Source organism: Sceloporus occidentalis, unplaced genomic scaffold (genome assembly GCF_023333645.1).
Source record: "Sceloporus occidentalis isolate IW3139 unplaced genomic scaffold, rSceOcc1.0.p SCAF_179, whole genome shotgun sequence".
Classification (NCBI taxonomy): domain Eukaryota; kingdom Metazoa; phylum Chordata; class Lepidosauria; order Squamata; family Phrynosomatidae; genus Sceloporus; species Sceloporus occidentalis.
The window spans coordinates 1151343-1223431 of record NW_028317159.1 but is presented as its reverse complement, the minus strand read 5'-3'; the positions used below and the strand labels follow the sequence as shown (position 1 = coordinate 1223431).

The following is a 72089-nucleotide window of genomic DNA, read 5'->3' as shown; positions in this document are numbered from 1 at the left end:
ACTGTGCAAAGTCTCTAGGGGGAAACTCATCAAGTGGGAAGTCATCATCATATTTCTCCTCCTGTATCTGTGGCATTGCTCTTGTTGGTCCGAGACATTTTTGAATTAGTGTTTTGCAACAAACAACAATTACATAGATACATACAAAAGCCACAAGCAACAAAAACATACCAGACATCACCTTTGCTCCAAGTGAACCAAATAGTCCACCCAGACCAAAAGGATCCCAAGTAGTCTCCCTAGATCTAAGTCTTTCCTGATGTGGTGGTTTGCTCACCTTTTCCATATCATGTTCTATGGATACACTATTGTCTACAATGTAAATCTTCCCCCTGTAAAAGGTATTCCTATGCAGGGCTCTGCTGAGTATGCGGAATATATCCACAAACACAACAAGGCTCCGAGACATTAGAAGCATTATACACCATTCTCAACATTTCTACAAAGGTATTATCTTTTTCCCAAGGAGAAGCATGCAGATCACGTTTAATTCGTGAATGTATCTTATTCTCTGCTATATTTTTAGTAGGTTCTGATCTGAACACCTGAAAAGGACTGAAAGGAAAAAAGAAAAAAATAGCAAATACATTTAGTATAAAACAAGTAACGATAATATACTCAAACATTTTTTTTTCCAACATCTCCTGATGACCTCATTCTTCGTATCTTCACGAGGGGCTCTTGCCAATCTCGTTTTATGTTGGTTAACCAGCTGGGATTATTGTGCCCGATGGAATGGTTAATTTAGGAGCGTGGATTGAGTTTTGGCACCAATTTAAGATGAGTGCAATGAATCCACAGTGTCATTTCAGCTACCTTTACAGCTGTTTTAGTGATCAGTAGTACTTGGTATGGACCTTTCCATCTGGGCTGAAGAGTCTTTTTCTGTTGGAAATGCTTTACCAGCGCGTAATCATCTGGTTGGATGTGATGAATTGGTTTTTCGGCCTCTGTGTTCATGCGCGCAGCAACCTGGGATTTAAATTGCTCAAGAGATTTTATTAGTTTTTTACAATACACTTCTATTGTGTCATCAGTTAGAGCATGATCATGTCTTAGTAACTCTACAGTATTAGCAGCTATCATGGGTCGACCCATATGAGGAGAACATTTAATAGCTGAGTGTCAGGCATTTCTTATTGACATTAAGGCTATAGGTAATGCATCTGGCCATTTTAAACCTGTCTCGGCACATATCTTGCTAATGTTATTCTTTAAGGTGCCGTTAGCGCGTTCTACTTTTCCTGCACTTTGTGGATGGTAGGGATGATGTAAATAATCCACAATTCCTAGCCTATGTGCTATCTCCTGCACTATCTCAGCAGTAAAATGAGTTCCTTGATCAGAGTATATATGCTGAGGAATTCCATACCTAGGAATGAACTCTTGTAGCAACTTTTTAGCAACTGTTAGAGCATCCGCATGTTGGCAAGGATAGGCTTCTATCCAGCGGGAATATGTACACACCACCACTAGTACATATTGATAATGTCGAGATTTAGGCATTTCAATAAAATTAATTTGCTAATTTTGGAAGTGTCCTCGAGGACAGGGAGTCTTTCCACCTGGGCTGAACAGTGAGATGGGAGAGCATTAGCTTCCACTTCTCCTTCTGATGTAACTACAGCATACCCAGTACAACGCCTGCCGTCAATATCCATAAATGAGGAACCATCTACAAAGTATTCGATATCAGGGTCAGTCAAAGGTCGCTCATTGTAACGTTCACCCTTCGCTGTATGGACTTGGTTAAACTTTGTATTACTCATTTTACGTTTTCAGCCACTAGTGGCCACCCTTGCCACTCACAACCACTCAGACTGGTTGTCAGGTCCAGCTGCAGTTGATTTCATGATCAAGACAGCCTTTATAAACCTGCCCAGCCCTGCAGTCTGGGCCTTGACATTGACGTTTGAGGACTACCTGATCTGTTCCTGATCTGTTCCTGATCTGTTCCTGATCTGTTCCTGATCTGGTTCCTGATCTGCTCCTGCTTTGTCTCTTGCCGTGTTCCTGAGTTGCGGCCAGCACCCCACTAAGTGGACTCCCAAGTCGAGTGCCCTGTAAGTGGGCAACCTGCCGTGTGCCCTGCAAGTGGGCAACCTGCCGTGTGCCCTGCAAGTGGGCAACCTGCCGTGTGCCCTGCAAGTGGGCAACCTGCCGTGTTCCTGAGTTGCGGCAGCGCCCCACTAAGTGGACTCCCAAACCGAGTACCCTACAAGTGGGCAACCTGCCGTGTGCCCTGCAATTGGGCAACCTGCCGTGTGCCCTGCAAGAGGGCTTCTAGCCGTGTGCCCTGCAAGAGGGCTTCTAGCCGTGTGCCCTGCAAGAGGGCTTCTAGCCGTGTGCCCTGCAAGAGGGCTTCTAGCTGTGCCGTGTGCCCTGCAAGAGGGCTTCTAGCCGTGCCGTGTGTGCCCCAACGAGAGGGCTTCCTGCCGTGTGTGCCCCAACGAGAGGGCTTCCTGCCGTGTGTGCCCCAACGAGAGGGCTTCCTGCCGTGTGTGCCCCAACGAGAGGGCTTCCTGCCGTGTGTGCCCCAACGAGAGGGCTTCCTGCCGTGTGTGCCCCAACGAGAGGGCTTCCTGCCAAGTGACTTTCTTTGTATATATATATATTGTACCATCATATGCAATACAACTCTTAATCCGCATCTTCTGTCTTTGAGTTATTTCCTGCACCTGTCTGTACCAACCCCAAGCCATCATGCTTCGTGGGGTACAGACAGAGCCCCTCGTATCCCCTGCACCTGGGCTCCTTATCTACCTGTGTCCTCGGTTCGTGACAGAATGTCAAGGCCAATACAAGGAGTCCGCGGGGATACCTGAAGTACTGGAATTGGTGGTGGACACAGAGACCAAGACCCAGACACAAAGAAAGATGATGAGACCACAGGTCTGTGAGCATCCGGAGGCTGCTCCTTGCGGTGGGGGTATGTAACGTTCACCCTTCGCTGTATGGACTTGGTTAAACTTTGTATTACTCATTTTACCAGCCACTAGTGGCCCCCCTTGCCACGCAGAACCACTCAGACTGGTTATCGGGTCCAGCTGCAGTTGATTTCATGATCAAGACAGCCTTTATAAACCTGCCCAGCCCTGCAGTCTGGGGCTTGACATTGACGTTTGAGGACGAGTGCCGTGCAAGTGGGCAACCTGCCGTGTGCCCTGCAAGTGGGCAACCTGCCGTGTTCCTGAGTTGCGGCCAGCACCCCACTAAGTGGACTCCCAAGTCGAGTGTACTGCAAGTGGGCAACCTGCCGTGTTCCTGAGTTGCGGCCAGCGCCCCACTAAGTGGACTCCCAAACCGTGTGCCCTGCAAGAGGGCTTCTAGCCGTGTGCCCTGCAAGAGGGCTTCTAGCCGTGCCGTCTGCCCTGCAAGAGGGCTTCTAGTCGTGTGCCCTGCAAGAGGGCTTCTAGCCGTGCCGTGTGCCCTGCAAGAGGGCTTCTAGTCGTGTGCCCTGCAATAGGGCTTCCTGCCGTGTGTGCCCCAACGAGAGGGCTTCCTGCCAAGTGACTTTCTTTGTGTGTGTGTGTGTGTGTATATATATATATATATTGTACCATCATATGCAATACAACTCTTAATCAGCATCTTCTGTGTTTGAGTTATTTCCTGCGCCTGTCTGTACAACCCCAAGCCATCATGCATCGTGGGGTACAGACAGAGCCCCTCGTATCCCCTGCACCTGGGTTCCTTATCTACCTGTGTCCTCGGTTCGTTACACTCATACAATCAGTCGCAAGTAGTTTGTAATTGTTCTATCAAAATCACACAATCATGAGGAGTTCCCTCCTCTGGTTCTGGCAAAAGAGTGGCAGGATTTGACACTGTGCACCGGAGGACGGCGGCATTGGGTGTACCCTGCAAAACAATCTCGTATTTAGGCAACCTACTATTAGTAAACTGTGTCGATCGACAGGTTAACAATGCACTCACTGCATGAGGAACCATCACTTTCAGTTCCTGTCCCTGAACTATGGTCATTGCTGATTCTACTAAGGCAGCCGCCGCCACAGCCCGCAAACAAGGGGTTAATCCAGCTGCCACAGAATCAAGTGGAGTGCTGTGGTAGGCAAGGGGTCTCTGTCTCTCTCCTTGGCTCTGGTTTAGTACTCCAGAGGCATTACCCTGTATTTCATGACAAAACAAAGTAAATGGCATATCATAGTTAGGGAGCCCAAGAGCAGGGGCACGTCACAAAGCCTCTTTTAACTGAAAGGGTAAATCAATTCAGCAGCATCAGTATTAGGTTCAATAGAACCAGCATCGGCAAATTGTTACCAGTTCGTCTAGCAGATCGACAATTTCTAGCCAAATGCCCTGGCTTGTTACAATTAAAACAAATAACCTTCTTTCAAATTTCCTTTCTAGAGGAAGATTGTCCGTTATCTCCCACTACATCAGACAGAGTTCTGTGAATAGAACTGTCTCTGACTTTCCATCAACATTCTCTGTTCTTTCTCTTGACGTTCCTTATTCACTTCCTTTTGCTTTTCAAAATGTTTAGCAGCTGCTATTATTTCAGAAAGCGGCTTCTCTTCCCACCCTAATACATTATTAGTGACACCCTTATGGAAGTCTGGTAACAACCCTTTTACAAAACAAGATACAATCAACTCCAGAGGAGTCTTGCATTCTCCTCTGGATCTGTCACACCACTGTGTCCTGTTACAACTTTCGCTACTCTGTCAGCGAATTCACTTACTAATTCATTGTTTCCTTGCATTGTAGAGTTAATCTTTCCCCAGTCAGGTCGCTGTAGCCATGCAGTCTCACAAGCTTGTATTATACAATTGCATGATTTTACTATTACCATGACGTAAAGTCATGATTTTATTAAAGACACTGAGGCGAGTATTGCTTAACTCTTTCTTTACTGGAACAAACAGCAGCAAGAACATTTTCAACAGAGAAAAGTAAAACACAATATGTGGCCCCAACAGCCAATCACCATACAGTATACACTATAACATAAGTCTGCTTCCGGAAATCATCCTCTTTCTTTGATAGGCGAACTTGATCAGCACCACCACACGAAACGTCCGCTGAGAGACAAAACCAAAATGCTGGAAAACTCGTAAAAACCAGGATGGGAACGAAGAAGTCGGACGATAAGGTCAGACTGCAAGGAGACAAGAAAACAAGAATCTACAGGTTAACTCCAGTGCATGAAAAACAGAGAAGAAGGAGAAAACCAAAGACTTAGAAATGACATAAAAATACCCGTAGAAATAAGGAAGCGCATGATAAATAAACGACAAACCACAGTGATCAAACAGCCTACGTATTACAAGAGACAAAGAATAAATAAACAAACAATATCCACCCCATACAAACCACAGGCCAGAGGGTGGGAGTGAGTCCCACGCAGTGGAAGAAGGGGGGGGAAGCAATACTCGCCTCCGTCTCTTTAATAAAATCATGACTTTACGTCATGGTAATAGTAAAATCATGCAATTTTATGAGAAGACACGGAGGCTCCTATTGCAAGTTCAAAGCTGAGCAACAATAGGAGAGAACATATGCGATGAAGGTCGAAAGTAGAACTCCTTAAAAGTAGATGGTCTGGACCAGTCCACTGCCTTCATTAAATCCTCTAAACGGCCACCAAGACTGATGACTTTCGTGGCAACCGCACTCCTAGAGGAATGAGCTCCAAACACCGAGGTGTCCACACCAGCAAGACCCAGAACCCTCTTCAACCAACGTGCCAAGGTTGTAGAGGAAACTGGACCGAAAGGAGCCTTGAAGGATATAAAAAGGTTGGGATGAGATGCAGATCGCAATTGTGCCGTGCGCAGTTCATACTCTTTAAGACAAGCCACAGGACACAAGGAAGGAGTAGAGGGAAAAGCCGGGTAAGAAACAGACTTGATAGAAGTCTTGGTACGTCTGGATATATTAAAAGTAACTCCCGAAGGGTCAAAAGAACGACTGTCAACATCCAAGGCGCGAACGTCTGCTACCCTCTTGCAGGAAACTAGACACAGCAGGGTAAGTAGTTTTGCCGACAAGTCCTTCAGAGAAAGGGACTCATTAGGCGGCCAAGAAGCTAAAAAGGAGAGAACGCAAGAAACATCCCAAGTGGACAAATACTTAGGACGGGGAGGTCTGCTAAGCCTGGCACGGATCCAAATCCCGAGCCAAGCACCAACCAGACCAAATTCCCCAAGCTGATCCATAAGCCTTCCTGGTTCCCGGGGCCCACAACGCTGCCAAAAGGCGCAAAGTCGTGTCCGAAATTCCGTGGATTGCCCAAGGTCCACGGAAAGCAGCCACGCCACCAGGCGTAGCGACCCGTCCAGAATCAGAGGATGGGAATGGCCCTCCGGACTCAGCAGAAGGAGAGGAGAGTGGGGCAACAATCTGGGCAGATCAATCGACAGCTCCAACAACGGAGGAAACCGTGGCTGAGACCTCCAAAGCGGGGTGATGAGCACCAGTTGAACACCCTGGCGACGAACCTGGAGCAAGGTGCGCGGAATCATGGAAAACGGAGGAAAAGCATATGGGGTGCCGCCGGCCCAATCCTGTGCGAACGCATCCACCGCCAGCGTGTCTGGATCCAGCCTCCAGCTGAAATACCGCGGAAGTTGCGCGTTGAGTCTGGAGGCGAACAGGTCCGTAGAAAAAGGACCCCAGATCGACACGATAGAGTGGAACACCACTGGATCCAACCTCCAATCGCTGGAATCCCGAAGATATCGAGAATACCAGTCGGCCACGGAGTTGTGCAACCCGGGAAGATACTCCGCCTGGACCACAATGTTCCTGGTGAGACAGAAGTCCGAGAACTGATGAGCCAAATCCGCCAGGGTCTTGGAGTGGGTACCGCCGAAATGATTGACGTACCGCACCGCCGAAACATTGTCCATCCGGAGTCTGATGCAAACGTTGGCATGATCCTTGGAAAAACTGCGGACAGCCAACAGCAAATAGTGGAGCGCATATACATGGGGGAACAAAAAAGAAAATACTAATAGTGTAATACGTAAAATAAACAATATATTAATGGGGTGTAAGATCCACTCACAAATATATGAAGCTCATCGAACGGACTCTAAATACGCTTGGTGTACAATAAGTCTTGAAAGCTGTAAAACCAAGGAGAACCAAGATGGTGCAATATCTTTAAGCCGCAAAACGAATAAATAAAAGTTGCACTTACAAAGATGAATGACAGAAAAAAAGGGAGTTGCACACAAGCCCTTATATAAAATAAATTATTTATTTTACAAGTATTCAATTCATAAAAATTGGTGCACTCTATATAGAGTAATAAATATAACTATACTTGAATGATTCAGCACTTTATAATCTATATGATGGTTTACATGCACTTAAGACACTTTATATATACATAGCCATTTTGCCTCCTTATGCTCTGATTATTTTCCTATTATAACCTCTGTTGTCTATATAATGAAATGTTTTTTATTAATTGAATACTTGTAAAATAAATAATTTATTTTATATAAGGGCTTGTGTGCAACTCCCTTTTTTTCTGTCAGGTGTACAAATTTATAGGAGTTTCCCTGTTTTGAGGATGAGATCCTTTATACATGCCACAATATCTATAACATTATGTTATTTGTGAAAAGTGTGGTTGGATTCTTTTGTGTTATACTTACAAAGATGAAGTAGCACAACTCAAAGAGTGATGTGCAAAAGATAAATCAATTGGATACTCCGGTAGACAGCTATAAACTTCCAACTTTATTGGTCTCGACGCGTTTCGCCGATAGCACGTCGGCTTCTTCAGGAGACAATAAACAAATAATAAGATCAAACTCAATAAAACCAAATAGAATCAAATAAAATGTTATTGAAGTCCGTAGTCCATATTATATGGGTGCCCATAAAAAAAACTGCGGACAGCAAAGGACCCGGCCAGTAACTCCAGAGAGTTGATGTGAAGACTGGCTTCTTCTGGGGACCATCTGCCCCCCGTAGTGAGCCCTTCGCAATGAGCACCCCAGCCATGCAGGCTGGCATCCGAATCGATGGTGAAATCCGGACGAGGACCCACGATGGCCTTGCCATTCCACGCTTCCAGATTCCGGATCCACCACAGCAACTCGACCCTCCAATCCGTGTCTAGAGAAATGAGATCCGCATAGGACGTCCCTTCGCGAAGATGAGCGATTTTCAAGCGTTGGAGCGCCCGATAGTGGAGCGGAGCTGGAAAAACCGCTTGGATCGAAAGACGTGAGCAAACCCACAATCCTGGCCAGGAAACGAATTGAGATGGACGGGCGCTGTAGGGCACGAGTCAGTTCCTTGCGAATAGAGCGAATCTTGGAAGTCGGAAGACTGAGCATCTCTTGATCCGCATCCACCATGAAGCCTAGAAACTCCATTCTGTGGGAAGGTGTCATACAGGATTTCTCCTCGTTGATGAGGAAGCCCAAATCCGAAAGGAACGAGATCGACAAGTGCAGGTGAGACAGCAGAGTGTGACGATCCTGCGCCATGATGAGAATATCGTCCAAGTAAATGATAAGTCTCACCCCTTGCGTGCGAAGCCATGATACCACAGGACGAAGCAACTTGGTGAAGCACCATGGAGCCGATGAGAGCCCAAACGGAAGACACGTAAAGCGCCATTTCTGCGTTTTACAATAGAACTGCAGGAGATCCCGAGACTGTTCCGCCATGGGAACCGTGAGGTAGGCATCCTGCAGATCCAACTTCACCATCCAATCGTTCCTTAACAGCAGGTCGCGGAGTAGATGAATCCCCTCCATCTTGAAATGTCTGTAACGTACCAAAAGGTTTAGAGATCTTAAATTGATTACCGGGCGGAAACCGCCGCCCTTCTTTTGGACCAGAAACATGTTGCTGACATAACCTGGGGTGTCGTCTGAGGCCGCTTCTATAGCGCCTTTCGTCCACAGCGTGGTCAATTCGGTGTCTATGAGCATTTGGTCCTGTTGAGAAAACATAATGGGAGAGGGGAGGATCCGCTGATACGGGTAAGATACCAATTCGATCGAGTAGCCCCGGACACAATCTAGGACCCACGAGTCCGCTGTAAGATTTTTCCAAGATTGGAAAAAATGACGGAGACGTCCGCCCACCTGAAGCGGGAAAGAAGGAATGGTTAGTAGTGTACTCACCATAGGGACGTCGATGACCTCTTCCGGAACCCCTGGACCGCCATGGCCTGGCTTGTGAAGGGAAGAACGGTGAAGGTTGCTTAAACTCCCGCCTTGGAGGGAGTTGCGTGAAGGAGCCTCTGGAAGTTCTAGAAGAACTGAAGGCATTACGGCCGGCCCGACGGCCCCTGAATCAGCCGGCCCTGGTGGAAACCCGAGGTTCAAACACTCGTTTCATGGACGATTGGGCTTTGTCCAACGCAGTGAAAGCCCCAACGAATTGCCCTAATTCTTTAATGAAGGAATCCCCAAACAGGAGACCCTGAGCATCTTTACCCGCCTCCGACAAGGCGAGATTGGCCAATTTAGGCTCCACCCTTAGAAGGATGGCCTTACGTCTCTCAATGCAGAATGAAGTGTTAACATTCCCTGCGATACAGATTGCCCTTTGGATCCACCCCAAGAGGGTGTCTGGGTCAACAGATTACCCTTTCTCTTTGGCATGGGATGCCAATTCAAATAATTTCGTTAATGGGCATAACACATCCAGGTGTTTATCTTGGCAGGACTTAAGGGCAGACTCTAAACCCTTCCTAGGGTTCCAGCCAGATTTGGCTAAATACTGGACCATTTTTGGATCCACTGAAGGGGTTTCACACACTTTATTAGGGACAATAGGGCGTGGGCATTCCGCTCGTAATTTATTTCTTGCGGATTTAGATAGAGGGCGTCTGACCCACTTTTCAAGATATTGGGCAATGTGAGCAGATGGTACCCATTCGGATGAACGTGGGTGGTGGAGACTTTCTGGGTCAAAAAGGCAGTCTCCCTGAGGATCAAGAATCCCAGGTGAGGATGAAGAGTGAGAGACCCCAGGGTCCTCTTGCTTGGGGGAACCTGGTTCCAAGGAATCAAAAGGTTCCTCATCCAAATCCTCATCAAAATCAGAGGAATCCTCAACTGGCACGACCGCTTCTATAGCGCCTTTCGTCCACAGCGTGGTCAATTCGGTGTCTATGAGCATTTGGTCCTGTTGAGAAAACATAATGGGAGAGGGGAGGATCCGCTGATACGGGTAAGATACCAATTCGATCGAGTAGCCCCGGACACAATCTAGGACCCACGAGTCCGCTGTAAGATTTTTCCAAGATTGGAAAAAATGACGGAGACGTCCGCCCACATGAAGCGGGAAAGAAGGAATGGTTAGTAGTGTACTCACCATAGGGACGTCGATGACCTCTTCCGGAACCCCTGGACCGCCATGGCCTGGCTTGTGAAGGGAAGAACGGTGAAGGTTGCTTAAACTCCCGCCTTGGAGGGAGTTGCGTGAAGGAGCCTCTGGAAGTTCTAGAAGAACTGAAGGCATTACGGCCGGCCCGACGGCCCCTGAATCAGCCGGCCCTGGTGGAAACCCGAGGTTCAAACACTCGTTTCATGGACGATTGGGCTTTGTCCAACGCAGCGAAAGCCCCAACGAATTGCCCTAATTCTTTAATGAAGGAATCCCCAAACAGGAGACCCTGAGCATCTTTACCCGCCTCCGACAAGGCGAGATTGGCCAATTTAGGCTCCACCCTTAGAAGGATGGCCTTACGTCTCTCAATGCAGAATGAAGTGTTAACATTCCCTGCGATACAGATTGCCCTTTGGATCCACCCCAAGAGGGTGTCTGGGTCAACAGATTACCCTTTCTCTTTGGCATGGGATGCCAATTCAAATAATTTCGTTAATGGGCATAACACATCCAGGTGTTTATCTTGGCAGGACTTAAGGGCAGACTCTAAACCCTTCCTAGGGTTCCAGCCAGATTTGGCTAAATACTGGACCATTTTTGGATCCACTGAAGGGGTTTCACACACTTTATTAGGGACAATAGGGCGTGGGCATTCCGCTCGTAATTTATTTCTTGCGGATTTAGATAGAGGGCGTCTGACCCACTTTTCAAGATATTGGGCAATGTGAGCAGATGGTACCCATTCGGATGAACGTGGGTGGTGGAGACTTTCTGGGTCAAAAAGGCAGTCTCCCTGAGGATCAAGAATCCCAGGTGAGGATGAAGAGTGAGAGACCCCAGGGTCCTCTTGCTTGGGGGAACCTGGTTCCAAGGAATCAAAAGGTTCCTCATCCAAATCCTCATCAAAATCAGAGGAATCCTCAACTGGCACGACCTCCTCAGCGGAGTCAGGCTCCGAATCCGAGTCCTCGGGGAGTGTCTTAGCACACTTCCACCGCTGCGCCCGTTCTGCCTGGCGCGGATAGGCTCTTTTGCGTGCTGATGCCACGCTATCTAGGGCGGTATGGGCATCGCCATGTTCAATAATTCTGGAGGTCGGAGGGTCAAGGTGCCTTTGTTTGGCCACCGCCTTTTTATGTGCCGTCACTTTAAGAGGTGCCGAAGCACCTTGGAGAGAACAAGTATTGATTGCTTGGGCAATTGACTGTGACAAAGTAGATGTCATGGATCCCATAGCAGCCAGGATAGCATCAGACACAGACTTCTGAAAGTCTAAATGAGGCCCAGAAGTAGACGGGAGATTACTACTCCCACTAGGCACAGGCAAAACTGGTTCTGACTCTAAATCCCTCAGGGAGAGAACATTGTCAGCCTGAGAAGGCACCTCTTTGACAGGCTTAGGCATGATAATGAGCTTAGAGACACACAATGATCCGGCAGTAATAACAATTAAACAATTTGCAGAACAGCCTATTCGATTGCCAATGCCACAAAGAGAAAAAACCGGGAGGTGAAGCAAGGATCCTAAGAAAAGCACCAGGTTGGGAGCTTACCCCTGCCTGGGCGAACAAAAAACGTTGTCCGGGAGAGTGAGGACGACGAAGAGCAACAGCGAGCAGCTGAGCCGCGTGGGGGGAAAAGACCGCGAAGATGTTGAGGAGACGCGGTAGCCGCGCGCATGCGCGGAAGATCAATAGAGCGTACCGGAGAGACGCGAGAAAAGAAAACCTCGGCAGGCTAGCCGGGAGACGGAGAAAAGAAAACAACAAGGCAGGACATACCGGGAAGGAAAGGTAAGTAGCAATGACCGAAAACGGAACCCGAAACGGGAAGGAAAACCAAATAAATAACCCTAAACGAAAGGGAAATCAATAAAAAGGGAACAAAGGCCAGATAACAATAAATTATAAAATATGAACCTGAAATAAAGACATGAGATCAAACAGAGAAACGATCAAACGATAGAGAAAGGAGCCAAATGGAAAATATATAAAATAAATATGATCACACAGAGAATAACGGAATACACTGGATGGTACTTATCTGATCCAGTGAGCAGCAAAGAAAGAGGATGATTTCCGGAAGCAGACTTATGTTATAGTGTATACTGTATGGTGATTGGCTGTTGGTGCCACATATTGTGTTTTACTTTTCTCTGTTTAAAATTTTCTTGCTGCTATTTGTTCCAGTAAAGAAAGAGTTAAGCAATAGGAGCCTCCGTGTCTTGTCATAAAATCTATTGTCTGCTGTCTCTCAGTACTCAATCTCTCAATAAACAGTTAATTAGCTCAAGGTGTTACACCAGGAATTCTATTATAAGCTTCAATTAACTGTTTTCTCTCTGCATCAGTCATAACCAAATCAAACAATTGCATAAAATACCTTTTCACTGGATCATAAGGAATAAACACACTACGTAATTCTTTACAAAACTGACCAACAATTTCAGGTCTGGGGAATCGATCTTTCAACAGCAATAATTCCCCTGGTGTCCATGGATGATGAAAAAAACAAAGGTAGGCCTCATATTATACATTTGTATTATTTGAGCCTGAGACTAGCTTAGCGCACCGACATTTTTTCTTTTCCCTGTTTGTCCATGGATGATGTACAGATAGAGGTACACCTCTCTCATCTCTTTTCCTCAGCATCAGAATCTGAATGAGGATCTAAATTGGGCTTTCTGGATCTGGCTCTACTTGACGGTCCTGTGGGCTGAATGTAGGACCTTGATGTTCTAGGAGGATCAGGTTGCCTTTCTTGGTCTAGGGGTGAAATATGAGCTGGTGGTACAAATGGGACAAGCTCCAAATAAAGTGGCAGCTCTGCTTCTGGACCTGCAGGGTGTTGATTAGAACCAGGCATATTAGGGTCTGCTGGTTGAGGTCCATTATATGGGGGTGGGTCAAATAATTATTTTATTAGAGTCCATAGATCAGATGGATCTAAGGATGGATATAGCGAAATATGGACCTTAGGTGGTCCTGGGGTAAGGCACTTAGAGCAAAGAAAACACACAAAAACATACCATACGTACACATTCTTCCAAGACACAAACAAGACATAAGTAAACTAAGAAATGAGGTAGACAGGTGATTGTAGTGTTATCTTATCTGCTATCAGCAGAATAAGCAATGAGGTAAAGATCATTGTGCTGACATCCAGAATCAGCAAAATTCTTCAACTTCCACATATTCCAGCATATATTTGCAGGTATACATAAATAATGTATGGAAACATAGCATAGCAAGTATAGATAAACACATTAGCACACAAACCCAGCTTTGCATGTATAGATCAATTGAAATTCACATGGGAACTCAGCACTGAAGGTATTACTCAAATAAACAGAATCAAACATAAAAATCCTGTATTTGCAGGTATACAATAATAATGTATGGAAACACAGCATAACAGAATAACACACAAACCCAGCATTGCAGGTATAGAAAATCACATGTAAACTCAGCAGTGAGGGTATAGATAAAATAAACAACACATGGAAACAGCATTGCAGGTATTGATCAACTGAATAAGGCATAAAAAAACCCCAGTTTAGCATGCATAGATCATATGGAATTCACATAAAAACTCAGCATTAAAGGTATAGATAAAACCCCCTAAATTACAGGCATAGATCACAGGTTGCAAACCCCAAAGCCATCCCTGGCATCCACACTGCCCAGACTAGCACCCAAATTACACACATAGGACTTGCCAACTTTGTCCCCAAACAGCCCGCCCTGTGCAATCTTTGTCCCATAAACACCCTGCCTGTACCATCTTAGTCCCCAAGACTCAAACACCCTGCTTGTGCCATATTCCCCTTTCTACAAATCAATTATACTCACAGTATCTCACGAAAGTGAGTACACCCCTCACATTTTTGTAAATATTTGATTATATCTTTTCATGTGACAACACTGAAGAAATTACACTCTGCTACAATGTAAAGTAGTGACTGTACAGCCTGTACAACAGTATACATTAGCTGTTCCCTCAAAATAACTCAACACACAGCCATTAATGTCTAAACTTTGGAAACAAAAATAAGTACACCCCTAAGTGTAAATGTCCAAATTGGGCCCAATTAGCCATTTTCCCTCCCCACTGTCATGTGAGTCGTTAAATTTGCTGTTATTGCTCTCACACTCTCTCATACTGGTCACTGAAAGTTCAACATGGCACCTCATGGCAAAGAACTCTCTGAGGATCTAAAAAAAAGAATTGTTGCTCTACATAAAGATGCCCTGGGCTATAAGAAGATTGCCAAGACCCTGAAACTGAGCTGCAGCACGGTGGGCAAGACCATCCAGCGGTTTCACAGGATGGGTTCCACTCAGAACAGGCCTCGCCGTGGTCAACCAAAGAAGTTGAGCGCACATGCTCAGCATCTTATCCAGAGGTTGGCTTTGGGAAATAGACGTATGAGTGCTGACAGCTTTGCTGCAGAGGTTGAAGGGGGGGGGGGTCAGCCTGTCAGAGCTCAGACCATACGCCGCACACTGCATAAAATTGGTCTGCATGGCTGTCATCCAAGAAGAAAGCCTCTTCTAAAGATGATGCACAAGAAAGCCCGTGAACAGTTTGCGCAAGACAAGCAGACTAAGGACATGGATTACTGGAACCATATCCTGTGGTTCAGATGGTGTCAAGTGTGTGTGGCGGTAACCAGATGAGGAGTACAAAGACAAGTGTGTCTTGCCTACAGTCAAGCATGGTGGTGGGAGTGTCATGGTCTGGGCCTGCATGAGCGCTGCCGGCACTGGGGAGCTACAGTTCATTGAGGGAACTATGAATGTCAACATGCACATCTAACCTCTCCCCCCTTTGTAGTTCACTAACATTGCAGAAGTCCTGCGGTGGGAGCGTATGGCCTCTGTCTCGCTGCTCTGCCGCGCTATGCCCTGCTTCACTGCTGAGCGCCGGAATATGATGTCTACACTAACGCCACCATGCGCAGAACTTTACAACTTCGAGAATGCAGTGGAGAAAATCGTATTCTGCCTGTGGCTTGAAAAGGCCTCGGTCAGTGGTGTATTTACCTTTGGCGTTGCCCTAGGCCTGACCCAGGGCTAGCCCCCCCACCCAGCCCACCTTCACTGCACTAAGATGCTCTACTTACCTTTAAGACACACACTGCTAGGATATGATGAGAGGTAAAATACTTACACATATGAGAGGTAAAATACTTACATCTAGCCTGTATCAGATCAATAACAACTATAGCATCAATGCCAAGAGATCCGTTGGTGAGAAGGTGTGGTTAGGGGTGTTAATGGGGCAGGGCTTTAAGAAGACATTATATTGACCTTGTGACCTATTTGTAAGCATTCCCTGCTGTTTATATACATGTATCAAACCTACTAAATGTTCATAGTGACAACATGGGAGGAAACAGGGACACAGGTCCCAAGTAGGGTTGCTTAGGACTGTTGACTATGAATTTAAGGTGGTGCCTAATAATAAGTTAAGTTATTCATAATTTTGTCTTAAAACATACACTTCTTCACTCCTACTGTTTACTAAATGGATATTGTGATGGAAAACAGAATTTCATGGCTAATAACCATTTCTGGGAACTCTTGGCTCAAGTTTCCTGGAGCCCTCCCCTTTGTGGAGGAGAGGTGGCCTAGTGAGGGCTCCCTAAAATCTGTATATGGGTGGGAGGGGGAAGCAGGGCGGGGAGAGTGGTTGTGCCTAAACGCTGCTCCTGGGATCCGGAAACAGATTTTTTATTTCATCACTTTAAATATTAACTGAAAAATAGTTAACTGACCTGGATTTCCACACATTACAATTAATATGGCGACATCAGACATTTTATATATCACGCCCCTGGCATGAATTAGTTTACTTTACATTTTACGGCACAATTTTCCATCACTTTCCCTTTACTTGGAATGAGTTTTACTCGATTGCTCCTCCTTTTCTTTCTTTTCCCTGTTTAAGTTGAGAGAAATGAAACTGAAACCAGAAAGAGGGAAGGGTTTGGAGCTCATATATTAAAACCAGCAGCTGACTCACTGGGAGTCAGTATCAGCTGCAGAGGCAGCGAGTATACGATCTGGTGATAAAGAGACGGTATCAAGACGGTATCAGGTAACATTTCATTTTTTTAGATGCTCTCTACATCATGCTGTTATTCAGTAAAGCTGCCACAGAGGGACAAAGCCCCATGCTGAGAAGAGCAAACCTATGCACGCAGAGCACCAATGGATGTCCCAAGGATGACCAATGACCCTTCTTAAGGACTGAGATTACTGTCCTGGTTTCCAAACGTCCCCAAACTCTCCTAACTCTATGGGTTAATTATACTCCAAAAGTTATATTTTCTGCTTTAAATTCCATTTAAGGTATTTTTACCATAGTCAGTGGCATTATAAAAATAACTTCTAATCGCTTTATTGTATTGGTATACCCCTAAAAAGTAATATCAGTGATACTGGAAGGGATTCAATGTACGTGTTGAAGTTATGTTTCTATCTCTACCTATGTTTCATTTATGATTACCTATTGCGTATATTTTGGTTTAGATAATGATTTGTCTCCGCTAAAGGTTTCTGATTTCTTGCTGGTTTATTTGACTATTTATCTGGATACCCTTTAGTCTGTTATTAAGATAGCTAAATCATTACAAAAACTGATATTTCAAGAATATATAATTGGTGAGTTAACATTGAAACATAGAATATATCTAGCCTGCCTGTTTCCCCTGCCTTAATGGATAAAACATATAATTTGATGGTATACTCAAACCTTAATCAGTCCTGGGTCTTAGATTCAGGAGCCATATGCCTATTCATGCATGTTTAAATCTCCTCGCTTTATTAATCCCCTCACCTCTACTGGGCGACTGTTCCACTTAACTACCACCCTCCTAGTAAAGTAAAACTTTCTTAAATTACATCTAAGCCACTGACCCACCAGTTTAAGATTGTGACCTGCTGTTCTAATATTTATCCTGTTCTTCGTTAAATCCCTTTAAGTCTTTAAATGTTTCTATCACATCTTTTCTCTCCACCCATGTTATACTAATTAATTATACTTATATTTAGTCTTTCCTGATAATCTTGATCCTACAAAACATTTACTTTTTTACTCTCCCTCCTCTGAACTCTCTCCAATGCGTCAATATATATACTCTAGGAGAAGTCTAGAGACCAGAGGTCTATAAAGCCCCAGAACCATTGACTGAATCGTCTTTAAGCCATCAGAAATAATTACTCCTAAGTTCCTCTCTTCCATCGTTGCTGATAGAGTAGTGCCCCCCAATGCTATATTTTCAGTGAATTGTATGGCTGGAGGCAGTAAACTGGGAGTCTGTTGATGCCAATAAAGTTGACAACAGGGTTGGATAGACCAAACATAACAATTCCTCAACCTTCCCTCATTGAAAGTCTGGCTAACATAACATTGGGTTGTGTTAAAGGGTTATTTGTTCCTGCAGACGATGTATAATACGCTACACATGACTATGATATATAGACATAAGCCTTAAAGAAATGGGATCCTTTCCAGGGATGATTCTGCACTGAGAAATCCCCTGGCCAGGGTCCACCTCAGGGCAAACGCCTCACCCTACACACATTGCCATGGAGAAAACAATTCTCGAAACAACACGTCACACGTATAAGAGAAAGCAGGATTTTTTTTTTTCACGTACCCGAATGCAGTCGTCCCTCCCAACAAATGCCCAGAGGGATAATTTCATTTTAGGCATGTGGTTAGTGACATGGCAGGCTTTAACATGGGACAAGAATTGGCGCTGTTACTGTAACAAAAACATAAAATGTATGTGCTGTAGATTACAGTAGATTATTTTATTAAATTATAACGGTGATCCAGATATTATATGGGTACATTTCATATTTAGACATAGTTGCTAACCGTATTGATTAGGATTAAGTACTGGCAGTAAATAGTAATAAAATTTCATCAGAATGTTGGGGACTATGTTTAAATTACTCATACAATTGCATATCTATCTATTATGGTTATTTATTGTTTTATATAGCGCCATCAAATTCTGTAGGTCTGGATCAATCAATCTATCTATCTATCTATCTATCTATCTATCTGGTTAAGGCTTTCAGAGCAACAGTAATTTAACACATTATGTACCTAATTTAGTTTCTAAACACATTTTCTGTTGTGTCTGTCTCACCTGGATCCTATTTGGCTTGTTCTGGCACTGAGGCTGACTCACACACCTCTATCCAGAATGCCTTTTTAGCTTATTATTCTTTTGTCCTATTACAGTATTTTTATGAGTTTCTTAAAACTATATCTGGAAGGAAAGCTGGCAAGTAGCATATGTTGGCAATTGTACCCCTTGGGCTTTTGAGGACTGCTACCAATCTTTCCGTAGAGCTTTACTGCTCATCAGACGTGCACAGCGAGAAAAATCGATCCCCACAAAATATTTGTTTTGCTTTTTCTGCGTTTCTTTTCAGGCAACGGATTTCGATGGCCTGATCTATCTATTATCTATTCGGGGTCTGATGTGGAGAACAAAGGTGGGTTGGGGTGGGGGGGGTCTGATGTGGAGAACGAAGGTGGGTGGGGGGGTCTGATGTGGAGAACGAAGGTGGGTGGGGGGTCTGATGTGGAGAACGAAGGTGGGTGGGGGGTCTGATGTGGAGAACAAAGGTGGGTGGGGGGGTCTGATGTGGAGAACGAAGATTGTGGGGGGGTCTGATGTGGAGAACGAAGGTGGGGGGGGTCTGATGTGGAGAACGAAGGGGGGGGTCTGATGGTAGATTTGTGTGTGCATATACATATGGTGAGGCATGTGTATGGGCACTTGGGCAGGCATATGTGTGTGTGTATAGGGCAGCTGTGTATATGTGCGTGTATGTGCATACGTGTGTATAGGCAGTGTATATGTGTACGTCTGTATGGGCAGTGTATATGTGTACGTCTTTATGGGCAGCGTATATGTGTACGTCTGTATGGGCAGTGTATATGTGTACGTCTGTATGGGCAGTGTATATGTGTACGTCTGTATGGGCAGTGTATATGTGTACGTCTGCATGGGCAGTGTATATGTGTAGGGCTGAAACAACTAATCGATAAAAGCTGATAATAATCGATAATGAAAATCATTGTCAACGATTTTCATTATCGATTAATCGAATAGATTTTTATCGATTAAAAAAAGAGTTTTTTTCAGAGCAAATTTTCTGAAAAACTCCTCTCCTTATATAATCCGACCTCAAACAGAGATCGGATTATAACACTAGAATCCAGATCCCCCGCAACGCTGCAGGGGACCTGGATTCTCCTCACTGTCGGCCGGTCTCTCACTTCCGTCTCTCTATGTATTTATAATGCAATGTCATAAAAGTCCCTGTTGGTGAAATGGTCAGGTATACCCTACCAGTAAAAAAGCTATCCCCCCAGATTTTTAGGGGTTCCTACGCCCATGCGCAGCAGTAGTAATAGTGCACTGGGCCTGGGCAGGCAGACACTGCCACATCATAGGCACATGCAGCCCCTTGGAGCAGGACTGGAATTCCCCAATAGTTTATATTATAATGCCTGGTTTTGTCACCAATATTTATTTATCAATGAAGAATAATAGATTATATGATAGAAAGGTAATAAAATCTTTTTACCGGTCCACAAATTACAGGTTTGGCTGGTGGCATAAATGGCCGACTGTCTTCATCAACTAAACTCTACTCAGGGACAGGGGAAAATGTCTGCTGCAGCCCCTGTAATACCCTACAGCAGTCACTTCAGCTTCTCCAATCCACCCCACAACAGTACATTTTCTGCACTAAAATAATCTATTCATTAACCCCTTAAGGACCGGGCTCATTTTTGCGTTTTGTACCCTGTGGGACCGAGGCTGTTTTGACACTTTTGTGGTGCTTGTGTTCAGCTGTAATTATCTCCTCACCCATTTAGTGTACCCACATAAGTTATATATTGTTTTTTTCAGGACAAGATGGGCTTTCTTCAGATACCATTACTTTGATCGTATCATCTTATTTACTATAAAAAAAATAAAAAAAACATGGTGAAAAATTGAAAAAAACCCACATTTTATGACTTTTATTTGAAAAATCTTTTACTCACCTAAAAAAGCAAGTAAAAAAACTAGCTAAATAGATTCTACTACTTGTCCTGAGTTTAGAAATACCCAATGTTTTTATGTTTTTTTGCTGTTTTTTGTAAGTTATAGGGCCATAAGTACAAGCAGCGTTTTATGATTTTCAAACCTTTTTTAATAAATCTGGTCAGTCTGCCTCCATCTCCTCTTTGGAACATCATTAAAGCCGGGTAATTCAATTTAACCCCGTCAAACCATATATTTTTGAAAACTAGACACCCCAGGGTATTCCAAATGCTGTTATTTTAACCCTTGCCATGCACCAATTATACAACCACACTTTGTCAAACTTTGTAATAGTAATTTTTTTTTTATTTTTTTTTTCACACAAATTGTAATTTAGTTATAAATATACAGGTCCTGGTATATGTCACTGTCAAACAACCCCCCAATATGTGTTCAGCAACATCTCCTGAGTACAGTGATACCCCACATGCATGGGTTTGTCAGATTGTTTGGCTGGTAAAAGGCTACTTTTGGGGCATGCGTAATTCAAGTTTTCAACACAGACTTTTAGCATCTGGTCATTCTGCCTACATCTCCTCTTTGGAATATCTTTGAAGCCGGTTAACCCAGTTTAACCCCGTCAAACCATATATTTTTGAAAACTAGACACTCCAGTGTATTCCAAATGCTGTTATTTTAACCCTTTGCATGCACCAATTATACAACCACACTTTGTCAAACTTTGTAATAGTAATTTTTTTTTCACACAAATTGTACTTTAGTTATAAATATACAGGTTCTGGTATATGTCACTGGCAAACAACCCCCCCGTGTGTGTTCAGCAACATCTCCCGAGTACAGCGATACCCCACATGCATGGGTTTGGCAGGTTGTGTGGGGGCTAAACTGTAACATTTGAGACATGCGTAATTCACTGTTTACAACATCCGGTCAAAACTTGGTTTGTACCCAACTTTCAGATGGGGCAGAAGAAAGCCTGGCCTTTCTCCAAGAAGGGATTTGATCTAGCACCTTAAGCAATTCCCTCACGCCATGGGAAAGACACAGGGGTCACTTGTCAGTGCAAATTAGTGCAAAAAAATGGCGCAGCAAAAAACATCAAAATAGCAGTAAATGGGGAAAAAAATACAAATGTAGAGCAGGAAAAAAAAAAAAAAATGGGCAGCAGTGTGGTACAGCTTGAAGCAGTTACCGACACAGAGTGCAGGTTTTCCAGGGCAATCTGGACAGTATAATGGGGTGTCCTTTCTTTGCCCCCTGCTGTAGCATACCCTGCATCTCTTTTGGGGATTCTGCTTCTTCTCTGTAGGAGGAATTTTAAAAATAAAATGGGTAGCCCCAATTCTGCTAGACTCCATCACCGCCCGGGGACCAGGTGCATCACGGTACAAGATATCCGAAATTACTCGAAGCTGAAATTGCAAAAAAGTCATTCCGGGATTTGCTTTTTCATGCAACAAAAAAGCATTGTAGGTTGCAATTTGCATTAGATGAATTGCAACCTTCTTGTTGTTACAGGGTCACCGTACCCAAGGCTGGGTCCCCCCTGTTTGAGGGCTGAGGAATCACCAGTCAGTCCCTCATACGGATAGCACTCAGCTATCCACGGATCATCCAGACCACCATTCGTAGTAAACCAAGAAGAACTCTCTTTATTACAAACACACAGAACTTATATACAATCTCAATGCAATGTGTACCAAACCCAACCCCCAATCCCATCAACCACATCCCATCACAAATCCCATCAGTATACAGGGGATGTATCAGGTGAGGGGATTACAGAATACAATGGGTTGCCCCACCTGTGTTATCCCCCCTGTAGTGCGGGTGCCGCCTGGGCAGACAGGGCTGTGTTGGCTGATTAAGAGCCCCAGCCGGATTATAGGATCGTCTCCTTGAAGGCTGGAGTCTCTGGGCCGGTTACACAATAATACACAATATAAAATATTACCGGGTCACGGTATACGGAACCGGACACAAAAGTGCTCCGTGACCCGGCTAAACTTCATATGACACATGAGCCAGCTAGCCTGGCCCTGTCACACTTGTACCAGGCCTTTGTCTTCCTCAAAATGAGGTAGGGCTGTAGGAGTTGATCTGACAGATCAACTCCACCCATGTTCTTATTATAGGCCCTGACGCACACTGGCTTTTTAGTGACCCCAGCTCTGCCACGGACAGAAACCTCCACGGTTCTCTCATCGTGGATGGTGCTCAGCATGCACACCTCTTTTCTGTCCCTGAACTTCAACGCCAAAAGCTCCTCTTGGCGTAGAGCTGAGGTCTCCCCCTTTCCTAGTCGGGTTTGTGCCAGACGTGGGAAACCCACGCGGTTCTTTCTAATAGTACCGCAAGCTACTGTATCGAAACAATACAGCAACTTGAACAAAGGGGTGCTTGTATAAAAGTTGACAACATACAAGTGGTAGCCTTTGTTCATAAGTGGGAATATTAGGTCCCACACAATCTTGGCACTGGTGCCTAGATGTTCTGGGCAACCTGGAGGGTCAAGGTGGCTATCCCTACCCTCGTATACCCGGAAGGCCCGAGTATACCCAGTACCACTCTCGCAGAGCTTATACAATTTTATGCCATACCTGGAGCGCTTGGAAGGAATATACTGCTTGAATCCCAACCTTCCTTTATACTTCATCAGGGATTCATCCACGCAGATATCCCTTCCAGGTGTATAAGCCTCTGCAAACTTGGCAGCGAGATGGGTAATCAGGGGGCGGATTTTATAGAGCCTATCAAACTGGGGGTGCTCCTTAGGGGGCACAGGCTGTTGTCGCTAAAATGCATGAAATGAAGAATCATTTCATACCTTCTCCTACCCATGGACTGGGTGTAAATGGGGGTACTAAAGATGGGGCTAGTGCTCCAGTAGGAGCGGATGGAGGTTTTTTTTATAATTCCCATTAGCATAGTTAATGCCCAGAATTTAAGAAATTCTGGCACGTCTATGGGGGTCCATGGCTGCTTTGAAAAATAGGAGTCTGGGCTAGCAGCACGGCACTGCTGGGCATAGATGTTGGATTGGGAGACAATGTCTCCCAAGACATCTTCTCCCAAAAAAATCTGCACAAACTGCAATGGGGTAAATCCTGTAACATCAATACTGATGCCAGGAATTGCAGTAAAAGGAGGGATAGCTGGTGTATACCTATTAGGCACTACCCACTCCTTGGGTGCAATGCCACTACTTGTGGCAGCGGACCCAGCAGCCACAGATACATCACTAGATGTATCTGTGAACTGACCAAAATCAAAATCTGACGCTGTGTCAGTGGCCTCAGAATCTGAGGCCAAAAATGCATACGCTTCCTCAGCAGTATACACGCGCTGCATTATAAAATAAATTAACCTAGCCAAAAAAACACAACAAAAAAAATCAGTAAAATAAAAGGCGCTGCTGCTATGGGATCAATCCCTAAGGACTGATCTACAGCAAAGGAGGGGTTAATCGTACCTAAAAATAATATGAAATAATATAAAATATAAAGTATAAAAAATGTGGATAAAAATAAAAGTGCACAAACAGCAAAAAAGTGCTGATGTGCAATATCACTGCCTATGCAGTGATCAACAGTAAGGAAGGGGTTAAAAAAAAAAGAGGGGCTCTTATAAGAGCCTTTTGTGTAAATTTTTATTTTTGATAAAGTCAAAAGTGTAAAGTGTCAAAGTGTACCTGCTTTTTCTCACGATCTGTCTCTCTACCTCACTAAAAGCAAGTGATGGAGGGAGGCAGATCTTTACCGGTCAAAGGCAAATGTTTATAAACATTGCCTTTGACCGAGCAAATCAAGATCACTCTCCTGAGTGATCTTTAGGCTTGGGGTGTCAATCACTGGATGCTGATGGCATCCAGCAACACCCCCTAGTGGTGAAAGCGATTTGAAATCGCTTCTGAGGCCATTGCCAGGAGAAGGGCAGCGCCATCTTTGAGGGTAAGTTTACCGGCGGCGCCATGCCGCCAAAAGCTTTGTTTAAGAAACGATCAGAGGTCGTTTCTTCCACTTAGTTGGTGTTCTTGAAATGCCTCGATATCGAGGCATTTCAAGAACACCAACTGAGTGGAAGAAACGACCTCTGATCGTTTCTTAAACGAAGCTTTTAGCGGCATGGCGCCGCCATATTTAAAAGACCTGCCGGCTTTTTTTTTAACTAATAAAAAAGCCCCGGGGAGCGATCTAATTGCTCCCTGAGGTTTTTTTTCTGTGTTGCTGAATGCCTCTATGTCGAGGCATTACAGCAACACAATCTGCTCGAAGAAAGCAATCTTTGCTTTCTGAGCCGATTTAACCCCATGACGGTTCAGGACTGTCAAAGGTCATTCTCCGACCGTTTGTCCATGACGGTCCTGAACCGGCAAAGGTCGCGAAGGGGTTAACTTGCAGTATAGTATATGAGTAATGAGCATCAATCGCAGCGTCTTATAAGTTAACTGTCATTGTCTCACACGCCAACTCCCATCAGTGTGTAGCTGCTGCTACGGACAAGTTAAAATGGCGTCAGCACCCTTATATATCTAATGCGCGTCCCTCCCCTTGTAAATGCTGATTGGCCAGAGAGAAAAAGGTAAGAAAAACTCCCACGAGTTGTTGGACCCATCAATCACAACCATAACAATCAATGAGACCACACCCATTTTTTTCTACTTCTACCTATCAGTTATTAAAATGTACCCTCCCACTTTACCTCATCAAGGAGCAACACCTTGTAATGGCTTGTACCAGTGGCTACACGTGGCAACGAATCCAAACAAATTTTCGTCACCTTTGAAATTTGTCTTTGTTAGTTTCGTTGGAGATCACCGATTTCGTTTTCTTTGAACGCACGAAACAGGCAATTTTCGTTAAAAATAAAGTTTGTACAAAAAACTAATGTACAAATCTATTCTACTCTTGATCTACTCCTTCTCTCCTGCCCTGTTGACTACTGATTTGTTGCACTCAGGCCAGCACCCGATACTACATTTTTGGTGTAGAGTGGTGTCATAATCATTATCAAATATTAAACTTTAAGCAGCATAATGTGTGGCATTCTTGAAAACACTTTCAGTAGAAGGAACCATTGCCAGAAAGTTTTAACTTCAAAATCTCAAAGATTTCTAGTTCTGTTGCTTAGTCACCTACGACTTTCAAGCCTATCCATTGACTAAGATTTTACCTGACATCTTCATCAGATGTTGGCCAGGATTCAAATCCTAGTTGTTTTAACAATACAAAGGAACTACAAAGAGAGTTGACCAAAAAACAACAGTTACACATGTGAGCCAGGTCAGCCTGAGCCCAAGTACAGAGTATATTTAAATACAGCAATACCAAGCATACCTAGCAGACCTGGAATTAAACTGTACTGGAACTGGAATGGTTTCCATCAAAGAATTGGCATGTTTTTGAATATGCAAACATCTCTTTCCCATAGGTATTTCAATAAGAGGTCATGGAACATCATGGGAGACCAGGCGAAGCGCATGGAGAACCGAACCACCCAAACCGCAGAGGTAAAAGGAACCACTATTTAGATTCACTGTAGTCTGCTACAGGTATCTGTACCTCCTCACTGCTGCACATATTTCTTTGTGTATGATGTCTTCCGATGAATTGATTTGAAAGACGCCATGTTTTAAAGCATGAAATGCATTAAAATGATTGTACGGATATCCACTGTGAATAATCCATAACCTCTGTTTTGAAACAAAATGTGTAATATTATGTGTTTTTCTACTAGGTGGTAGAGCTGGTGTTCATAGAGGACGTGGCAATGCCCGTAACAATGGCCAGTTGAGAAACCATAACCAACAACTTAGGAATCAAGGCTGGCGGCAAAACGAGGAGGTTGGCGAACAAAGAGGAAGGGGAAGGAATAATCAAAGGCCAGCAGAACATCAAGGAAACAATGGTCATAGAAGAAATTACAACCCCGATGCAGAGCCACAGCAAAGACCATTCCCTGAGCGAGCTCCAGGAAGTGAGCATCAGGTTAGACGACTTGGATTGAAAGATCTGGAAGCCCTACTGAAAAAGGATCCATCCGAGGTTGTAATCACACTAGCCTCACATTCGGGTCTTAAGGATCTGCTGTCAGCCACATGGATGAAGTCTAATTTTGTGGAGTTGCTGACCTCTGTTCTGTGCAGAGCCTGCACATCCAGAATAGATAGGCAGAGCATCCAGCACCTTCTAGGACAGGTCAAGTCCTCTTCCTATCTGCGCACCTGCCTCCCACAGTATGTGGTAGGGATGATTACAGAATCTGTCCCTGAGCGGCGACATTTCTACCCAGTTCATTTAACTAACATACTTCAACTTCTGCAAGAGATCATTAACATCTTCCCTGCCAGCACAGTGCTTGAGACTTCAATAGTGATCAACCTGCTCCCTCCTTCTATTAATGCTCTGCGTACATCTGGAGTGGATGTAGGAGATAAGATAGAGCAGAACCTGGAGATGGTAAAAAATAGAATAGAGCACCTTCAGGACAAGAGAAGAGAAGGAACTCTGAGAGCAGACACTCGTATTGTTTTTGATTCAGAAGTTCCTCCACAGGACTATAGAACTATGAGTGTGTACCCCAACTATGATGAAATTCACAGTAATGAGAAGCCATTCCTTAGGCCAAATTTACTGAACAACAAGTATGAAAGTACGGCCCTTTATCTGGACACACACTTCCGACTTTTGAGGGAGGATTTTGTACGTCCACTTAGGGATGGGATTCAGGAATTGCTTGAGTATGATGAAGATCGTGCCATTCGTAAAAGGAGGTTTGATGACATTAGGATTTACTTTGACGCACGAGTAGTAGCACCATTATGTACACCTTCTGGCATTGTTTACAAAGTGCAGTTTGACGTTGCACCCCTAAAGATGGTGCGTTGGCAGAACTCAAAGAGGCTACTGTTCGGTTCACTGGTTTGCCTGTCCCAGGACCAATTTGAAACCCTCCTCTTTGCTACAGTTTCCAACCGTGATAATAAGGAACTTGAGAAGGGTGTAGTACAACTGCAGTTCAGCGAACAGAGTCGACAGCAACTGGCAAGAATTCGCCCGTCTGACTCCTTCCTTATGGTGGAAACCACAGCTTACTTTGAGGCTTATCGACATGTCCTGGAGGGGTTGAAAGAGATGAGGGATCAGGACGTGCCCTTCCAGAAATACATTGTGGAATGCCAGAATGACTTGACACCGCCTCGGTACCTCAACATGGGAATCCATTATGATCTCAATTGTTTAAAAGTAGAGAAAGAAAGTTTTATCTCCCCCAAGAAGGATAAAATCAATATCCTAGAGCCAAATGACTGGCCATTGAAAGAAGATCTGGGTTTTGATGAGTCTCAGATGGAAGCTTTGAGACTAGCACTTACAAAAGAACTTGCCATCATCCAGGGGCCTCCAGGAACAGGTTAGGATCTCTAACTGGAGCACATGGATAGTAATAACACTGTTTATCCTAACATTCACCCAAAGCTTTTACAGATGTTTAGACCTTATTATAGGTAATAAGCCAGCAGCTTTTAATGTTTTGATTTATCCCAGCAAGTTTATGGCAGGAAGCATAAAATCTGTGTCCTTTATATTAATAGGAAATGTATTGATCTGTAATAATACAGCAATGGAATTTAAACATGCATGAGATAGGCATATAGCTATCCTGAATCTACGATGAGATCAAGCACTGATCAATGTTTGAGTCTACCATCAATTTCTATGTTTCCATGAAACTGTGGCCTTAAACCAAAATATTTGACTCAAAAATACTAGTAATTTGGCTGGTACATTTGTCCACTTCAAGAAATATTCATTAGGCCTATAAGAAAAAGTGATTTAATGTTCACTCTCAGATGTGTATCCAAGCTCTACAACCTAAAGACAACGCTTGTATAGTCCTTAGTTCCCTGGTCTTTAGTATTTCAGGAAGTGCATCCGAATCTACTGACCCTTTCTATAATTCTGTTAGGTAAGACCTATGTGGGTCTGAAGATCGCGCAGGCTTTGCTTACAAACTCTGATGTCTGGCAGATTAATGGTCGTGAGAACCCTGTCCTTGTGGTGTGCTACACAAATCATGCATTGGATCAGTTTCTGGAAGGTATGAACAACAAGCAGTGATGTTTCCTTGTGTACATGTCTTAGGCCATCAGGAAAAAAAGGGACAAAAATCCAACTAAGCTTTCAAATCTACGCACAGTGATATTTTTTATTAATATCCCTATATAAAAACTGACTCATAGATATACCCACTGTCTTTGTTGGCACAGGTCTCCCGCTCCTTCAGTAATGATCTCAGGGTACACTTCTTCCATGGGGTGCTCTTTGCTACCACACAGACTGGGCCAGTACATATATTAAATGTTTTAGGTATTCACAGGTTTTGTTTAACACAAATAGCTAATCAGCTAATCATATAGCAGCAACTCAATGCATTTACAGAGCACCAGAATGGGGAAGAAATGGGATTTAATTGAATTTGAACGTGGCATGGTGGTTGTTGGTCCCAGACAGGCTGGTCTGAATATTTCAGAAACTGCTGATCTACTGGGAATTTCACACACAACCATCTCTAGGGTTTACAGAGAATGGTGCAAAAAACATCTAGTGAGCGGCAGTTGTGTGACGGAAATGCCTTGTTGATATCAAAGGTCAGAGAATGGGCAGACTGGTTCGAGATGACAGAAAGGCAACAGTAACTAAAATAACAACTTGTTACAACCAGAGTGTGCAGAATACCTTCTCTGAAAGCACAACACCTCGAACCTTGAAGCAGATGGGCTACAGCAGCAGGAGACCACACCGGGTGCCGTACCTGTCAGCTAAGAACAGGAAACTGAGGCCACAATTCGCACAGGATCACCAAAATTGGACAATGGAAGACTGTTAGAACATTGCCTGGTCTGATGAGTCCCGATTCCAGCTGCGACATTCAGATGGCAACGTCAGACTTTGGTGTAAACAACATGAAAGCATGGATCCATCCTGCCTTGTATAAACAGTTCAGTCTGGTGGTGGTAGTGTAATGGTGTGGGGGAAATTTTCTTGGCACACTTTGGGCCCCTTAGTACCATTCGAGCATTGTTTTAACGCGACAGCCTACCTGAGTATTGTTGCTGGCCATGTCACCAGATCTCAATCCAATAGAGCACCTTTGGGATGTGGTGGAATGGGAGATTCATATCATGGATGTGTAGCTGACAAATCTGCAGCAACTGCGTGATGTCATCATGTCCATATGGACCAAATTCTCTAATGAATGTTTCCAGCACCTTGTAGAAAGTATGCCACGAAGAACGAAAGCAGTTCTGAAGGCAAAAGGGAATCCAACCCAGTATCAGCAAGCTGTACCTAATAAAGTGGCCAGTGAGTGTACACATAAACCCATACTTAAGAGAATATAAGTTGCCACATTATTTCCATCAAGTCTCTAGACCCCCGACAACTGTTATTTTACACCATGTAGAACCACCATGTACTCTCTTCTTCACTCTCTTCTTCGTCTAGATTCAGTGCTTTACTCATGTATTCAGTAATAATTTACTCTTTTGTTTCATGGCAGATTCTCTGAATTAGTTTATACTTCACACTTGCACACTTTCCAACTTTTTGGTTCCTTTGTAATTCTTTTAGGAATCCACCGGTTTCTCGGTAAAGGAATTGTCAGAGTTGGTGGGAGAAGCAACAGTGAGATTCTAAAACAGTTCACTCTCAGAGAGTTGAGGGGAGGTGGAGACTACCGAAGAAAACGTCCTCTTCACTTACATAGAGCGTATGGAGATGTAAGTGTTTGACCTTTAGTGGCCCTGGTTTATTTTAATACCCTCCTCATACAGCTTTACAACTCTCTCTTTCAATATTTCCTTATTTTTTTCCTGATCCTTTAGCTGAAAAGCCAAATGAAATTATCAGAGCAAAAGCTTGAGGAGGGAGGCCAGATCCTGCAGTGTTCTATCTCTGGGATCATCCGTGAAACACACCTGCAGAAGTACATCGATACCCATCACTGGGATAGCCTGCACTATGTCCTGGTAAGGAACAGTAAATTGTGTGTGAAAATAAAATGAAGGAAACTCCAGCTCCAGCAGTTATAAGTATTTTGTGTGTCACGAACTGTGCTATATCTCTGATGTTTTGTTTATATGCTTTATTAAAAAAAATAAAAAAGAACTTGCTAAAGGTCAGGGGAGGTTTGGCACCATTCAGATCTGGGGCAAGTCCAGCCACGTCACTCAGTGATATAGTGACCAAAACACATTTGTAGAACCCAAAACAATAACACAAGGAGAACATAAAGGACCCACTTAATTGTTTGTTAAAATCATTGTTACTTTGGAAAACCCGGTGGTTATTTGTGGAATTGCAACACGTGAGAGGGTTTATGGCAGCCTAGGGGCAAGAACCCATGTGCCCTGTGCCAGTACTCACTGCTAAAGGTGTGAAAGTGCTTTGCTATCGTAAGGAACTGAAAGTGTGCCAAAAGACAACCACAGGTGTTACCAAGTTAACCAGTGTAACAAAAGTTAACATTTTTAAATGGTGTGCTTCTTGTTATGTCCTGTTTGCCCTTTGTACAACACAGCAGCATATGATAGAGCTATATTAATTTGTTGGCAGATAGGAATAGCCCGACTATTGTTACTGTTTTTTTCTGCTGTAAAAGGAACCACAATGCTGATAGGAACAAAGTAAGAAGCTTTTGTTAGAGTTACAAAATGTTGTTACATAGTTCCCTAGAACTAAAAAATATTATTGGGATCAGAACTATTGCCCTTTTACTGTATGTGTGTGTATATATATATATATATATATATATATATATATATATATACACATATATATACATATACACACAAATATTACTGGAAACCTATAGGAATTAATTACTAAGTGTGTATTTTTTCCCTTCATCAGGATGACAGTGATTACTTTGCCAGGCCTAAACAAGGGAAACGTTCAGTGATTGTGGAGTGGCTGGGCTTGGGCATCACCCAATTTATCCGCACTCCAGAGCCTATTGGAGCAGGTAAAATGTTTCCTCTAGTATAAATAACGAAGAAAAAAATAACACAGCATTAAAACATTATTTCCATGCTGAAGTTGGGCTTTTACACTCTTGTTGTTCAGCAGAGCAGCCTCATGTGGTAGAGGAGGCTGAAGAAGAAGAGGAGGAGATGATTACGATCCCTGAGGAGGCCGATCTCATTCAGGCCGATCGTGTTCTTGATGATGAGGAGGAGGAGGCAAGAAAACCCAAAAAGAAGGACACAAATGAAGATGCAGAACTGGCTCAATATTTACTTGCTATGTCCCTGAACAACAAGGAGCAGGAAGACATGCAGCAAGATGAAGGAGGGTGGATGGTATGGACATCGTTGTCTTCTCACATGCTAGAAACATGACAACTCCACATACAGGGAGCAAATAGTAAACAAGATCACCTTAAAAGAAGCAGCAAGAAAGTGTAATATAAAGGCAGGATGAGACAGGATGGCAAGTAACTGTCTCCTTAACCCACCTTAGACTATCTCTGGGATATGTAAATTAAGGAGCCAGAAAGACTTCAATCCTCATCTTCGTTCTTTCACACAAACTTGGCAGCACAATTTAAGTAGATTTGTGTGACAACCAGAAGCCTTCCAGTGGTCACTGGACTACTATTTCAGTCTCCGTCCAACAGAAACTGCTATTCTACACCTGGGTGTGCTAAATGATGGGCAGACACTAACCCCAAGTATTAAAAACGACTTCAGCCTTTTGCAATGTACCTGTTTTGTAACAGCTGGTGTTGAGATGTAGGCCTGGGTTAATTCACTAGTCAAGCCTAATCTCTGACACTACATTTCCGTAGAATATTTAAAATTAGAAAATGGATTATTCTGGTGTCCGCACATAAATATTGGTGGGGAAATTATGTAATTTGCTGTAGTTAATATTTAGAAATACATGTAGCCATTGGCAAAGCCTAGTTTGGCCAATAATTAAAGGGCAATTCACGTATTCCAGTGATATTTGGTAGGGGCAGATGTATAATCTTCATCTAGAAAAGATGAATCAGGTAGGAAGGGAAATTAACAATATGTGTTAATGAGGTAATAGATGTATGACTTTATAGGGGCATTATATATTATAAGCCTATAAAGATATTCCATTAAAAATAAGCCGTTCAAACTACAATAGTTCTTGTAACTGCAGAATAAAATCTCCATCTCTCTGATTTTAACATCTGCACTTTTCTGTCAAGATGACAGGGGACCAGAAGAAGAAGAGAAAGCAAAGGATGAAGACAGAGCTGCGGAAGCTAGAAGCAATGACAGAAAATGAGGCCAAGCTTGTGAGAGATGTGTGGAGTCTGGACATTAACTCACGCTGGAAGCTTTACAGGTACAAAAAACATGTAAATGGTAAATTTCACAAGACACACTCACCTGAACAGGTATACAAATGCATCGATTTATAGAGAGTTTGAGAAAATAATAACGGAGTATATACTGTAGCTATGTGGACGAATATTGAAGATCTACACAAATCCTCGTGGAGCTCTAAGTTTGCACTGTTGGCTGTTTCCTAATCTCTCCCTCTGTCTACAGGCACTGGATACAACGTTACCAGCTTGATATTCGCCAGCAAATATTGACTCATGAACAAAAGTATCAGGAATTTGCAGATCGCCTCGCAGAAGTGAAGTTACAAGAGGACCTCCATATCCTTCGTAATGCGAAAGTCATAGGCATGACAACCACAGGTCAGCTGATTCTCCTGATGATGATATTCTACTATGATCAATAAGAGATCGGTCTTCAAACCAACCACTGTGCTTTTACTGTCCAGGAGCTGCTAGATATCGCCATATTCTGCAGGAGGTAGAGCCACGTATTGTCATTGTGGAAGAGGCGGCAGAGGTCCTAGAAGCTCATATTATAACCACACTCAGTGCTGCATGCCAACATCTCATCCTTATTGGTGATCATCAGCAGGTTTGTTTTCCTATTGCCCATCTTATCTGACCACTTCATCATCTGCATTGTCGCATGCGGATCATTGCTGGCAATTTTAGAAGCACCAGATACCATCTACTGTTACCCAAATGTCATTAACACAGAAATGCATATGATAAATGTGCCCCAGGTGAAGAAATTCTGGTCTATAGTGGATTGACATTAAAGGCCAAAATCCATTTGATGCCAATCCATATTATCATATCATCTAATCACCCATTTAATACATTCATATTGTAATAATTATTAGAATAGCAGTGTGACATCTCATTTTGTACACAGGAACATTCATTTCAAGAAAATGTCAACCTTATTTTTCTAAAAATATATGAAACTATTATTGTATAAAGTAATTGAAGTTTCTCCAGCCATCCTGTGCCTGGCTTAGCATGGCAAGTTTGGTGTAGGGCTGCTAAGCTGGGACCTTAGCATATGTAAAAGGATTCTGTGTTGAACCCAGCAGTAGCCGGCAAGACACTTACCTTGCTTAGGGGGATCCTCTGAGATGGTCCAGTAGGATCTGTGGCTGTAGTCTATCCAAATTACCAGAATGACATGTCTCCTCCCTCTGCACGGTTTGGAGGTGCAAAGGAGCAAGTGACCAACATCTCTTCTCCCTCGAGGTGGGCATGTATGAGCAGCCTGCCCCCCAGCCAGTGCCCTTCTGTTTCTAGAGAGACAAGAACAGTGAAGCAAATTTAATGAAAAAGGGACATCATCGGCCCTTTAAAGATTTGCAGTTGGCTACCTAGAACGTTAATACAGCAAAACATAGACCATCCAAACCAACCAAAGCATAAAATTCATGGTATAGTAACATGATTACTAAATGATTATTTCATATTTTGCAATCTATCCAGTGCAGAAGTATTTAGTCCTTAATGTATACAAACACAGCAACGTTCCTCAACATTGGTCCTCAAATACCCCAAAGAATAGACTTTGACTTTCACTTAAGTAAAAACAAATGTAGTTTCAATGCAAAGTTTTAACATACGTGAATCTCCATCTCTATTTCAGCTGAGGCCAAGCGCCAATGTTTATGATTTGGCAAGGAACTTCAACCTCGAAGTTTCACTGTTTGAGCGACTCATCAAATCTAACATTGAATTTGTTCGTTTGAATTACCAGGTAAGGAGTTTATGTTGGTCTGAGGGTCACCGTGGTTGTATTCTGAAGAACAAAATGTAGACAGCAAAGTGTATGATGTCCCCAAAGTTTTGTGTCACATTCATATATCTCAGTGTGATGTTTGGAAGTTGATAAAGGCAGTACCCATGATGTAAATATATTTGGCAAATTTTATTACAAGTGTATTGGATAGTAGAAACTGCATAGATTATAAAGGATAGTTACTTTTAGTACTATGTGATCCAAACAGAAGAAATGCAAGCAGCTCCCATACTTACATTGGGCTACGTTCTAGGAAAAGGTGATGTAAGATGAAATGATGCCGAGTCTAATTTATACATGGAAATATGTGATAAATGGGGCTCATGTGCCACACAATGTTTAACATTTAAACAGGCAGGGTTATATACAGAGTACATCCATGTATGAATGGGATGGACCATAGGACAGCATTCATTTTTAGAGAAAAACACATAAAAAAGGTGATAGCAATACTATGTAAGTCTGATGTCTGCCATGATCAGGTTTAAATGATGGCATACATCTATAATATGTTATGTACATCCACCAGTGGCCCTTTCCTGTGAAAAGGTTAATAACTTTGGTATGTAACTAGCAGTGGGTAGTCATCCTTTGATGGCTGACATCACATATCATTTGGTTATACGTGAAGCAGATGGAGAATTGGTTTACTCTCGCATTCGAGTTTATACTCATCTAACGCTAGCGTACTGCACTTTTACAGCATCGCATGCGGCCAGAGATGGCAAGGCTCCTCACCCCTCATATCTACTCAGAACTCGAGAACCACTCATCAGTGCTGAATTACGAAAACATCATGGTAAGGAGCTGGCAGTATGTGGAACAGAGAATGAGATACGGAAACCCTTTCACGGTCCAAAAAAGAGTTTTAAACAAGGAACTTGGAGTAAAGCAATCACAGGGGCTTTTAGATAATGTGGCACACAAAGACAGAGATAGTGGCAAAAACTTCATTAATAAAGCAGTCCAGTTTTAAAGATTGCTACTCCCATGGATTTCAATTTAATATCAGCTCCTATTAACCAAAATGGGAGCATTTTGAGGAGGAGATAAACGAGATGTGTCATCCTCGAACTCCAATAACTAAATACTGCCTACACTGATTTACTTGCAGAAAAAATGACTCTAATATACCTCTAATAAGAACATATTTTTGGTAATGGTAATCCTTTAATCAAGGCGCTATATGCAGTAAATTAGGGTACAGTTGAGAAAAACAAGTGTTTTGCACTGTATTTACTTTTCCTGCAGATCCCCTTAAGGACAATGGGGGGTCCCTAAACCCATTGAAAACAATGCATTTTGAGCCCGTACATGTACGGGCTTTGTCATTAAGGGGTTCAATTCAGATGCCACCTCATATTTACAAACCACAATTTGATGATTTATTCAGGTCAGGGCTTGTGAAACGATTGTTCAGTCTTTTCCCATAGGTCTCTATTGGTCAGGTGGTCCTATGAGACCGAGGCATTCTAGTTTTAACCAGGTGGGCTAATAGCTGGGATCCACTGTGTTAAATGCACATATAAAGCGGCTATTAACAACTACTCTGGTGATAAATAAAAGTGAAGCAAATGCATGGCGGGTGCAATACTGTATCTGCATGTATAAAGAGAATTAGCAGCCTTTATAAAGTCCTCTACTGCTGATGTGATCCTACAGCTTTGGATGTCACATTTAATAGGATACTCCAGCCATTATATGCAATTTAATGTGTAAGATAGCAGAGTGGTCCCTTTAAATTATCATCGTATCCCACTGAACAAACAAAACGGAGGGATTCTGCATAATACCACCGTATGTTTCCATGTCACCCCAGCTATGTTCAGAGCAGAGTATTTGTTTAGCTATGTAATTTACTTACCTCCACCTGGCTCTGCGCTAACAATAGCAGAAAGTGCTCATGCTGATTTCAATCAGTGACACAAAACATTAGATCACAGAGGAGGTGTTAAGCTGCAGCTCTGAGGCTGTAGGTTCTCCTTAAAGGTAAGTAATTATTGTTATTTTGATTAGTGCATTGTTAACATCTTACTTAGTACTTTAATGTGCATTATATGGGTCAGGATGCCCATAAAGTGGAGTGTCCTAAGTGGTTGTGGGTCAAATTCCACGGAAATATTTATAAATAAGCTGTGCCACTTTATGTGGGTTGTATGTTCACCTTGTCATTGACAGATAAACCTTTTGGGCAACATTCTGGAACATTTTAAAGTCATTGCAGAAATTGCAGTTTTTCTTGTTTTATCCTAGTTTTCGTACCACTGACACCTTTATAAATCCCCTCCAGTTTATTTTGTGGACTGAAACACTTCATTAATGTATAATTTTTCATGTCAATGTCATCATGTTAGTGACATCACTTTTCCTTGTCTTCATCATTTAGGGAGTGTCATCCAATATTTTCTTTGTGGATCATAGCTACCATGAGCAAGAAATCCAAGATGGGAAGAGTCATCAGAACAGACATGAAGCTCAGTTCATAGTGGAACTCTGCAAGTACCTCATCTACCAAAACTATAAACCATCCCAAATTACCATCCTCACCACCTACACTGGACAGCTATTTTGTCTACGCAAGCTCATGCCCGTCAAGATCTTCTCTGGAGTGAAAGTCCATGTGGTGGATAAATATCAGGGGGAAGAGAATGACATCATTCTCCTCTCACTGGTCCGAAGCAATAAAGAAGGCAAAGTGGGTTTCCTTAAGATAGCCAACAGAATCTGTGTGGCTCTGTCAAGAGCCAAGAAAGGTTTGTACTGTATAGGCAATATGAGCATGCTTGGAACGGTTCCACTTTGGAGCCAGATCATTCTAACTCTAAAGCAGAAAGGCCAAGTTGGTAAGTACCTAATGCTCTGTTGCCAGAACCACCCTGAGACACGCACCCTTGTGAGCAAAGCAGAAGACTTCAGCAAGGTGCCAGAAGGAGGCTGTGACCGAAAATGTGACTTTAGACTGAACTGTGGGCATGTATGTACCCGTGTCTGCCACCCTTATGACCTAGATCATAAGGAGTATCAGTGCAACAAATCTTGCGAAAAAGTACTTTGTAAAGATGGACACCAGTGCAAAATGAGGTGTTTTGAACGCTGTGGCCAGTGTATGGTGGAGGTGGAGAAAGTCATGCCAGTGTGTGGTCACTATCAAATGGTACCATGCAGCATCTCTGTGAGTTTATTCTCCTGTATTATACCATGTAAAAAAATCCTAAAGTGTGGTCATCAGTGTGACAAGCTGTGTGGCGAAGATTGTGAAGAGCGTTGTCCAGAAGAAGTCCCTGTGGACCTGAAGTGTGGACATAGCCAAATGATTGAATGTTGGAAAAAACATGATGTAGTGTTTGGAATGCCTGTGAAATGCAGGGAACGTTGTCATTTTCAGTTGCGTTGTGGGCACAACTGCCAAGGAACCTGTGATAGATGCTATCAGGGACGCTTTCATCAAAACTGCAGACAACCTTGTGAGAGGCTCCTAATCTGCTCACATAAATGCCAAGAGCCATGCACAAATGAATGCCCTCCGTGCAAAAGAATGTGCGAGAATCATTGCATTCATAGTAAATGCCATAAGAAATGCGGAGAAAGCTGTGTACCTTGCATGGAGCCATGTGACTGGAGGTGCAAGCATTACAGTTGTAGCAAACTGTGCTCTGAGCCCTGTGACAGGCCGCCATGTGATGCCCCCTGCACAAAGAAGCTTAAGTGTGGGCACACCTGCATCGGTTTATGTGGGGAACCCTGTCCGAGAAAATGCCGGGACTGCCATAAAGATGAGGTCACAGAAATTTTCTTTGGCTTTGAAGATGAGAAGGATGCCCGGTTTGTGCAGTTAGAGGATTGTGTTCATTTCTTTGAAGTCTCTGCCTTAGATCATTATATGGGAGTAGACAATCGTTCGACCACTGAGACTGTAATTAAACTTAAAACCTGCCCAAAGTGCCAGACCCCGATCAGAAAAAACTTGAGATACGGCACTATTATCAATAAGACTCTAGACGAGATTGAAAAAGTCAAGGAGAAGTTGAAAGGACCAGCATGTGAAAGAGTTGCTACTCAAAACCGACTTGAAGTCACATTGATGCAGATGGTTGACGTGAGGAGAAACTTCTCCATGGAATATATAAAGTTAAAAGAGTTGTTGGGAAAACCAGATTCAAGTCTCATGGCACTATCTACACTGGAAAATACTATGTTGTTTTATGATAAACTAGCCAAACTTTTCAATAATATAAAAAATGTGGATGATGGGGAAAAAACTGCCCTGAAGAATCATCTCCTTGAAATTAAGGACTGGCTGGGAAAACCACGATCATTTTTTACACAGCACGAACTCTCTGACTTACAGAGCGAAGTGCAACGTTTTAACTACCTTCTGGAACTGCTTACAAGATGCAAAAAAGCCTGGGGTAACATCAGTCCTACTGGGAAAAATGAAATCAAGGCATTAAGAGACATCTTGGAAGCAAAAAGAAGCTTCACTGAGAATGATGAAAAGCTTGTAAAAAGAAAACTGAAGGAACTAAAGGAGATCTACCCATGTACTGGCCTAGGAATATCTGAAAATGAGCGTGTTATGATTGTAGCTGCCATAGGCCTTAGAGCAGGTCATTGGTTCAAGTGTCCCAACAACCATGTCTACCTTATTACAGAATGTGGTGGGGCAATGCAAAGGTCCAAGTGTCCAGATTGCAAAGCAACGATTGGTGGAGACAGCCACACCCTTGATCCAACCAATACTCTGGCAACTGAAATGGATGGGGCGCGGCACGCAGCCTGGTCTACGGTTGCAAATGACATGATGAATTTTGAAGAATTAAGAGCACTGGGTGACATATGATTGAACACTTTGATTTTCTTTGACTTTTTTTTTTTATTCTTCACTACTATTTAGATCTAAATAATTCCACTATATTGTGATGAACATTATTGTCCAAATAAATTAAATAAAGTGCTTTCGATTTACACTGCAGTGGATGTGTTTGGCTGTATTACCAAGAACATTTAATCTAGTTATTTAATCAAAAGAAATTCATTTTATACTAGAAAAGACTAAAATGTTTAATTTTTTGTCCAAACCAATTGTGAGATGCTTAGTAAAAATGTTTTTTACGTGATGCGAGGAACGTCTGAGGAACACACACACACACACACTAACATACACATACCTATTTACATGCATATGTACATATCCATACATATAAACACACGCAAGATGTCATATTGTGGCGCTCAGAGTGCTGGGCTTGAGGGAGGGCGGCCAGCAGCGTCGGTTTGGGGGTATGTCCAGCTCGGGGAGAGGGGTGTTGGAGTAGCTGGTTTTACGTGCCCCCACATAACAGGGCCCTCTGTTATGCCAGTGAGTGTACATCTCAGTATTCCCTACTTCCAAGGTTTGTCAACCGCTACCTACATATGCGCCCAGGACACTGCTTCTGCATATCACTTATTAGCGTCATCACCAGTGCACATGCAGACAGGTGACAAGGAGAAAAAGAGTTAAAATGTGGCAAATCATTACAGGTATATATACTGATAATATAATAATTATGAATATGGGAAAAATAAATTAGAGCACATCTGTCATTAAAAAAATGACAAAATATCTCAGCTTAACCCCTTAAGGACCAGGCTGTGTTTTACCTTTTGTACCATTGGGACCGAGGCTGTTTTAACACTTTTGCGGTGTTCGTGTTTAGATGTAATTTTCTCTTTACTCATTTAGTGAACCCACACAAATTATATGTTGTTTTTTTCAGGACAAGAAGGGCTTTCTTCAGATACCATTGTTTTAATCATATTATCTAATTTCCCATAAAAAAATAATAAAATATGATGAAAAATGTAAAAAACCCCCCACATTTTCTGACTTTTACCCCAAAAATCTTTTACTCATCCAAAAAAGCTAATGAAAAAACCTACTAAATATATTCTACTATTTGTCCTGAGTTTAGAAATACCCAATGTTTTTATGTTTTTTTGCTTTTTTCTGCACGTTATGGAGCATTAAGTACAAGTAGCGTTTTGCTATTTCAAAACCATTTTTTCCAAATCTGGTAATTCTTCCCCCCATGTGCCATTTCGGGTATCTTTGAAGCCGGCCAATGCAATTTACCCCATCAAATCATATATTTTTGAAAACTAGACACCCCAAGGTATTTCAAATGCTAGAATTTTAACTCTTTCCATGCAGTAATTCTATCACCAGTCTTTGTCAAACTTTGTGGCAGTAACTTATTTTGTGTTTTTTATCGCTAAAATTGCTCTTCAGGTATGGATTTACAGCTCCTGGTATACATCACTTTCAAACAACACCCCAATATGTGTTCAGCAACATCTCCCGAGTACAGTCATACCCCCCATGCATGGGTTTGTCGGGTTGTTTGGGAGGTAAAACGCCATATTTAGGAAGTGCACATTTTTTAACTTGGAACTTTTACATCTGGTCATTCTGCCCCCATGTCCTAATAGGACCATCTTTGAAGCCGGCTAATTCAATTTACCCCATCAAACCATATATTTTTGAAAACTAGACACCCCAAGGTATTTCAAATGCTAGTATTTTAACCCTTTCCATGCATGAGATTCTACCACCAGCCTTTGCCACACTTTGTGTTAGTATTTTTTTGGTATTTTTTTTTTTTTACACAAATTGTACTTTGGGTATACATTTATAGCTCCAGGTATACGTCACTATCAAACAACACCCTAATATGTGTTCAACAACATCTCTCGAGTACAGTGATACCACCCATGCATGGGTTTGACTGCTGTTTGGGGTTAAAAGGCCACATTTGGGAAGTGCGCTTTTTTTCCCCCTATTTTGGTCAGTCTGTGCCTATGCCCTATCTTTGAGCCTGGCCACTACAATTTACCTCATAAAACCATATATTTTTGAAGACTAGACACCCCAAGGTACTTAAAATGGTAGTATTTAACCCTTTCCATGCATCAGATTCTACCACCAGCCTTTGCCACACTTTGTGGTAGTATTTTTTTCACACAAATTGTACTTTGGGTATAAATTTATAGCTCCAGGTATACGTCACTATCAAACAACACCCTAATATGTGTTCAGGAACATCTCCCGAGTTCAGTCATACCCCACATGTATGGGTTTGTCTGGTGTTTGGGGTTAAAATGACACATTTTGGAAGTGCGCTTTTTTTTCCCCATTTCGGTCAGTCTGTGCCTATGCCCTATCAAACCATTAATTTTTTTTAAATTAGACACCCCTTGGGTATTTGAAATGCTTTTATTTAAATTTTTCCACGTCAGGATTTTTGGGAAGATACAGCGCAAATTTTAGCACTTGCTCATAATAATAAACTTTATTTTTTTATTTTACTCTTTTTGGACTTTTTTTTTTACATTTTGCTGGAACTGGATAGTTCCTCTAAAGCATAATAATTTTTAAATGTTACCATGTTTTTTTTAAGCTTTTTCTTTTTTTAAATATTTTACTAATCACATAGTGATTAGAAAGCTGGGCTCCATTGACTTGTATGGTTGAATGCAGTACCTGCATTCAACCTGCAAGTGGAGCCAGAGTTCTCTAGAGGGTCTGGAGACTGTCTAGCGAACTTTTTCAACTTTATTATTTTTTTTCCCGGGCCGCCTGCGGAAGACTGCGTGCAGCTGCGGCTGTGACCGCTCTCCGGAGTGGTCACAGCCCACCCTGGGGTAAGTATTTGGTGTCGCTGGATGCCTCCTGATCAAGGCATTCCAGCGACACCATTGAAGTTTAGGAGGTGATTGTTGATCGCCTCCTAAATGCTTTTAAAACAGGCGTCCGCCGCCATACAATGTATGGCGGATGTTGACGCCCCGGGGAGGGGCCAGAGATGGCCCATCATGCCGATCTCGGTGTTGCTGAATGCCTCGACATCGAGGCATTACAGCAACACCGTTTAAGCTTAGAAAGTGATCGTTGATCACTTTCTAAGCTTGTTTAAGTCTGATGACGTGTTAGGCACGTCATAGGTCATTAAGTGACTGTTTTGCATGACGTGCCTGACCCGGCAATGGACGTTAAGGGGTTAAAATGACTACAAATGCATGTTACAGGGCTGCATTTAATTTATTGCTGCCTATATGATGCACCTCAGGGCCGGACTGGGAATGAAAAGCAGCCCTGGAAACATTTGGAGACCAGCCCCATATAGTTTATCTCGCGGTCGAGCTCTAATAAATTAAATACATTACACATAACGGAATCAAAACATTTGCTACTGCAAACATTTTTAGATGAAAAAGTTCCATTTTATTCAGTGGAACAAAAAAGTGATCACATTATTCTTCACGATATTCTTGTAAGAAACTTTTGGCTATTAGTACCACCACAACTGTTCTAGCTCTGCATCATCCAATGAATACCTCATCCCAGATACATTAATTTTTTTAAAATTGGCACACAGTTCATGGTGCAAAGTGGTCTGCAGTATGTTTATGTAAAAGGTCCTCTCTTAATGGGGAAGGACTGCGAAACCAAGGGAATAATTAAATCAGTTCTTACAACTAAATTGGGTTTCACTCTGAAGATCCCCACCACCATTCAAGTTTCTGCGATTAATCCTTTGTGATAAGATACGCAGATTGAAATAAGAGTAAATAACACAATACCTTTACTTTTCCTCTCACTGATTTCTGGGCCACTCCTCTGAAGTGACTACAAATTCAGGAGGGCGTTTTATCTCTGGATAAGTAAACATTAAATAAATCAATTTATTACTACAGTAAGTACAGTGCACACACCGACACCCAGACACACATACCAGGACAGGCTCTGCCACACCAACACCCAAACACACACCAGGAAAAGCTCTACCACACCAACACCAAAACACACACCCGGACAGGCTCTGCCACACAGACACCCAAATACACACCAGGACAAGCTCTGCCACACAGACACCCAAATACAAACCAGGAAAGGCTCTGCCACACCAACATCCAAACACACACACACCAGGACAGGCTCTTCCACACCAACACCCAAACACACACCAGGACAGGCTCTGCCACACCAACACCCAAACACACACACCAGGAAAGGCTCTGCCACACCGACACCCAAATACCGCAGTTGCTCGGTTATAAGACGACCCCCCCAAATCTGAATATTAATTTAGGAAAAAAAGAAAAAGCCTGAATATAAGATGACCCTATATGGTAAAAGTTTTACTAGTAAATATTAATTCATGTTAACTATTTTTTCATATTTAATAAAAGCTATGATTGAGAAAAATATATTTTTTTGTTTATATTTCCCAACCTGCCCCCCAGTTACACACATCTGCCCCCAGAAATGCCTATATTCCACTCTGGCATATAGGGGGTTAAAAGGCATATCATGGGACAGAGTGGCATATAGGGGCTAAAAGGCATTTCTGGAGGCAGAGTGGCATATAGGGGGTTAAAAGGCATTTCTGGAGGCAGAGTGGCATACAGGGGGTTAAAAAGCATATCATGGGGCACTCCGCCTCCAGAAAAGCCTTATGCCCCCCATATAACCCCCCCGACTTACCATTGCTTCTGACTCCCTGGTGTCTGGTGGGGGCAGAGGGTGGAGGACGGCGTTCATGAAATTAAAGCGGCCGGCGTGCACGCACCGCGCCCAGGGCCAGACTGGGAACGAAAAGCAGCCCTGGAAACATTTTTTATCACATTATTTATATTAAAATGTCAGAAAGCAAACATTTTAAAAGGCCCTAATAAATTAAATACGTGGGACGAAGTGCTGAGGCACAGCCATTGGGCGGCACGGTGCGTGCACGCCGGCCTCTTTAATTTCATTAGGCGCCAGCGGCGGCGGCCTAACTGCCGCACGACGGCCGATTTCAATCCCGCTCGCAGCCGCATAGCGGCTGTTTTGAATGTTAGTCTGGGCCAGTCCGGCCCTGGTGCACCGGTTATCGGCATCCCTAGTTAAATGAAATGATTAACCTTGATAGCATTTGGATAGAGTTTTCCCCAGGAATGAAAATATAGATATGCCTGGCTGATAAATGTATTATTATTTATTAAGCGCCCACATGGATTCCAATCTAGCCTCATGGCAATTTTCATACAAAATTTCTGGCATTAATAATGAACTCACAAGGGCCCCACTTAGCTTACAATCTAAAACGACGAGTTACACCTCTACACGTCTGATCCGTACTCCCAGAGCGCTCAAGTGTTTTCACCCCGATCTCAGGGTGAAGGGGCAGATTCTGTGGGGCACACAGTCACAACTGACCGCTTCCTGTTGTACCCAGCTGCGACCATACGTGCCTCCCCAGTGTTTTTTTCTACCAGTATGTTACGATTAAAAAGCAACATCTCTGCTTGAATGCAGGTGACATAATTAAGTGTATCTTTGAACACTGGCAAGTCAATGCTTTCACGAGGACCGATATTGGAGCCTTTCGAGTAACACATTTGGCGAGTTACTACATAGAATGTTCACAATGGACTATTAAAGGGTTAATATTTCAAGAACAGACCTTACAGCCCACCGAACTTCGTGTAAAAAAACTTTAGCGGATGACTGTTGCTATGGTTACCATATAGTTCGAAATAATAAAGACATGACACTACTATTTTCGTGTCGCCATCGCAAGGCCCGCCCCGTTGACTCCAAGAAAATGTCAGCTGCCCCAGAGCTCTACTCTGGGTGCTGGACCCAGTTCTCGTTGGTACAGGAAGCGACGTCGGTGTGTGTCAGTCTTTCTCGTCCGGCATTCCGTTATGCTCTCTTGCAGTGGTTCCGGAAAGATGGAACCTGTTCAGAACCTGGCGGACAGTTTGCGTGCGGTGCTAGGGAGACTGCGAGGCAAGTTTCGTGTGTTAATCCGTTCTTCTTACGTCTGTAATCTGTTTCTGCCGTAACTATCATATCTGACCTAAAGCTTGGGCTATATTCGTTGCCCCGGTTCTTATTATCGTATGTGGGTTTATGTCAGTACCCGGTCCGTGACATGTGACAGCTGACAGTCGTATAAACACGTGCGATTTATTATTAAACCTAAAATTAGGGCAGTCACCATAGCAACCAGCAGTGCTGGTTCTTCATTAAGCGCTTTGCATCAGAATTGTTTCCCTCGCCCGCTGTATTGATCACAACTAGCTTTATTTTTCTCAGCTAAAATAATCTTCTCTGCCCTATTTAATGCCCATAAAGTTGTTTTTTTCTCTAATTTGGTTTTGTGTATTTTATTTCTACCGTCTGCACCGTTGCAGTTTTGATCTTTAGTCCAACATCATACTGTAAAGTATTTCTGTACAGGTACTGTGTAGGTAGTACTTTTGCAGAGGTGGTAGAAGCTAATACAGACAGGGGATTTAAACATGTATGTGACAGGCGTAAAGTTATCCTGGATCTGGATACAGGAATAATGAGCAGACTAGATGGCCCGGATGGGTCTAATCTGCCGTTTTAGAGTTCACCGCTAATGTTCTGCAACTTTTTTAATGGCCGAGGTAATATACCCGTTACTGTTTGTTTATATACAGATGGAGAGTCTAGAGAGAAAACCAACTTCAATGCACCAAACTTCTGGGAAACACTCGGTAAGAAACTTTGATTCCAACCCTTCCCGAAAATTATTTCTTGATCATATAAAACTATTCCTCGACCCCCCCCCCAGGGGCTGCTTAATTTTATTATTATTATTTATTGTTTTATATAGCGCCATCAAATTCTGTAGCGCTATACAATGGGTAGACAGGACATAACGAGTAGTATGTAACATAACAATATGACTTACAGAGACAACAGGTGAGGAGGGCCCTGCTCAAACGAGCTTACAATCTAAATGTCACAGAACTGGAGACATGTTCTTACTTCATCTCTCGTTATATGATTAGATCTTCTTAGGAAAGAATAAAGTGACAGATCAGAATATGAACAAATGACACAAATACATTTTAGACAATGTGATGCAATTGGCTTCCATAATCTAGCATTATGTTAACAGGTGTGCTACCTTAACATGTGCTTTACATGGCAAACTTACCCGCGTATTAGCATTGTGTTTTTGCACACTGATGCCTTTGTGTCCTTGAATCTTATACATGATGTGCTCATTTGTACATTTTTTTCCCCCCTAACAATAACTGTAGTAATTTCTGTGTTTATGCGTATTCTGTTGTGAAATATTTTTCCTAACAATAATTATACTGAGATTATTATCTTTTATTTATATACCACTTGGTACAATACATATATTCAATTGACAGACTAAGACAAAGCAGAAATGAATGAGCAGATACAACATACAAAGACAACAGATGAGAGCTCTTATAGCGAAACGCATTGATTAAATGGTTTGGTGGTCCAGCCACATTATTCTACTGGATAACCACCTCTCCTAACTCAAGGAGAAGCCATGCTTTGGAAATGGAGAAACTTTCCAAAGGCAATGGTTGGGGGTGGGGGATGGGTTCCAGCTGGCAAAAAGGGAACACTTAAATTCTAGGGTCCCTCCAAACCAAGGTAGTGATGATCATATCTTTTGTGAAACACAAAAACAAGCTATAAATCAGCATGATATTTAGTGTTTATCCTATTTTATTACGCCATTCCAGGTCAGACCTTTAAAGTCATTTCTCAGGAAGCTACTAAGATGAGTTTGGCTTTCTCCAAGCCCCCGATGCCATCACACGAGGTAGGAACGTAATGGATTTTTGGAGGCCCGATTCATGCTGTCGTTTACCATATAATCCTTTATCGTTCTTTGTATGTTTTTCCAGGACAATCAGAAGTTAAGTGATGGGCTTCTCAACTCTGTTCTGGCAGCTGCTACCGTGTATTATTCATTTCCCAAGGTGCAAGGTAAGGACAAGGGCCATACAGCAAAAACTTACCATATATTTGGGACCTTTATCCCATTAATAGGATATATTTAAATATAAAGTCTACGTACTATGCAGGACCCCATACTGATTCTTTGTTTCTTTCTCAAGGACAATTGAGACATTTACCAATGAGGATAAATAATATTTACTTCTCCTGTATTATGGACTTATTGGATGATCATGTGTTGTTGTCACATCCAGGTATCACCCTACGTAAGACTGTGCGAGAGGCGGTGGCGGATGTCATAGAGGGCACCATTCAGTTGGTGGACGTTATCCTGAATTCTCGCATACAGAGGTATCAGTCACATTAAGTGCAGGTCCTACCTTGGGTTCGGGCCCCCTTATCCTTCTCGTGCTTCCCTTTTGTTCTCTCATGATGCTCTTTCCCTTCAGTCTGTCACAGGCACAGTTGGTCTCTACAGGCAGTGTCTGGGAAGCATGTGACCAGTTTGAACAGCTTCCAAAAGGTTTGTTCACCTCCTGCTATTCATTCTTCGTACATCCTGTTTGTGTTTTTGATTATTAATCTGTATGTTCCACAACATTGTCCTATTTTTCTTTTAATTACTTTGGGATGTCTCATTGTGGCTTTGCTGCTGTCATTCTTCCCGAGTTCTTCACTGTGAATGTGTCTTCATCCATCTGATGAAATGCTATTAGATGTAGCCTTGTCAACACTTTACGCTGGGATTGTGTCTCCTAACCATCCCACGATTTCCACGTGTACCTCCACAGATAATAAAGCTGCGGTGGTGGTGCAGGTGTCGAGATATCTGGCTGTTGTGAAGGATGCCATAGAGGAAGTGGAGCAGGTAATGATGTTTTCTCCTTCTTTGCCACATTTCTTTTATGGGACCTCTTTATGACCCTTATCAACTATATTGTTACAAGCTTCATGTGTATTGTATCTATTTAATGTGGCTCTTCTGGTCCAAACGTACGACTATGGCTGTTTTCCATAAAATATGCCTTAACTACGTTACTGATGATTTCAAAGGCTAGTTGAGGGTCATCATTTTTGTTCCAACACCATCTGAAATGCTTCGCATCGACTGTTCTTGTCATGTGCTTTTTGTTTAGTTTAAAAATAAGCTGGATGAATTATCTTATTCACCAGGCTTTGCTCATCATCGTTTAGTCATTACCTTTACACGTGATATGCAGGCTTCAGCAGGTGAAGATGATCCTTTCAATGACATCTTAGATGACGATGAAACAGGAGGTCGCTGCAATCAAGACACCTATTGGTCAGAGGCAGATCGTAAGCTCATGGGACCCTGTCTTGGCCTGATGAAGGCCTCAAAAGCCTGTCTGAAGAAGGTTCTGGGGGCTTTGAAGGCTCAAGGGAAAGTGGACACAAATGAACACGTGGCTCAATTGGATGACCTGGCAGATGTTACACAGGAGATCAGCCCAAGGTAGGAATGCACTGAGCTCCTGCTTCTTAATAGGGTCCTTTAATTCAAAATGTTGTTCTCTCTGTGAGCTTCAGGTTTAATATTAATGCCCAAGAATCATTACAAACTTTGTTATTCTTGCTTCTTGGTCAAATAACATCATTACATGGTAATTTATTTCTAAAACATCTTGTTCTATGAATCGGTGTTGAAAAAACCTTTTTAAATCTTTGTGACCGTGGCTCCTGAATTACTAAATTATTGTTAATCTTGTCCTACTCTGGGATTAAGTACACTGTACATGGCGGGTCCTATTGAATGTGGGTATATCAAGTCTTTGCAGTGCTGGCTGGGAGTGTATATCTCTCTGAAGAGAAAATAGCTGTGAAATGTGTTATCTTTCTTAGTGTTGACGAACTAGCCTTGAGTTTGTACCCTCCGATGAACCATGCAGCTGTACGTCTAAATGTAAGTATCATTATATTTACCCTCCCGTGTTACATACGTCTGCCTTCCAATTAATTCAGCCTTTGTATCTTTTTTGTTCTTTCCCACCATCTTCTCTTTCTGTTTTTTTTTTTACTGGTGTGCCAATTTCTTCCATAGGTCATATCAAGATTTTTATTGCATTTAGTTAAAATTGGTCAGCGACTAATACACTTCTCCATCACACTCGTGTTTTTCAGGGAGCGCAGTTAGCCTCTGTTCTGAAGAAAGTGCTTGAAATTGCAAGGTTTGTATATTCCTTATGTTGTTTACTGCTAGGTGACTTTTCAGTGTGCCTCTCCCAATTGGCAAATAACAAGGAAAGACCAGATGCTGTCCCTTGTAGCAGGGAAGAAAGAACATGCATATGGTTCAAAGAATGGATGACTATTGAAGATAGCTATGTTTAACAGTATCTTGGACTATAAATGACAATGATACAACATATCCCTTACGAAAAAATTACTGCAGTTTTTCTGAAGTAATACTGCCGTTTTTTGGACATGAAAAAACTGCAATACTGCACTTTTACTGCAGTATTACTGCACATTTACTGCAGTTTTACTGCATTTGTACTTCACTGTACTGCAGTTTTACTGCAGTTATTTTTGTACGGAAGTACAAATTCAATAAAGCTGCAGTACATTGAAGTACAACTGTAGGTTTGCAATATAAAAAAAAAAAGTGCAGTAAAACTGCAGTACAGTGAAGTACAAATGCAGTAAAAGTGCAGTATTGCAGTTTTTTCATGTCCAAAAAACTGCAGTATTACTTCAGAAAAACTGCAGTAATTTTTTCATAAACGATAATAATCAACTCAAGTGCATACATTGGATTCTCAAAGATTGTCATTTGGAGGGCCTTTTAATTTAGTAATCTGTATGTCAGCGGTGCCAAATGACAATACTGAAATCTATTAGATTAGGTATTTTGCCTAGAGGACCTCTAATTTACGGATTATACCATGCAATGCCTTACTTTATTTGAGCAGATGCAAAAGTGTGTTTGAGAGCGTAAATGATGTACGATCTGAGTGTTGTGTGTCTTTTTCTTAGAGCCAGCCATGTGTGCACTGAAGAGGAATCCTCCTGGATCCAGTTCCTCAGCGGGGCTGTTGACCACAACATGGAAAAAATAAAGAATTTCACCCAGCATGTCGTATGAGCATATCATTCAGTTTGATGAGCACTCTTATCGGGATGTAAAGGCATCTTCTTCAATCTTCTCTGTTGGAGAATCTCATATTTTGTGCGACTTGTGCTTTCCGCAGGGACAGTGAATCGTTTGGCTTGTTTTGGATTGATACTGGGACCACGAGAAGACTAAATTCTTACAGACATTTGTTAACTTATACTTTATAGTTATTGTTTAATTACTTCATCACATGGTCTCTTTTTGAGATGTTTGGTATTTAAGCTACATTTCTGAATGTCTTTATGAGCAAGGCTAATGTAGGTCTTCCAAATGTTCCCTGTTCTTCTGCCATTGTGACCATGCATGACCACAAATGAGTTATATGGATACTTGAAACACCCAAAGAAAAACTATTTGCATGCTGTGTTCAGACAATGTCTTTGTAAAATAAGAATACTATTTTTTAACCTTATCAAATATATTTTTGTTTTTGACGGACTTCTCAGTTAAGGTATATTAAAAGCTGGCTTGGCGTTTGCATCGGAGAGTTATGGATTTCTGCTTTCCTTTCCGTCATGTAGATGGTAATTGAGATACAAAGTAAAGAGTATTTCTGCTGCAGAGTAGTGAATGTGGAGCTGTCAACTCTAACATCACATTGGTTTCCATGCTGATTGTCACATTTTACAGCTTTGGCTCCTTTGAAATGTATTTGCGTTTTGCACATGGTGAACGCTGAAGTCCAGGGTTCTGAAATACATCTGTTTGTTACAATACAACGGCTGTATATTTCTGTGCGATACGAAGGCTAGTAAAAACAGATATTGCCAACACTTTAGAGTAGGGCTGCAACTAACGATTATTTTAATAATCGATTAGTTGGCCGATTATTTTTTCGATTAATCGATTAATCGGATAAAAAAAAACAATATGCTAATTTTTTGTTTATTTAAAATAATTTAATGAACTGGATGTTAAAAAAACAACTTAAAATTTACATTAACATTCTTATTTTGTTATGATGTAATAAAAAAACAATATTTTCAAAGTACAAAAACCCAAACACAATATTTATGAAACAAAATAACCCCAAACATTCTGAAAAGAGGTGGACTATTACTGTTCAAGAAACTTTGCCCCAGCCCTGGCACTTTGCACCCAGCACTTTGCACCCGGCCCTGGCACTTTGCACCCAGCCCTGGCACTTTGCACCCAGCACTTTGCACCCAGCCCTGGCACTTTGCACCCAGAACTTTGCACCCAGCCCCGGCACTCTGCACTCTGCACCCAGCACTCTGCACCCAGCACTCTGCACCCAGCACTTTGCCCCAGCCCTGGCACTTTGCACCCAGCCCTGGCACTTTGCACCCAGAACTTTGCACCCAGCCCTGGCACTTTGCACCCAGCCCTTTGCACTGTGCCCCTGCACCCAGTCTCCAACTCTGCCCTGCACCCAGCCCTGCCCCCACATTCTGCCCTGCCCCCACATTCTGCCCTGCCCCCACACTCACACCCTGCACCCACTCTGCCCTGCAACCACTCTGCCCTGCACCCACACTCACACTCTGCCCTGCACCCAGTCTCCAACTCTGCCCTGCACCCCCACCCCCACTCTGCCCTGCACCCAGTCTCCTGCCCTGCCCCCACACTCACACCCTGCCCTGCATCCCCACTCTGCCCTGCACTCCCACCCCCACTCTGCCCTGCACTCAGTCTCCTACCCTGGCCTGCCCCCCCACCCCCACTCTGCCCTGCATCCCCTGAAACCCCACCCCCACCCCCGCGAATCGCTCTGTGTGAATGGAGCCACACGCAACTAAGAGAAGGCGGAGCGTGTAGCGGAAGCGGAAGCGGGGAACGCTCGCGGAGGTAAGTAAAAGGAGCCGAGTGCTCCAACAACGAATCGATCACTCGATTAATCGATAACGGAAATCGTCGACAACGATTTCCGTTATCGATTATTATCGATTTTATCGATTCGTTGTTTCAGCCCTACTTTAGAGTACTTTACACCATTCGGATGGAGCGCGAAAGATACAATCCAACACCAACATCCCCCTGGCAAGACAAAGACATCTTATAGTGCAAGGGTTTTTGGATAGCTTTATGTCATTCAGTTGAACAACAAACATCTTTTATTAATATATATATATATATATATATATATATATATATTTATAATTTCCATTCTCACCCGGTATGTGTCTCTCAACATCGGGTCTTGAGACTTCTGCGTAGTATCTTAGCTGTTCCTAGCACTCCACTCCTTCCCGATGTTTGTCTCTTGGCACCGCTATGTCTATCACCACCGCTGTCTTTTGCTCCCTATCTACAACATCCCCTCGCATTAGGTCTAGTGTCGTAGTAGCAATCCGTCTGTTCCAGACTCTCTTGTCTTGTCCATGTATCGTTTGTTTCAGTAGCCCACTTGTCGTCAGATTGCCCTGGTTCCTCAACATCTAGCCTTGTTAATCCGGGCAAACTACGAGCCGGCATCACTTTCATTTCATGCTCTCGTATTATTGAGGTAGACCTTATGCATTAAGGACTCCTTAAGGCAAGTTCCAGCCGGGATTCATACCTGTTTGACCGTTTTCGATAGAGGAATCTAAAGTTAAAACCATCTAGACCCTTAAAATAAGGAGAGATTAAAATGTTATAGAAACTTGTTTATTTTATGCTATAATGTAAAGTGGAAAATACAATTCAAATGTGCGTTACTGAAACTTGGAAGAAAAAAAATCAACATAGCTTTTATTCTTGGCAAAGGCTTGAACTGTTTACTAATAAGTAATGAAAGGGCTCCGAATTTGAATATATATAATGTGTTTATGACTTTCTTTTGTTAGAAATGGAAAAGAAATTGTATACTGCTGAAGTTTGTTAAGGACTTTACCACCAAACTATAAATAAACTTAAGGGGTCGGGGTTTAGGTAATAATACAGAACATTGACGGTGTTAGGACAATGATGTTGTCTCCCAAGTGTCTCAATTTGGGATCCGACTACAATCCCCATTTTTCCCTTGACCTCCTTTTGTGAATGTTTAGAATGTTTGCTGGGTTTGTGTGTATCACAGCATTCTGTAGCCCTGAAACTCATATTAATGAGGATTGAAACAGAAAATGCATTTACAAATGGAAAGCATATACCGTATTGGCTCGGATATAGGCCGCCCCCGTATATAGGCCGCACCCTAAAAGTTTGGTGCTTTTTTTTTAAAAAAGCACCCAAAAAACATGCTACCACTCTGTCCCCCCCCCGAGATATGCTGCCACTGTCCTCCCTCCCCGAGATATGCTACCACTGTCCCCCCCCGAGATATGCTGCCACTGTCCTCCCTCCCCGAAATATGCTGCCACTGTCCTCCGTCCCCTTCCCCCTTCCCCCGAGATATGAGGCCGCTGTCCTTCTGCCCCCCTGAGATATGCTGCCACTGTCCTCCTCTTCCCCCCCCCCCCGACTTACCGGAGCAGACTCCCGGGTGTCTTCCGGGGCCGGCGGGGGACATCTACGCAATACGCGTATACAACAAGTTGTATACGCGTATTGCGTAGATGTCCCCCGCCGGCCCCGCAAGACACCCGGGAGTCTGCTCCGGTAAGTCCCCCCGGCAGAGGTAAAACGCATCGTGCGGACGGTCCGCACGATGCGCTTAGACAACCTCCCGTGCCGGCCCCCCCCCCCCCCCCCCCCGTGGGAAGTGCTGGCAGGGGAGGCTGTCTGAGCGTATCGGAGAGTAGGATACAGGTCCCCTGCACCGCTGCGGGGGATCTGTATCCTAACCCCGCTGCCTGCGCGGCGCCCGGGACTGCATGTCCCGGGCGTCGAGCGCTAGACCCCGAATATAGGCCGCACCCCCACTTTAAAGACTTAAAGTGGGGGGAAAAAGTGCGGCCTATATTCGAGCCAATACGGTACATACAATAAATTATTCTTATCAATGTATTTCTTGGTTACATAAATAGCCATCGATAGGTAACAAAGTCACAAAGTCTCATTAAAGTTCTGCCCTCCCCAGCCACACACCCTCTAAAACAAGTACGTCACTCCTTGGTCATTGGACTTAAGGATAGAGGAATGAGGAACTCTAAAAGCTCCTATCCTCTAATGCCTGGGATCTCAGATGGCAGAACTTCAACACTCTGCATGCTCTTCACGCCACAGAACTGCCTGCATTTGAATTCCATGTACAGTTTCAGAGCCCCGGTCTGCGTTGGAGTGAAGGTGATGGTGAAAGCCTCTCTGAATCCAGGGTCAATATCTTGGCAACTGTATCCATTAAAGAAAGAATGATATGTACAATAGGTTGAGTGGATTTTTTTATGGAATCCCTTATTTTAATAGTTCCCCTCTACATGACCTCATACTACTATCTTGTAGTACAGCATGAAATCACACCACCATATATGGAACATGGGGAGTGAAGTGACACTACCCCCCCCCCCCCAACCGTATAAAGTATTTGTATAGTACACACACAAGACCCTGCTCCTGCGACCCGGAGCATTTTGGTCCTGACCCGGAGAACTGGAGAGTCAAACCCGGAGTGTTCCCAGGTACGGTTATACCTTCCTACAAGTCACCGTACATATTAAACTGCAGTAAATATAATTAATGGTGCGAAGGAAAAATATTGGTCTACCAAATACCAAACTCCGTTATAGAAATATCTATAGGTGACAAACAAAACACCCTGTCCCCTGGTCATGGCTCTAACCACACCCCCTAAAACAAATATATATATATATATGCCAAAAAGGTGGCATAAAAATGAGACCATGGAAGGGGGTAGTGCAATGCAGCTCTGTAACTGCAGCTTCTAAAGCGAAGTGACTTTTTTGCCTGCAGGTTAAAGAATGCATATGAATGTCCTTTGATACATTAGTGGTTGGAAATGCTGTATGGCATAGTAAACTGTCCTTTTAAAAACAAAACATTAACTGGAATCCTGCATGATTGACGCTTTATATGATCACCTGTAAGATCTCTTCTTGTGGACCAGACCTTTCCCAGAAGCCGTTAGGATGCAGCCTCTTAGCACCTCGTCAAGAGGGTTTGTTATGGTGATCGTAGCCGTTATAGGATGGTACTGTAATGCCTCTTTCTGCATCTAAAACAAAACCGTGATAAATCAATGGGATATGGATACATTTAGGAATATGATGTATGTATGTACGCATGTCTGACTTTGAATTGGTTGATAAGGTTTGGTTCTTTTATAACAGTAAAGCTTTTTTAATGTAGGAATATTTAGAAAGCAGCTTTTTAGGTTACCCGTTGCTTTGTCCACCAAGTCCAGGTTGAAATCAAGTTAGCAATTTATAAAGTACACAATTGTTTGTCTCTGAATACGACTTACCGTATTTGCTCGATTATAAGACGACCCTGATTATAAGACGACCCCCCAAATCTGAATATTAATTTAGGAAAAAAAGAAAAAGCCTGAATATAAGACGACCCTATAGGAAAAAAGTTTTACCAGTAAATGTTAATTCATCTAAACTATTTTTTTTTTTTATAAAAGCTATGATTGAGAAAAATATTTTAGTTTTATTTCCTTCTATTTTCCAACCTGCCCCCCAGTTATGCACATCTGCCCCAGAAATGCCTTATACCCCCTATATGCCACTGTGCCCCATGATATGCCTTTTAACCCTCTAAATGCCACTGTGCCCCATGATATGCCTTTTAACCCTATATGCCACTGTGCCCCATGATATGCCTTTTGACCCCCTATGTGCCACTCTGCCTCCAGAAATGCCTTATACCCCTATATGCCGCTCTGGCATTTAGAGGGTTAAAAGGCATATTATGGGGAAGAGTGGCATATAGGGAGGTTTAAGGCATTCAGGAGGCAGAGTGGCGTATAGAGGGTTAAAAAGGCATTTCTGGAGGCAGAGTGGCATTAAGGGGGTTAAAAGGCATTTCACAGAGCACTCTGCCTCCAGAAATGCTTTATGTCCCCCATTTAACACCCCACCCCCCCAAAAACTTACCAGTGCTTCTGACTTCCCTGTCATGTAGCCGGGGCAGCGTGTAGATCCCACGCACTAACGCTGCAGCCGGAAGGAGGCGTGGCTAGCAGCGGGGGTTGTCTGCATCCCCGGTGCGGGGAACTCTGATCTCTGACAGCCGGGGAAGGTCTGCGCGATGGACGCAGACAACCCCCGCTGCTAGCCACACCTCCTTCCTGCTGCAGCGGAAGTTGTCTACGCAAATCGCGTAGACATCTACAGGCTGCCCCCAGCTACACACCGGGGACTGAGAAGTACCTGCAGCTGCGGGGGATCTGGATCTTAGTCGTCTCATAGTCAGACCTATTTGAGGTCTGATTAGAAGACGACCCCGATTATAAGACGAGGGGTATTTTTCAGAGCATTTGCTCTGAAAAAAACCTTGTCTTATAATCGAGCAAATACGGTATTTTTTCTCTGTATTAAAGGAGAAAATGCTTGGGTTTATATTTTATTGTACCCTGAGCTAAATGCTCACTTTTACCTGGATGGTAAGCTGAGGCTTGTACAGAGTGACATTCTTACTGGTGGATACTATGTTGGTGACATCTTTTACAAGACCAGTGAGTCTGACGGCATTGCTCTCCCACAAGAGGTCTGCATATTGTTTGTGAAGAAGGTTGATTGCCAATGTTTGTTCTGTAGGAAAAGACAATAGCAGAACAATGTTTAGGCGAATGCTAATCTCGTATTAGACATTTTTGACCAAATTCTGAAAGTTTTTTGCACAACACACTCTGTTGGAAATGTAAAAAAATAAAAGCATCGCTTAAGCCACCAAAATATGAATCTATGGGTTTCTCTACCACAGCCCTCCATAAATCTGCCACCCATTGAAATAGGAAGTGGCTGATGGGGCAGCTCCCGGGGGCACCACGAGACCCCTCAACCTCTTCGTGCTTCCCTTGACTTCTAGGAGTAGATGTGACATCAGCCCTTACGAAAAATTACTGCAGTTTTTTCTGAAGTAATACTGCAGTTTTTTGGACATGAAAAAACTGCAATACTGCACTTTTACTGCAGTATTACTGCACATTTACTGCAGTTTTTCTGCATTTGTACTTCACTGTACTGCACATTTACTGCACTTTTTTTTTTATATTGCAAACCTACAGTTTTACTTCAATGTGCTGCAGCTTTATTGCATTTGTACTTCCGTACAAAAATAACTGCAGTACAGTTACTTGTCCCAGGATACATATTAACCGCCCAGGTTGACAGCTGCAAGTGTTCTTTAATTATATCTAAATTTTTAGGGTGACCCCATCAGTTCTGAAATAAAACACAAATAAACTGTGTCTGGCCAATTGTCCCCTGATCCTTGTTTTCTCTCATCTATGGTAGTCTAAGCTCATTAAGGTAGCATTAAAGAGGCACTCCAGTCCTTATATCCACTTCAATGCCCCCTTAAGGTAAAGAACTTATATTAAACACTGACAAAACAAGTTAACGTTTTTGAGTAATATGGCACATTAAACCGCCCTTAATTGAACGTTTGAAATCCAGCCACAAGCCATTGGTCTAGTAAACTACTCATACATGGATAGATTGACCAAAGCAGTAATACAGTCATTTTAGGTTTCCATAGCTGAACACAAAAAGGCAATTCAAATTGTTTCTAAAAAAGCACTATTTTTCATAGTCATACATTTTTGGGACTTTGAGAGACTTTAGACAATGGGTTGAGATTACTCATGTCAGTTGTACAATGGATATTGGGTTCTCTGGGAATTATCATATTCTTTAATTAATTCGGGTTTTTTTTACCTTCTTGTGCTTCCAGAGAAAAGTGAATTTCTTGCTTCCAGAAATGAGGACACTTGTCCCTATTTTCATATATATACTGAGCACCAAGGACCACACACAAATCTTTTTCTTTACTGCTATGATTGGAAATATTCAAGGAGAGGGGGAAGTCTTGCCCATACAACAGATAATTCTCGGAAAGGATGGTCATGGAGAGAGGAGAGAGGAGGTCTTCTAGAGAGCCAGTCGTTCCCTCTGTAGATTTCTGGAAGTCCACCCAGTGGTGAGTGGACCCTGTTAACCAAAGATTCATCAAGAAATCATACATGAAAGAAGATGCTCCACATTTCAGGAATGCAAGTCACTAATGCAAACATGAATGCATGCGCCAGGTGATCCTGGAACCAGCGATAACTAGTATGTTTTGGTGTTTCTGTTAAAAAATCCTATACCATTTCAGTTAATTAAGAAGATTCTATTATATGATAGTATATATATATTCTTATTTTAATCCCTTCATTGAAAACACTTCCGATCTAGTTAAATGATATACATTTAATGGCGGGATACTATTATGGGAATTTGTATTGTTCTATCCATTGTACTTCGATATAAAACATGCGACATGGCGAAATGATGTGTGGTGTTATACGAACATTCTCTAATATTGGATGAAAGGACCTCCAGCTTCTGGAATCCAGTGATGCTATGGAGCTTGCTAGTCTTGAGCTGCACATAAAGCCATCTAGTTCCAGCTAATGTTGGAGTGAAGGTAATGGGATAGACCAACGTGCTCCTTGGATCCACATTCTTGGACCTAGAAATATTTAAAAAAATATGTTCAACAAAAACTTATTGCTCTTCAGTTCACTCAACAGTTCAGGGTTTCATGATACCATAACATAAAATATGAACTGCTCCCCATGTGCCGTGGGTACTTTAGGTGTATGAAATATTTTGTGTCTGCTTACTTCATGCTTAGTTGGTCTATAACATAGTCGTTGGAAACAATGCCTCCATCAAAAGTCAAAATGCTACTAATCAATACCCAGTTTTAAAAGCACATCAAATGTTGTTTCTCCAATGATCCTGAAACCATTTTGTTATGGGAAACCTACACCCTAGATATACACAACTGATTTTGAATAATGCAACATCTGTCACGCACACAATGTTATATTCGGTACAGACAGTGTACACACAAATGGTTTTTGCTAACCTGTAGAACCTCTCCTTATGAAGCAGCCCTTTGCCCGAGACCTTTATGACACAATCCTCCAGGGTGTCGTTGAGCGGGTTAGAGAAGACAACCATCGCCTTAACAGGCTGGAACTGCAGCACAGCTTGCATCATCTGCACAAAAAAAAAAGATATCTATTTCCAAATTAGACTGTGACACATTTTGGCTAATGTTCATGTCTATCTCTGGAATGCGGAAAAGCAGTATTTTCTGCTATAGACTTAATGCAAATTTCTAGCAATTTATCGTTGAAATTAAGATACCCCCCTTCCAGGTTCATTTCTCTCTCACCACATCATTTCTCCATTATAGCATTATTTTTTTCTCATACTCTCCATCAATGTTCCCTTTGCCTTTATCTTTTTACAACTTAATCAGAATAACTAGATATTGTGGACCACTGCTTGCCCATAGACAATTTTCCCTTAGTCCTGATACCATTGACACACATTTTAGATCTCCCAGCATGCATTTATTTTTATTAATTAAGTAGGAGATTTCACTATTGGGCTTATTTGTTGTGTAAATAAAATTACCTTATTTATCATTTAACATTTTTGATTTAGGTTTTAAAGAATTTAATATTGTCTTATCACTCACTGTGTGGGAATTTATTGGAAGTTTAGGCTAATTTCTTCACTGAGACTGGTAAGACTGGTAATAAGGTATTGAAGATCACATGCTTTGAGCAAAGTCACCCAACAAGATATGTCTCCCTATCTCTCTCCCTTTTCTTACTGGGCCATGTACTGTAAGTCATGCTCTTCGTGGGTGGGCTTAAGCCTAATACTCATCTTTGTCTGGCCTATCAGAATCAGTATAAGTGCAAACCCGAGCTGAACCAGATAAAAATGCATCCTCTTTTTGTGTCCGAGGTATCCGCATAGCAGGGTTGTCCCATGATAATGTAGGCCACATATTTTTTATGCTCACCTGAATAGCTATTTTGGGTTTGCAGACTGTTACATCCTGTTCTGCTACTGTAAAATGGCCATTTGCACCCATGGGCTGCTTCACCAGAGCAGTGATCCTCAGCAAATTATTGTCCAGTAGAGATTTCTCATACTGAGAATAGGAAATCCATCCGGAAACACACCTTTCTGTAAAGAAAGGACGATAGGGTTAAATCATTATTGGTCATATTCATATGTTGGCCAGGACAGACCTGACCTGCAATTGGCATGTAAGTACTCCTGTACCATGCATGTACGTGCAGAGCTCAATGTGACTTCATACCACTGCCCTTGGACAGTCTTGTAAGGAGACATCACAAGTGCCTTCCATAATATTTCATTCTATCCTTCAATAAATAAATGGAAGCTGTTGGTGGTAACTTTTAAAATCTTTTTAAGACACCTAATGTTGAACAGAAATTATTAATACATAAGGGGATCGGAAGGAGATATTAGGGGTAGAGGGCATCATACGATAACTATGATATTTGGCCAAATTATTTTCAGATAATTATTTCTCTGTCATATATTTAAGTCTCAACTTTGTTCTAGTCTTTCATTATGAAAAGGAAAAATTTATGACTAGATCCATTGAAGTCCACTTGCTTCCTGCCATATCCTACCCATTTTTAATAATTTTCCACCCATTTTTCTAGTGCCTATGCCCAGAGATATACACTATATGAACAAAAGTATTGGGACACCTGACCATTATACCAACAGGGACTTTGATGACATTGCATTCTAAATACATAGACATTAATATGTAGTTGGTCCCCCCTTTTTGCAGCTATAACGGCTTCCACTCTTCTGGGAAGGCTTTCCACGATATTTTAATGTGTTTCTGTGGGATTTGTTGCCCGTTCAGACAGTAGAGCATTTGTGAGGTTAGGCACTGATGTTGGACAAGTAGGCCTGACTCGCAATCTCCTTTACAGTTCATTCTAAAGGTGTTTGATGGGGTGGAGGTCAGGGCTTTGTGTGGCCGGTCAAGTTCTTTCGCACACCAAACTCATTCCGTTCCGATGCTTGGTATTGCACTTGGTTATGTTAAGTTTGCATGCAGCTGCTTGACCATAGTAGCTCATTCAATGAAGCTCCTGACGCACAGTTTGTGTGCTGATATTAATGCCAATGGAAGTTTGGAACTCTTCAACTATGGAATCAGCAGAGCGTTGGCAATTTTTACTCATCATGTACCTCAGCGATCAACTCAGGGATCCCACTCTTTGACTTTACGTGATCTTCTGCTTCTTGGCTCCTATTTCTAAACGTTCCAATAATACCACTTACAGTTGACCTTGGAATATCTAGCAGCTGAAAATTCACGAACTGACTTGATTGCACGGACTGGCCATCAGGCAAACCAGGCGTTTGCCCAGTGGCCCGGGCCGGATTGACTTAGGGGCTGTTGGAGCTGCAGCTCCAGGCCCCTACCTTAAAATAGGCCCAGTCAGGACGAACTGACTGGGCCTATGCGGCCTCTACGGCCGCATTAACGCAGGGCATAAGGGGCACCTGCCCCTTAAGCCCGCCGCAACTGCGACCGGGTCCGCCACTCTAAGGGGCTGGGAAGCCCCCACCAGGGCCGGCCTTAGGGGTCTGCGGCCGCACAGGGTTTAAATTAAAACATCGGGGTTTTTTTTTTTACTTTATTTAACATCCTCCATGTTAAATAAAGTTTTTGTTAACTTTATTTAACATGGAGGATGTTAAATAAAGTTAACCCCCCCCCCGATGTTTTAATGTAAGCCCTGTGCGGCCGCAGACCCCTAAGGCCGGCCCTGGTGGGGGCTTCCCGGCCCCTTAGAGTGGCGGACCCGGTCACAGTTGCGGCGGGCTTAAGCGGCAGGTGCCCCTTATGCCCTGCGTTAATGAGGCCGCATAGGCCCAGTCAAACCGGTCCTGCCGCGGGCCCGGCCGCAGTTGCTGCTTGCTCCGGCAACAAGGTAAGTAGGGTGAGGGAGGGGGGTGCAGTGAGAAGGGCCAGAGGGGGGGTTAGATAGTGAGAAATGGGGAGAGGGGATAGATAGTAGAGGGGGTACATAGTGAGAGGGGGTTCATTGTGAAAAGGGGGAACATAGTGAAAAGGGGGAACATAGTGAGAAGGGGCAGATAAGATGGGGAGAGGGGGTAGTGTGAATGCGTATGAGAATGAATGAATGAATAAATGTGTGGATGAATTGTGTGAATGCGTATGACAATTAATGAATTCATGTGTGGATGAATTGCTTGAATGATTTGTGAGACTGCATTAATGAATGTGTTAATGATTTGTGTGAATGAGTAAATGCAAAGATGGTACATGACGGGTGGGCTTTAACAATAAATAAATATGGGCTGCTCGGGCTTAAATGCCCAGGCCTATTTTATGTCCCAGTCCGGGCCTAATTGCAAAGGTGGCATCCTATCACATCCTATTCACTGAGCTCTTCAGAACGACCCATTCTTTCACAAATGTTTGCAAATGCAAACTGCATGGCTAGGTGCTTCATTTTATACACCTGTGTCAATGAGTCTTGTCGTGGAAGCCTCTATGCCCTGGGGCCGTGAGGGCCATCCTCCCCCCCCTACAGACTATGGGCCCTGGCCTTGGAAGGGTTCCTGTAGGTGGGTACAAGGGATGCGTTTATACTACTTCATCCCCCCCTGGTACAGAGTGCCATGTTTCCCCAGTTACCAGAGACTATAAAGACTGTGGAGCTCAACAGATTTGGGGTACCTGGATTTTGGGACAGGATTTTACATGTGATGTGTTACTCTCCATCAGGTCAGAACTTACAGGATAGGGACTTCTATGGCCACTATTTACACTAAGATCTGATATCCAGGAGGTTTCTGCCAGAAGTCAGGGAACTGCCCTTGTTTACCATCTTCCCTACAAACTACAATAGCAACCACCTATTGGGCTGAGGTGGGCCGAGTCCAATACTGTGCTGTGTGTAAAGGAGGGCCTGATTGAGAGTGTTTGGCTGTTACATACTATTGTATGTAAATTTACCCCTTGTACTGTTTAAATACCCTTGTGTTTCCCATTAAACGCAGTTTTATCCTCAAGCATCAAATCTTGGCTGATGTTTCTTGAGGGGAAGGTGGTATCTTGGCTGATAATAAGCGAGAGGTTCAGCATTTGGAGTAGCAGAGGAAGTCGACTTTAGTGGATATACCCATTTGGGGTACTGAGATGCCTAAACACCTAAATTCAATAATTAAGAGATGTGTCCCAATAATTTTGTCCATGTAGTGTATTTTGGTTGGGTGTTGCCCTAGTTCACAGCTAGAATAGTACCCCAGCCACTCGCCCCAACCCATATCCCCATGGTCTTCTTCAGAACACATGATGCTGGGTAAGGCTACTATGGAGGCCAGACCTATGAAGGAGTTTTTTTGCAGAGGTTTTGGGCCTTGTTAAATGTAATCACGGTATTTCTATGATCTATTAAAATTACCTTCTCCAGGACTGAGGTGAAAATTGAACTTTTCACTCCAGAATTGTGCTCTTGTGATGCCATAATCATAGGCAGACTGGGCACCCATTACAAGTTGCAGGTCCCTCTTCTCATCGCCCACATTGCTGACAAACACGTTGATTTCTATATCATCTCCATAAAGCTGGGAATTCTGGGATAGCATGTAAAGTATAACGTTATGGTCAGATGGATCTTTAGTATCCTCGGGCTGTTGCTGTTCTTTTAACAGTATCTCCTTGGCTCTTTGTAACACCTCGTATTCTTCTGCAGAACCTGTTTGAAACACAAGCAAATACATGCTTATTTAAAAATACCTACTGTACGTTTGGATGTCTTCCCGGCTTAGATGTCCTCCCTCCACGTGTATCTATTTTCTGCCCAAGCTCATGTTTAGTTGTTATTGAGTCAGAATTATGGCCATGAAACTGCACCCAGACAAGCTGAGAATTTTGTGAAAGGATTCCCATGCCACCTACCATGCAGGACACAAATCACTATAGCTAAAAATATATTTTAACTGCTTAGAAATCATCTTTTCAACCCATTATAAATTGCAGCTTTTATAATTTCTTTGTATTGATCCTGGTCTTTACCTTTGTGTTACAAGAAAAGGGTGTTTGTAGGATGGAATAAGTTGTTGCCAATCTTAGCAGAAGAAAAAAGATGCCAGTATTCCGAATCATACTTACGTACCTTTTGGGTATTTATATTTATGGTAAATGTCCTTTTGTGCTTCACTTCCAATGCTTTTTGTGCAGATGCTATCTCCCACATATCTGGTAGCTCCAAAAGATTTTATGAAATATCCTTGAGAGTTCCGAACCCAGGCCACACAATCTGTGACCACTTTAGAAAAGATGAGACCAACATCGTAATGCCAGCTCACATGCCCTTCTTTGATGGCTCTTACTGGTGCTGGACCATTGCAGCTTAAGACACCTACAACAACACAAACAGACCTAAGAGAGACTCAGAAACGTGGGTGTGGGAATAATAAACCAATATGGGGCGATAGCAGGGATGATAATATTAATCCAAATAGATAGAACTGGAGTCCTCAGTGACATTTATTGCCTACTCAGTGTAAAAAAAAACAAATATATTCAAGAAAACTCATTCTTGTAAATCTCACCACTGTACTTATGCTGTGTTGTAGCATCGAGGACTTGCCAACCACTGTATTCCTGTGGAAGATCCTTCCTCTTCATCCAGCACTCGTTCCACACATGGAAATGCCTGCAAAAATAAAATGTGCATCTATTTTATTTCCAGATTCTTCCATAGAGTAGGAAACCTTGGGATTTAACTCACTCTTAATGTGCTCTACAGACATAGAATCATTTTTATATTGTGTTTTACAATGCCTGTTCTTGAGGAGAACTTATGTTTCTTGATGTTTCTTCAATTGTGTTCCAGTGGCACATTAATCATGGTCTATTTATTGTTTTTAAAGACTGCCTTAAAAAACTTTTTATTAGTGGTGGTTACAGGGCCCTAATTTGGGTTAATATACATTTTGTTCTGGCATTGTAAGAGTTGGATATTCCAAGTTGCCCTGTTATGTGTGGTATCATTTAAGGATGGAACTGGACCTCATTTTTTCCTGAATATCAGGGCCATTCTTCAACCACTTTATTAAATTAATAAAATGAATAAATCGTTAATACTAATGTTGATTGTGACATCATGTTCTCAAAATAAATAATTAGAAAAAAAATCTGAAAGATACATCACCAGATACTGTCATTTCTTGATCTATGAATCCGTGCTCCGTTCTCATTGTAATATATGTCCTTCTTTAGGGTTCTATTGGTATCGTAGGCTGAGTTATAATTTGTAACAATCCTTGTGGGAATTCCCAGACATCGAAGCACTGCCCAAAAAAACAAACAACCCAACAAACCCCAACAAATGAAGTATTATCACTCGGTTAATGTTGATCTTACTGTAGTAATCCATGTGAGCTTGCATGTCTTGTTACAATACAATATGTATATGTAGCCATATCTCTGGCTGGATCCTTGCTATATAGATAGGACAATTACCCCTGTGTTGGTTAGATTTCTTCAAGCAGGGCCTTTGTGGGCTTACCACTGTGGAAGGATGACCACAGTGGGGTCATGTAACATGACATTGCATGACTGTATTGTGGCAATTCCTATCATGTACTAACAAAATTAATGTGAAGGACAACTTTGCAGTAGTAGAAATGGGCTACTTGATTATGCTTGCCCTGTCTGTGCCTGTCGCCTGGTAGCTCAGTTTGTGTTCTAGATTGTTTCATAGAGAACCGTCCAATTGTGTTGCAGTAGACAATGTAGGACAGCAGACCAAAACATATGTATGTGAACTGAAAACTGTTATTGGAATGCTCTTGTGATTACCTGTACAAAGCACTGCTGCAAACACCCAGTGGTGCCCATAAACAGGTCCGTCTTGCGTGTAGAACCACTGTTGCAAGATCGGTAAACTGCTTATCCAGGTGTAGGACGGCTGACCATTTTGGACCATGAATTCCACTCTGTCTTCTTCATCTCTTTTACTGATCTGAGGAAGAATTTCATTATTAGATGTGCGTAACTGACAGTACAGGCAACTTTATAAACCATTATTAGAGGGTATCTCACCGCATCACTGATGACTTGACTGACATAGATGGGGTCGTTTCTCTGCAAATATTGTTCCTCTGGAGATTCCAGATAATGTTTAGCGTTGTCCATGAACTTGATAGAGATGTCACAGATTTCCTTCTCAAACTGCACCATAAAACAGATAAATCAATGTCATTTTTTGAAACAGTCTTAGATAGTGTAAGTGACCTTTTATTGGACCCACACATAAGAAGCTGTACTTACCCAGAGGTCTCTCCTTCAGATGAAACATCTGAGGTCACAAAAGCCTATGTGATTTTACATCTTTTTCTTTGTTAGCTCAATAAAAGGTTTCAGCTTTGACTAAATACTCAATTTTCTCTTGGGCTAATACATCTATGTTAATTTATCTTTTGATACCAAGAACATACCAAGTATAAAATACAAACTTCTACCATATCCAACTAGAGAAAGGTGCCAACTACAGAAATAGTTGTTGTTGCATGGAATAGAGAAAGACTGCTTTTCTGAGCAGAATGTAAAGATCAGTAACAAAAGACTGCACTTTTCAAGATTGGCTGCTAGGTCAATAAGTTCTGCATCTCATTTACTTAGTATCTTTCTTTACATCAATAACATTATTACAATACATTATTACAATACCGTTATAGTTGCCTGCAGATGCGAGACTCTAAGACTGATGAAAAACATTTTTTTATGTTTGTACAATGGTAGGAAGGATGGCTGGAAAAAGTTTATGTTCTATATTATGCCAATACATTCTACCAAAGAGGATTAAACTTACTTGCCCAAAATGCCATGGATGGGGCTGGACACAACTGTCTGTACCAAGGTAGATGATGCCATCCTCATTAAGTATGTACTCCTGTCTCTGAGCCTCATTGTATAGATACACAGGATCACCTATAAGATGAAAGGATGAAATAGAGAGCTGAATAGCACTAGAGATCTCCTGGCCAGTAATGGGTTTAAGTCTATTGTGTGTTTTCAACAACCATGCAACAACTTCTTGAATAGACTTGATTGCAGAAATCTGTATCATTGTGCATTTAAAGGGGGATTGTAGCATCTGAGATACAACCCTAATTTAATCAACCACTGAAAATCACCTGTTAGAGTTATATTTCCAGCTGTAATATCCACCAAAGGTGCATATAGGACATATCAGGTACAAGTTCTTTCATTTATATGAATAGAATTTTAAGATTGTGCTAAAGTCCTACTGCCAACTAAACACGCTTCCTGGAAGTACAAATAATTCTCTAGAAATAAAGGGTTTAAGTAATTAAATATTTAGAGAGAAAGGCAGCAATCTGAATCCTGATGGCAAGCTGGCATGTACAGTAACAAATCATTTTTGCAACAATGATTAAGAGTATATAGTTCCAAATCATGGGAGATAGAATCAGGTCGTGACATGGCCCTTAAATATAAAATCTGCTCTGCTGCCAACAGTCCGATGTTACCACAGATTCTACACGGGAACTAAGTATGAACAGAACTTTACAGGGTCTTTCAGAGCTTTGACCCTGGAGAAAGGGCCAACCTAAACAAAGTCACCGCTCATGAACATAATGGACAGTGCTGGACATAATCAGTACCAGAATGGAAACTTGTGACTAGACTGATCATACAGGAAAATTAGTATTTATGTATTTCACATTGCCCACAATCTATACACATGAACTGGAAAACTATTTAGCCCTAATTTGTAAACTGTACCTTTTAGTAACCCATTTCTTGGATGCACATTGCACGTACCTTCACACCAAGGGTTGAAGAGCAGCATGAATTCTCCCAGTTCTTGTATATATCCACCAGGTAATTTGAGAGTTAGCTTATAATATCCTATAATGGCATTTGCTGGGGTCGTTATTGATATTATCCATAAGTCCTGGTCTTTGTCAATCACTCTGGCACTCCAAGACTTTCTGTCACCAAGACTTGATATTGGGAACGTGTTCTTTGTACCATTTAGCTTGGATGGGTTGGGTCCTGCAACAAATATAATATTGTGAATAAAATGCAGCACTAGGATTTATTAACCCCTTAAGGACAATGGGCGGTCCCTAAACCCATTGAAAACAATTTTGAGCCCGTACATGTACAGGCTTTGTCATTAAGGGGTTAAATAAATCTATACTGCCTCACTGACCTTAGTAAAAGCAAAAACTAAAAACAAGCAGGTGCTTGGGAAACTCTCTTTAAGGATAACTAGTCGGGAGTGTTCTCATCTAATAAAGTAGAGAAAGGTATATACTAAATACAGCAAAGAACTGTATATATTACATATGGGCAAGGTGATGAACCTCTTCACGTTTTTCGCATGTACAAATAGTAGGGCATGACCTCAGGTGGGACTGTCCCGGGTGGTATGCTCTCAGGGCAAATGGTTACATTTGTTCTGACCATTCCATTAGGTTATAGTAGCAGTAAGTAGATTCTACGGTAGGTTATTGTGCTATAAGTGCTGAATGCGCACACGCTGAATACCAAACCAGTAGAAGGCAACATTAATTTAAAAAAATCTATGTCCCAAAAGCTTACATAACTTTTATATATCTTAAATTGTTGGTCCAATAAAAGGTATCCAATTTGACTCCATTGGCTAGATTGAACACTTTCTAGCATCTTCTCACTCTATGTTGTCATTAGAAACTATTTTGGGTTCACTTACAATTACTTTTGCAAACATGTGTTTATGATTTTGTAAATTCTACACAAACTGTGACAAATTATATATTGAGGCTGACCCCCCCATAATGTAAACAACTGTATGTGTGATGTGTATGTATGTATATATGTGCATAACATAAACATTTCAGTTTCACCTGTTCTTGTAGTAAGCGTGCATTTTTCCAGCTGTGTCTGTTTCTTTTGATTTTGAAAGCTCAACGTGATGATGAATTCTTGACCTCGTCTTAGGAAAAGATGAGTCTCTTTGCTTAGGTCACTGGTTAGGTGATCCTTGTTGTTTTGTGAAACTTGAAGGTCGCATCTTACAGTCTTGAGTCCTTGAGATTAAATATAAGTTAAAAAACTTTACTAGGTCTAACTTCCATAGATTTAATGTCTTAAAAAAACAGTGATACTGTATAGATGTTAGTATGTAGTTAGGCCATGGTAATACATGGTTCATAGATCTGCATGGAAAAAACAGAAAAATTGCAAAGAAAACAAACCAGGTAAGCCTTCACGGGATTAGTTCTCTGTGACACTGTTCTCTCCTGTTGTCATCAACCTTGGGAGCTCCAGGATATGACGACAAATACCAGTTCTCACTGTTGATCAGACTATATTTAATCATAATGCGGTAGGCCACCACCAATGATGCCAAACTCTAGGACATGAAGTCATATCCCTATGCTTGACAACCTCATGGTATGCATTGAGTGAAGACTTGCTAGTGGAGGAATTTATGCCGTTGCTGCCCAGAAAGCTATCACCTCAACTCAAGGGACAGCAGACATGGGCTCCTAAAGTAAGCCTGGGCCTGGGGTAGCAGTGCCCTTTGCCCTTCATTCATTCATTCATTCATTCATACACAAAGTGGTTAGAAAGACTGCAGCGTGAACCAAATCATAATCATCTTCTTGTATGCTTGTGTTTAGTAGGTTCTGGTATAATCAAAAAGCAGTAACATTTTTACATTCTCACACAACATAAATTATATTATTAAATAAAACATCAATATCATCAGGAAAGATGTGTTCTTAAATTGCAATTATGCTTCAAATACTTTGATGGTAGCAAATAATGCATTCCCCCCAATTTTTAGAAAGCACTTTAGAATCGGCTTTCCAAAGGTAACAGACATTTTCTGCTAAAATAGACAGTGGTGCAGTTGTCGACAGCCGCTCACTGCTCCTGCTGTGAATTACACTTTTTTCACAATCAATACAATCACTAGATCTTTGTTTTAGGATAAAGAATAAGCAGTGAAAGAACATCTTTTGGTGGGTAACTGTTTGGCAGAGAGCACCAGTTTGCATCTGCTGCAGATACAACTTGTTCTCTGAAAATTCCAACAAAGAATTATTTATTGATTTATATAGCGCCATCATATTCCCCAGCATTGAAAGATGAGTAAGTGGGACAACAAGTAGTTCATCACATAACAATTTTCATTTACGGAAACAAAAGGTGAGGAGGACCCTGTTTAAGCAAGAATGGAACACAACTTGTATCAAACGTTCCAAGGTTACCTTCAATTTCTAAAGGATCCATTTTGTGCATTTTATTAAATCTGCAATAATATGCACATGAAAAAGTATGAATAGATTTTAGTGTATAACTTTTAAATGTATCAGGCTATGGGGTATACCTGATATTACTAAAACGCAACAGACCGCTGTTTTGTAAATTTAGAATACAAGGGGCACATTGAATTTCATTTTAAAATTCTAAACACATTTTTCAAACCAATAATATTATGATTAAAATTCCAAAGTGTGTAAACAGTGGTCTGTTAATATGGTCCATGGTTAGGATTGTTATGTGGTCTATATCAGAAATGCCCACTCACCTTTCACCATGTTTCCTGCGCCGAGGGCCAGTATATGGCAGTTCTAGGCTGGAGTAACTGTCAGGCGATGGCCGCGCTCTGAGTGTAAAGGTTTCTGTGTATCCCTATCTCTCTCTTGCACTCGGCTATCTGTAACCACACTATGGGCTGTGTGGTTCTGTGTGACTGCCGAGGTCTGGGGTAGAAGGTGTGGCCCCCCTACTACTATTCATGCGTCAGAGGGGAATTCTCTCAAATTCACACTGAGCCTTAGAGATAACAACATACTATATACAGTGTCAACGTTGTTGAGTAAGTAGAATCCCATTCTGGTAACCAAACGTTAGGCGTTTGACTTGTCTCAAAGGGCACATTTCTTCTTTAATTCATACCGAGCTGTTTTTGTATTTTAACCAACACTCATAGCTTTTCAATGTTTGTACCAAATGTAGAAGCATAATTATAAGTATCACCTCCCTCCACTTTCCTCAGCGGGTGTAGGAAAAGGGTGTTATCATATACAAGAACATTGGTCACAAGGTTTGTGGAAGTTGTTGGTGCCATATATATATATTCATGCTTATATTGCTAGAGTGAATTTGGTACAACCTTAGATCCCATCCTGACTCCTCAGCCTGAACAAAATATAAGCCAGCGGACACCTTCCCGCATCCTTGGATCCATAGGCTCATTCTCCTGTATGTGTTCAATGGCCATACACCTACTGCACATGCCCGTCTTAGCACACTATGTAGGCCTGCAGAGACAAATGAAGGTCTGGCTTGGCCACATCTCGGCCCGTGCAACCTCTGTCGCTATGCCTTTTCGTCTTTTCTGGCAGGAAACAAAGGGGTCAATAACAATAAGAACAAATTCTTACAGAAAATCATTCATTCTGTTGATTTTTGTAAGATTCCGTTAGAAAACACGGTATTCATACTTTGCAACATAGATCTCTCTTTAGCTGTGTAAGTTCCATAATCGTTAACACACCCACTGCTTATTGCTTGGTCATGGTATACACATATGTATCTTACAGATAATAGATTCCAAATTGAAAATACCACATTAATGGAGAGGCAGGGAGCTCAGGAATCTTTG

At 42.4% G+C, this 72089-nt stretch overlaps 3 protein-coding genes and 1 pseudogene across 3 annotated transcripts; 2 read left to right on the top strand and 2 right to left on the bottom strand.

The window, feature by feature from the left end:
• Positions 1-21359: 21359 nt before the first annotated feature.
• LOC149278836 (small nucleolar RNA SNORA35) lies at positions 21360-21485 on the bottom strand (annotated as a pseudogene).
• Positions 21486-25867: 4382 nt separating this feature from the next.
• Positions 25868-39440, top strand: LOC149278835 (NFX1-type zinc finger-containing protein 1-like). The gene is made up of 14 exons (XM_089501715.1): positions 25868-25928; positions 26156-27829; positions 28385-28516; positions 30049-30197; positions 30303-30463; positions 30511-30530; positions 31364-31441; positions 31546-31778; positions 32660-32799; positions 33006-33160; positions 33247-33392; positions 34434-34544; positions 35290-35385; positions 36973-39440. Exons 1-14 carry the CDS (start codon positions 25868-25870, stop codon positions 39424-39426), a joined length of 5610 nt encoding a protein of 1869 aa, XP_089357841.1. The 3' UTR covers positions 39427-39440.
• Positions 39441-45344: 5904 nt separating this feature from the next.
• LOC149278834 (cyclin-D1-binding protein 1 homolog) lies at positions 45345-50476 on the top strand. The gene is made up of 11 exons (XM_089501683.1): positions 45345-45402; positions 46083-46139; positions 47157-47236; positions 47322-47403; positions 47628-47724; positions 47823-47896; positions 48165-48241; positions 48594-48847; positions 49234-49294; positions 49513-49559; positions 50368-50476. Exons 1-11 carry the CDS (start codon positions 45345-45347, stop codon positions 50474-50476), a joined length of 996 nt encoding a protein of 331 aa, XP_089357809.1.
• Positions 50477-56929: 6453 nt separating this feature from the next.
• Positions 56930-71019, bottom strand: LOC149278833 (protein 4.2-like). The gene is made up of 10 exons (XM_089501713.1): positions 71010-71019; positions 67269-67387; positions 66500-66628; positions 66257-66419; positions 63852-64145; positions 60383-60549; positions 59429-59562; positions 58866-59026; positions 58345-58503; positions 56930-57102 (listed from the first exon to the last, which is right to left on the bottom strand). Exons 1-10 carry the CDS (start codon positions 71017-71019, stop codon positions 56930-56932), a joined length of 1509 nt encoding a protein of 502 aa, XP_089357839.1.
• Between the last annotated feature and the right edge of the window lie 1070 nt (positions 71020-72089).

Coding starts and splice junctions, on each gene's coding strand:
- LOC149278833 (XM_089501713.1), bottom strand. Junction 66,629..67,268: donor ATCCATGGCATTTTGGGCAA/GTAAGTTTAATC, acceptor TTTATGGTGCAG/TTTGAGAAGGAAATCTGTGA. Junction 59,027..59,428: donor CATAAGGAGAGGTTCTACAG/GTTAGCAAAAAC, acceptor AAATATTTCTAG/GTCCAAGAATGTGGATCCAA.
- LOC149278834 (XM_089501683.1), top strand. CDS start 45,345: ATGGAACCTGTTCAGAACCTGGCGGACAGTTTGCGTGCGGTGCTAGGG. Junction 46,140..47,156: donor AAACTTCTGGGAAACACTCG/GTAAGAAACTTT, acceptor ACGCCATTCCAG/GTCAGACCTTTAAAGTCATT. Junction 48,242..48,593: donor CCATAGAGGAAGTGGAGCAG/GTAATGATGTTT, acceptor CGTGATATGCAG/GCTTCAGCAGGTGAAGATGA.
- LOC149278835 (XM_089501715.1), top strand. CDS start 25,868: ATGGAACATCATGGGAGACCAGGCGAAGCGCATGGAGAACCGAACCAC. Junction 30,198..30,302: donor TACATAGAGCGTATGGAGAT/GTAAGTGTTTGA, acceptor CTGATCCTTTAG/CTGAAAAGCCAAATGAAATT. Junction 30,464..30,510: donor CTGGTAAGGAACAGTAAATT/GTGTGTGAAAAT, acceptor AGCAGTTATAAG/TATTTTGTGTGTCACGAACT.